This window comes from Aplidium turbinatum, chromosome 1, assembly GCF_918807975.1.
Source record: "Aplidium turbinatum chromosome 1, kaAplTurb1.1, whole genome shotgun sequence".
NCBI classification, from domain to species: Eukaryota; Metazoa; Chordata; class Ascidiacea; order Aplousobranchia; family Polyclinidae; genus Aplidium; species Aplidium turbinatum.
In genome coordinates, this window is record NC_137472.1 from 51,535,123 (window position 1) to 51,601,028 (window position 65,906).

Sequence of the window (65,906 nt, forward strand, 5' to 3'; positions counted from 1 at the left end):
TTCGTGTTTCAGATATGAAACTGGAGCTTTCATAGCAATTTATTTTTTTGTTACAACTGCAGACCGCATTAATCCAACGAAAAGCGCCAACTCCTAATTACAACTAATGGAAAGATATGATTAAAAATGTGCAATTGGTCCATTACACGAATATTGAGTGGCAGGCGACAGATTAAAGCATTTTAGTGTTTTTACTTTCTTCGTTACGTCATTTTATGGGAACAGACCATTACTTTTGAGTTTGTAAGTTGGGCAGAAGGAAGGGCGGATTTTTTAGCTCTTGTACGCCAGTATGCGGAAGTTATTTCAAAACTATTGCTCTATTTTTATTTTGCATGGATAAGAGCAGATAGTAGCAGTGTTGTACGTCATATGAAACAAAAACTATGTGTAACCAATCTAACCATTACATTTAAACATTTCAAATGATAATATATTTTGTAAGCAACAGCTTGTCTCAGTTATCCAACATTTAAACCAAAAGTACTGTATACTCTTGTGACGCAACATTTACGTTATTATTGCATCGATGTATCGTTTTTTACCGATGAATTATATTGGTTAACCTACAAGCATAACACTGTGTTGCTTTTCTGCAGATGGTTCAGATGAAATCAAGGTTGCAAATTTAAAAAAGAAAACAAAGATATATGATACTGTACATAGAACGTGGAAAGCTTTTATTTAATGGCTGCTAGTATGTCAGTAAATGTTGTAGAAAAATTCTTCACTCGAAGCTACGTATTTAAATGCCATATTTGCCCTCAGGCAATTGTTATAAAGTTAGCAAACGAAATTACTTGACTTTACTGAAAGTGATCGCACGTCGTAACTTTAACTGTTTTTCATATCATGTCACAATTAGCTGTGTCAGAAAAAATTACGACTAAGTTTTACGATTACTAAACTTCACGCAGTTACGATTAGCCTACCAAACTTTACGCAGTTTCTCGTTTCTGCTTGTGTGTTGGCAACAAAAACTTAGTTTTTAAAACTGCCTGCTGAAGATATTTTATACCAAATGAATGAAATAGAGATAAACGTATGTAATGAAAAAACTTTAGAAGGACAAGCTTCTGATAGTGAACCACAATTTGCAAGACCGCAAAGTTGCAGTGAGGAAGAAAACAGTGACAGCTCTTGCAGTGATGAATCTTACCAAGAATCCTTTTCAGAAGACGACTTTGACAGTTCAACTGCTGAAAGTGAATCAGATGAAACAGCATCAGACTCCGAAAAGCAGACACTGAACTATGAAAACACAGATGAGTCGCAAATTCAGAAAACTTCCGATTGTACCACTGAAAGCGCCACTTCACGAAACGCAACAATGTCTTGCGAGAATGAACAAACTGAGACCAGTTCCTTAGAATCGTCACAATTGGAACTTGAAGATAGCGATGGTGTTGGTGAGAAAAATTGTAGACATGACTTTAAGCGTATATGTTTTTCAATATAGCTTATTATAACAATTTAGAACAATTTTATTGCATGCAAAAGACCGAGTTATCTATAATAAACACACATCGTGAATCTGGGGTGGTGAAAGGATAGACCCTCGGCCCCAGAGGCTCACACGACGACGACGACACATGAAACGATAAAATTGGCAAACTAGGCAGAGTAAACAAAAATGAAACAATTTCTCCATAACCTCTCAACTTAGCTCGCCTTAACTTGGTTGATTATATGTTACAATTGTTGTTTTCACTTGTCTTGATAACTTTCAATGCGTTATTGCAGATTTGAATGAAAAAAATGAAACTGAATCAACTACCCAAACTTTAACTTTTTTCAGTTCCATTAAAAACTGGTTGAGAGGTAAGCTGAGGACTTCGCACTAACTGCATGAATGATTTTAAATTGTGAAGATCAGGGAGTTTCGATTTTAAAAATGTTCATTTGTAAGCTAATGGATAATAACTTATTGTTTTGAAACAGTAATTTAATTTTAAAGCTATATCATAGCTGAAACAGGAATAAATTTTTTTTGCACAAACTTTTAACAAACTCAAACGAGTCTTGAAAACTTTCAGTAACAGGTTTTTCACTTATAGCATGAGCCAAAATAATAGATATGGTGACACATACGTCTCTACACATACGCTTATTAGAAATTCGGTTAATCTGGCACAAGCGATTAACACAAATGAATGAAATATCAAGAACAAGATCGCACGAACCGGCTGGTTTCCACAACTAAACGTTTAACATTCTTTTAGGAAGCACCCAAAATTTGAGAACTGTTGGATTAAACGAATCTGTGGATACAAAAGCAGCTCAGCAAGAACCTGCCAAGAGTATTTTAAAACAGCGAACTTTTGCAACATCAAAAACTGAGGTAGTCTGACCTATCTTCGGATGGTTGGTTCATTTACTTGACTTTTTTTAAAGTTCAATAATAGGGAAGGCATCTCAACTATTGAAGCTTCAGACTGTAAACCTCGATGACCGAGCCTGCAACAATTATCCAAGCCTCTAATCTAGAGAAGTGGGCAGTGGGCACTCACAAGATCAAGCTTTCTAAGAGACTAAAAAGGCTTTCTCAGTTTGAAAACAAAGATTCCTATGACTTTAATCAAATCTTAATACACTGTTCCTTATATTATAATGTGAGACTATTGTAGTGCAGTAATATCAATAAGTAAGTTTAGACGAGGTATCTACAGTGTTGTACAGTATTATATAGATCATTGTTTTAACCAAGCTATTTGAATATCAGTAATGGTTGCGCCTACCACTGATGCGCTGATGGATAGTATCCTACTTGAACGCAGGTTGGTACAGCTTTTGGTACGATCAAAGCGTCACCACAGAGTACGAAAAAGCTGATAAAGTTTACCAACTCATTTGACACAGACAGTGAAAGGTATGGGCTCTATGTTCATATATAGATTAAAATAAGCTTACAATGAAAAATAAAATGCAATAGATTGAGTTTTGCTTTTTGCAGTATAATTTACTTCACAAATGTAGAGGTAGCGGTTACGGCAACAGTGAACCCGCAGCATCAGGCTAAAACAGGTTGTTTGTATTTACGTTTGTGAAGTATGCTAAAAATAAGTTAAAATTATTCTCAGAATTGTGTAGCATTTTTTATGCCATAGGCCTAACCTAATAAAATTAGTCAATGTTTAGTTTTTGATCGTAGCCTATGTTCCAGACAGACATCTTGTTATAAAGTATATCTCATGAGTAAAGAGGGCTGTAGTCAGTCTAGTAGTCAATCTATTGTATTTTAATCTCTGTTTATTAGCCAAATCAAAAGTGTTTCGGCAATAGTCATTGGTCAGCGCTCTGAATGAATATAAGCTGTGCCTGTAGCTTAATAATAGCATCAATGAGAATTTAATAATTTTGCAGTGACTTCAGCAGCGATACGTCAAGCGATGAATCGCATTCTTTTTCACAGTCATCATCCTCATCTCACTCTTCCGAAATCTTTATTGACGAAAAATCTCATCCTACCAAATCAGGTGTTTAGATGCTACATTTATTTGAACAATTAAATTTCGTTTTTAAACACAAAACACTATTTTTAATTTTGATACTAAGTAGTTTTTGCATTCTATTGGCTAGATTTGATTTGAGTTAGACCCATAGGGTTTAACAGCTAATTGTTTTTTTGATGGGCATCGCAAAAGCTAACAATTAGGCCTGCCTGAAAATTGTTTAGAAGCTTAATATCACTATCAAACTCTATAGCAAACTCAAAACATCTGTCACCTATGCATTCTATGGCTATTTTTAAAGCGAAGGCAAAATGGTGGAAGCTAAGCACAGGATTTACTGAAGTTTTCCTCAACATTTCCATGTATTTGATATAAATCGTTTTTTTAGTATTAATCGATGACCAGACACTGCCGTCCTGTCCTGTCACGTACATTTTGCGAAGTCCTGAACACTTTCAATGCACGAACTGGCAAAAGATGTTCAAGAAATGTCCCGGAGTTAAAATAGAATGCAAAGAAATAGACCAGGATCTTGAAGCAAACGCCATGGCAAGTAAAGTAGTCTATAGCCTGTGGCAATGTTTTCATCCTTTTTATTATTATTTATTTGCGTCAGACAACGTTGTCCATATCCAAAACAAAACAACGAAAAATACACAAACTGCAAATGCACAAAGGTCACAGAGAGCCACTTTGGATGCCGTCGGTTTAAAATCTCACTAAATAGGCTATCTACTGTTATAAATTTACATACAATGAGCGTTGGAAGAATTGAAAGTATTCAGAACGATAAAAACAATCAGGTGACATCAGGTCTGACATAAAGCGATTTGAGGAGTGAATGCAACGGTTGATAAACGAAAACATGTTTTTCCTCAATAAAGCATCAAACTTAGTTATATTATTCATTACTTGATATTCACGGGCACTGACATAACGAGGCAAGTTGTGCAATAATCTAAAAGAATCATTGTAAGCAACACGTAATCGTTTTATACTGGAAGATCTAAACTCGTTCCACAACTGGGATGCGTAAAAGGACATACAATAAGAGCGAAATACAATGTTTTTTACAACGGGTAAGCATTTAGCAAAATGAGATTTACGATGGGATACGGTGCGATACTGATGAGCCCAGCCTCATGGGCGAAACACGTGTCTATCGCTGTCAATTCTTGCTACAAATCGGCTGCCGAGAAACAAAAGGACACGATATCCAAAAAATATGCTGTGGTATTTCAAGTTTCCGGGGCGCATAGTGAGGTTACGGTCTACTGCTAAATTCTTGAACTCTGAGCGTTGCGCGAAAGGAAAAAAAAAAAAAAAAAAAAAAAAAAGAGATTTTGCATTGTTTGCAGCACAGTACTGAGAGCGTAACTGCCTTGAAATATCATTTTCATCTGAAAGAAAACTTTCAATAAATACACCCAGGTATTTTAAAGAGTCTGTGAACACAATTTCAGGTTTACGTAGAGGTGTAGCAGAGGAGCACGTGAAAGATAAAAGTTTTTTGGGAGAAATAACATACCAAATGACTTTTTAGAATTGAAAGTAATTTCATGTTCAACAACATACTTGTGGCAAACATCTAACAAATTTTGTAAGCCACACAAACTAGGCGAGATGCAGCAAATGTCATCAGCAAGCATAATATGATTTAGACAAGAGTTGCCAACATAGCAACCAACTTTTGTTTTATTGAGCTCATAAGAAAGCTGATCAATATATACTGTAAAAAGATAGGGACACATTAAATGCTTGGGACAGGTGACCTCCCCACCTCACTTACATGGTTTGTTTATCTATACCACTATTCCAATAAGCGAACAAAATACATAGGCACGTTGCGTGTGATAAGCGTTTTAAACAATAAATGATGATTGACTTTGTCGAAGGCTTTCGAAGCATCCAAAAAGACAGAATATACAGGAGTGTCATGACTGATATAAGAGGACACTGCTTGTTTTAATAAAAAAACACTCATGTCAGTACTATGACCAGACTTAAACCCAAATTAATTGTCATTGATATTTAGTATAAAGCAATAGATGATTCAAAATAAAACGTTCAAACAGTTTTGAGATTACTGTAGCTACAGCAATAGGTCCATACTTACCTGAATCTTGAATGTCGCCATTTAAATTCTTTACAATTGGGACTAAGACAGTGTCCAAGCAAGAATTTGGTACAGTACCATGACGAAGACACATATTAAAAAGTACACTAACATAAAAACGAATAGAATAATCAGCACAAACAAGATATTCAGCTGAAATTTTATCAGCACCAGCACCGCGATTTAATGGCAGTTTGGCAAGCAAGGGGCCTCAAAAGAGTTTTTTTTTTTGGAAAAACATTGCACAAAATCAAACGAAACTCAGTAAAGCTGATGTTGTGTTGAAGTGAAACAAATAAACTAATCACAGAAGATCTTTTTGTACGTAGATTTATCTTTTTCGTCGTACGTAAGTCAAACGATTGACAATCATATGTATTTAGGTTGTGCCGGGTAATAGTTTTGGTTTTTTGGACGGCGAGCCCGAAATCCGTTACACCAAACTATTTGGCTGGAGTGTGTAAGTAAATTAAAATTTATTTTATAGTCTGTCTTTGGTGATTATATGAACTTTAATTCTGCAGAGAGAAACAAAATTTTGGTTAATGGCCCTTAAAATCATCCCAGGCCAGGTCCAAAAATACCACCTAAACCCCCCCTGTCAACGCTTTTGGACCAGGGTTTACTTTTCAACCACTCCATAGTTTGATGGAATACACCAAAAAGCTACTGAAGAGCAGCCTGCTTTTCGTCTCATCATCCAAGACACGCAGATCATGTCATCAAGTGTCTTGGCTCGAAACAACCGCGTGCTTTTTATGAGTCTCGAACCTACGACCCTTTGATCGTCGTGCAAGTACTCTTATCTCTCTGCCACAGCCGGCATTCTGATTCATAAATCAAGTATGGTAAGATTCGTGATACCCTGTAAGGTCTCCTGTTATTTTTCAGACAAAGCAGATTGCGGAAGATTATTTGCGAAAACTACGATGGAGAATTGCTAGTGGTAGGAATGATTCAATGTAGGCTACGCTACTTTTGCTGCAACGCCATTTTTTAAAAACGTTATTAAAGTTTCGTTTGGGGTTTTCTTATCGGCCTATAGTACCAAAGAACTTAAAAACAGATTATGGCTTTTAGTTATTAGCTAAACTCCAAATTGACCTATTTTGACATGAAAAGACTCCAGGGTGTTGATATGGTCTTATACCCTATGCATGTAGCTGTAGGCTACTTCTAGGTAGTCTAGAAGTACATGCCCTATGCCAAGCTGAAATAGTTTTTTTCAATATCTCGCAAGTTTATTGAATTGTATAACAATAAAGCATATAGCCTACTTTAAAAAATTCTTGCTATGGTATATATGCTAAGCTACACTGCACATGTAATATAATTTATGCGTTTGGTTTCAATTTTTTTCTGTATATTTCTAGGGTCAAGCTGTGATATTAAACTTTTCTACTGGTGAAGATTGTCAACAAAAAATGCCTCAAACAACCTTAAAAAATGGCAAGCTAAGTACGTATATCGACAAATTTGAAGCCAAGAATTAATTGTCAGCTGTTGTTGATATTACATGCTTGACAGCAATTATATTTTCTCTGCTAACTTTATTTCATTTGTCCTGCTGTATGAACGAAATTGGTAGGCTAAGCCATTGTCTATAAAGTTTCAGCGTCCTGATGTGAGGCCCTTTAAACATTAGCTTACGCTGCTACACCATAGCGACCTGGGCTACACCCTCTGTAAAATGGCAAGTTTTGCATTTGTAAGTTATAAGGAGTGAATTGGCATATGATTATGTGCAAGCAAATAAATGACAAAATTAAGCAACTATGGGTTCCCTCTAGTCGTGTGCAGTTGAGCAATGCCATTGGACAGTGCTCCGTTCGGCGATACCCAACGAATGGAGCATGTTACAAAAACAACACTTCAATAACATGAGAAAACTTGATACAGTCAACCTAAGTGACCAAGTCTGTGATAAGGGTTCAAAACCTCAAATCCCACAAATGCTAAGCTGTCGGAATTCGGTTTACAATGAAGCTCTCTCAATCCGATGATAAAAATTCTAACAATCAGTTGATATAACCTACGTCTTGTATCTTAGTGAAAGTAGAATCTTTTATCTGTCATAACTATCATGCACTGTTGACCTACAGGAGAACAATAAAGAATCTATCTTACCAACTGCCTTAGAATTGAAATAAAATTTATTTAAGCTGTCTTGTCAAGAACGAAACTTCATAAATGTTCTCATTCTACTCAACAGCCGATCCGAAGTTCACCAAAGAAGTGGAAGAATGCAAAGAAACAGCGATGCAAGCTGAAGATCAAAGAAATGAGGAAAGAGATTTCAGAGACGCAAAGTCAAAGCATGGTGTACATGAGGGTGAACAAAATTCAAGAAATAACGAAAATGAAAGTAAACGTAGCAACAAAAATGAGAATTATCATAACAAGATCCAAATGAATCAGTTTCAGAATGAAGATTGTTCAACAGATGACAAAGTTGAAAAAGAAGATAACTTAACTAACAACGTCCAAAAAAATTCATCTGATGATAGCAAAGAAAATTCATTATCTGAAATCCAGCACAATTCCTGTGGCGATGATGAGAATAACGATAAGTTAAATGATGGAGTCAAACAAAATGCATCTGATGATGGTGAACAAAATTTAATCTCTGAAATCGAACACAGTTCAACAAATAGTGAAGATTACAATTCCAAAAATGAGATCAAACAGAATTTTGCTGATTGTAGTGAAGTGAATTCAGAATATGAAATCCAAAACAATTTAACTGAAGATGATGATGATAATAAAGCTAAGTTAACAAATGATGTCAAACAAAATTCTTTTAATGATAGTAATGATGCTTCACTATCTGAATTCCAATACAATTCAGCTGATGAAGACGACATTTCAACTGACGAGGTGGTGCAATGTTTAACAGATGATTGTAAATATAATTCAACAAGATGTGACAAACATAATTTTGAAAATGACGCATGTCAAAATGAAAAGAATTTGCTTCATCAAGCACAAAGCTGCATAAAACAGCACTCCAAAAATACTGAAAAAAACTTAAATGATTCTTTACCATTATACCATGAAAAGAACGATGATATCAGTGTGGAAAAAGAAAATGCATTATCATTAAATGCACCATCGCTGTGCTGGAGCAACACAAAAACGAAGAGCCATTGGAAATCCATAAAGTACATTATATATGTCCCTATAATGAGAGTGCCATGTTCGGTGCAGGACACTGTCAATGCTTATCTTGGATTCCGTGCAGTTCTTCGAGCAAGTAAGAAATCAAAGTTGTCAAAGTTTGTTTTAACACCATGCAAACAGCGTTTCTACAAAGAGCTCATATGTCAAAAACATAGCAATAGATAGAAAAAAGGGCTTATTTCTGTTATGTCGACATAAAACAACTTTAGTTTTGCATAGAGTAGCCTATACAAGAGAAAATAAGCATCACATCTGCTTAAAAGTTAAAGTTGAAGTATCTGCTCAAGATTTCAGATAAGCCTAGCCTAGAACTACCCATGCTTTATTCATAAAAAATACACATCATGTCACTTGATTATTGTGGTTTTGAAAGTATCATTATCGAATATTAACTTTATATTGTCTGTATTTGCAGTAAAACAACACAACATCAACTCCACACTTGAAACAAAAATTACTTCAGTAATATGTCCAGCCCTATGCGCTGGTATTGGTGGAATGCCGTCTGGACGAATAGCATTTCAGGTATAGCGTCAGGGGCGCCGGAAGCGGGGGGGGGGGGGGCGGATGCCCTCCTGCCCTCAAATTTTCTGTGGATGGGGGGCAGGGGGGCAATGGTGCCTTTTTAAGGTCATGTAAGCTACTGCACATTTTGCAATACGATATAATAATTTCAGCTATCCGCGTTTAGCCTAATTAAAATCTTTCATTTCTGCCTCAAATTAATATTCACGACACAAAAGTCTGTATCACAGTAGGTTAGCCTACAACATTATAACATAGCATGATGTCCTTCCTTGCTATTGTTCTTTGTATACCAGACAGTTGTATCATTAGGCTACTCGCTGATGAGCTGATGGATGAGCATTATCGCTATAGGCCTATCTTATCTTAAAACTTAAAACAAAATTGGCATTTCAGCAACAAAAGTGCCCTTTTTTCATAATCCTGCCCCCCAGTCAAAAACCGTTCCGGCGCCCCTGTATAGCCTAGGATGGGTCAAAAGTAAGATGGGCTAAGGAAGTGAACAGTGATCTACATCCTACTATCAGTGTGACTAGTATAATTTGAACATAGCATAAGCCATTATAATCAGTTTTGTTAGACTATGTTTCTGTTTTTCAGCATGTTTTTTTAGGTTTGTAAACACGATCTCCAATCTCCATAGGCTAGTAGGCAGGGATGGAGGAACCACGTGGGCCTCGTGGGCCTGGGCCCACCTACTTTATTTTGTGAGTGGGCCTGGCCCACCCACTTTTGAAAACCAATTTTTTTTGAATAGGTAGCGAAAACGACAAATCAGAGAGGGAGTTCCAAAAAAGGTCTTCACTCATTTGATATACACTAGTTTGATTATCTTTGATAGCTCAATGATGAAATCCAATATTTAAACTTTTTTGTTGAGCCCACAAGGCACTATTGATGGGCAGCACGTGTGGGTGTAGTTGCATGTGATTGGTAGAGCAATCTATCAATCAATTCATTATTCTTTATGGTCTCTATGGTTAAAACAATGATATCATTACATATATGCACGTACTGTAGGCCTATAATGCTGCAGATTATTACTCCGATGTGGTATTATAACTGTGTGTATATTGTTACCTTTTATTTGTGTGTAGGCTACATCGCCATATTTTGTACGGCGCCATAGAGCGGTTTTGTAAACTTTTTTGGCAAAATCGGGCCAAAAATGAAAAAATTTTGCTTGCTAGAAAGAAATGTAATCATGAAAACACAATGTATAAACGATTTAAAGTATTAGGAATGCAACAATATTATTGGGGGTGTGGGGGGCAAAGTCCCCCAGAAGTCGAATTGATTTTGACTGCTGCACCTCTGGGCCCACCTACTTTTAAAATGGTTCCTCCATCACTGCTAGTAGGCTATTAACCTACTATTATAAAATGCATCACTTTGAAGGCTTCATATTGTAGTAGCCTAGTAGGCTAATTATGTGGAGAATAAATTCTTGATGCAGGTTTAGATACCGAAATGGAGAACATGAATGCTCCGCTTGTAGGCGTGTGTTGAAAAATTCCATCTAGTGAATGCCTCCAAAATTCTTTAATATATTCTACATAACATTTTCAAACTGTTTTCTGTAGCTGGCTATAGCCTACCAGCTGCACTACAAACCTTTTTACAATTTTAAAAAGAACCGCATGCTTAAAGCTGTCGTGAGAATAAAGCAATTGCTGCGAGATTTCGTATCTCCCTCTTCAGATATTCCTGGCTATAATCTCAACTTTGGAAGGCATTGTTAGGGTATTTACGAAACCCATTTAGAAACCTTGGTCGTCTGCAGGAGTAGCCTAGAGGTTAATATTCATCCTCGTCATTGCTTTATCGTACTGTCTGATTGAAACAAAAAGTGTGAACAAGTGAAACAAAAACTGGTCTTTCTCATTACAGTTTCCGAACTGAGAAAGCGTATTGTAGTTTTATTTATTTTGTTGTAAGAACACAACAGACATAAGTTTGCATTTTTGCTTTTCAGATGAAAACAGCGTATGAAGCGTTTGAGTTAAAGCAAAGACCAGATATTCTTCAACCTGATGACTTGGGAAATCTTGCATTAAATCATGTGGAGATGTCTTCCATCAAACATGGGAGTTGGTGCTGATAATATAGTTTTTATCCGAGCTTTAATGACATCATTCCAATGATACCCTTAGGATGGAGCATAGCCAATGTGATACATTGACGTACCAGTGACAACAAATTTCACTGCTCCACTACCGCACGTCACCTTTAGTCTACCACGTCCTTCAAGCTCAACCAAATGTTAATGGAAGTTGGGTTTTAGGCTACCATGCAAAATGATGACTGGCATTTTGTCTGGAGAGTGTTGTGGAGAATCGAATTAAAAAAACAATGGACATAAGAAATCACCAAGTTTTGTCATGCCACCGTTTCTACCAGGGTTTTTGATTTTGATGCACATTATAGGCTAGCCTATTGCCCATCGCTGGTCTTCAGAACAAAAGCAGTTCTGTTTGGTAAGATATTAGTGAGGAGGCACACAAAACACATGTTTATCAAGAAACTTCTGGAAGAGCTGAAGTCTTGATGCTACACCGCGTCGTAGCTCGTAGGAAGTAGTAAAGATCAAAATCACCGAAACATATTTATAGTCAGAGTGAAAACGTATCTCTCATGAAGGTTTTTATTTCGTTGAGTTTAAAAAAATGTAGGGGAGATGTGCTATCGATAAGACACCATCACCTATGGGACAGCTCATTATTTCTGAATATGTGTGAACATAAGAACTGAGATTTTTGTCATGGAATCGAGATTAACGTTACATCATTACAGCGTGGTTTACTTACTGGTGTAGGCCTACTGTGTAGGCTACTTAAGTGGTGAGATCAGTTAATTGTTTTTTTAGCTGTCAGAGTAAATTTAAATGGTTGACTGTTGTTAGTGGTTTCTATACTAAAGCAGGGTTATAACAACTGGGGCCTGGCAATAAAGTTTGAGTCATATGATGAGTTTTAAAACTATAGCAACAGAAAACTACATACGGTATTCAAATGTGACAGATTTTCAAGCAAGTTGAACACAAAATGGTGGTTGGTTAAGCAATGGGACAATCAGGGGCGCCGGAACGATTTTTGACTGGGGGGGCAAGATTACGAAAAAAGGGCACTTTTGTTTAGTAAAAGGCCAATTTTTTTCAAGTTTTAAGATAAGATATAGCGATAATGCTAATCTATCAGCTCACTATGTATTGAGTAATAATAGCCTACAAGTGTCCGGTATACAAAGAAGGGCATCACGCTATGTTATAATGATGTAACTTACTGCCAAGCCTTAAAGCAGCCGGCGGCCATGGCCGCTAAGTAGTGCTTGAATGACCGCCAGTGCTACCTCCTCAATCGGCCAAGTGTGGCCACCGGTCTCTTCTAGCCAATTATTTAATTTCGCAGTACAATGATCGTGGATTAACTGTCGAAAATATGTAGCATCAAAGAGTGACGCAAAATTAGGTCAGCGCGTCATAATCGCCATTGTTGCATTGTGCGGGAATATTTGTTATTCTTCTCTCGTGTTGTCGCTATATGTCAGGCCTGTCAGGGCATCCGTTGGTTAGCCACTGCCTGGTGTCGTCATCGATGGAAACTAGGCCTTCCATACCATGAGGTGGTCTGTATAGCCGGCAATCCTTGATAATGTGGGCTGCGGTCTGCATTTCACCACACTTATTGATGGAATATATCCATCTGCGATCACCAGCGCTGTAAGTCTTGTTTGTAATTCCTGACGTTTATTTTAACAAAGTCTTAATCCGAAGTGCTAATTTACATCGGCTGGCAATATTGTCGTTTTTATGTCGATTCGATGTTGTCGGACATTGAATCGTTGTTAAAAAGGAGAACTAGGTTAGTTGACATCCGAGGGAAAACATTTTTTGTTCATATTTTGCAAAAATTATGCTTCTTTTAGTACCGGTAATGTTCTTCACATCATTGAAATACTTATTTTATTACTTTGCCGTCATCGTCAACACATGTCGAACGTTGTTTTTTGTTGCTAAAAAGAAGTCTAGGGGAGTGGCCAACTTCTTTAAAATCAGCCACATTGGAGACACTTGTGCGAGTGTCGTTAGATGGTCCCGCAGTACTGGATTACAATCCCCCAATAAAGCAGTTATTGCGTGGTGCAACGATTCTATTGTAAGACGTCGCCCAGGCCCAGACTTCAACAACGCTAAGTGATCATTTTAGCATTGTTGCAAGTTTAATTCTATTTACTTGTGCTATCGTTATTTTGTATTTTGGCCTCCAAGCACGCAGATTTGGCCGCCGAGAAGGAGCTCCCGGTAGGCCACGATGGCTGCCAAAAAAACGAGTTTGAAGGCCTCTTACCTTTGTTGCAAAATTTTGTGCCGTAAATATTATTTTGAGGAAAAAAATGAAAGAATATAATTTAGCTAAAAGCGAATAGCAGAAATTGTTATATTGCAAAATGTGCAGTAACTTACATGACTTTAAAAGGGCACCATTGCCCCCCCTGCCCTTCCATCTGCAGAAAAATTGAGGGCAGGGGGGGCATCCGCCCGCCCGCCCCCGCTTCCGACGCCCCTGGGGACAATACAATCGATTACCTTTGGGACATGTCCCCTCCTATACTCGACGAGTCAGTTTACACCATTTTCCCAAGTTCTCAAGCATCTCCTTCTTTCCACCATACCTTCAATAATCAGTTGTTGTAAGCTAGCCTGGAGGTAAAATTTTCAGAATTTGTCCTGCAAATTTCATCTTTTTTTTTGCTAAACATTTGTGCATTTCAATGTTTAATAAACATGTGATGTGACTTCCTTTATGTAGTGCTGTGAAGTAATGTTCCGTAAGCACTAAGGTTAACAACATTGTTTCTCATTGGGATACGTCAGACACCGCGTTGCTATATCTAACTAAGTGTCCCAAAAGACGTACCCTCTTGTCCCATTGGTCAGCTATGCAATCAACCTATGGTAGCCTACACTTGAGTGACATTTTTAAATGAGATAAAAAGCAATAAACTAACAATAAATTTGTTACTGTTTTGACTTCATGTTATGAAACAATGACTAAACTTCACGACACAATTCCTTTATTTCATAATTTGAATTAAAAAAGCATTTTATTAGTAATTGTTATGTATTTTAGTTTATTTGCATTGAAACGATGTACTTTGTTTTCGTTTCCCTCAGGTCTTCTCTTTTGCTTAGTATTCATCCGCCTGCTTTTGTTAATTGGCACTTCTCGTTTTGGGCTTACTTTGTAGGTTTCACACTATATCTTGGTTGTGCAATTTTATAATAAAACAGAATTCCAGTATGACTCTGATTGAATGAGCTAAAAACACAACAGAGTTATTTGGCGACGAGGATGGGATGCTGAACGTCTGAACGAGAAACTTACAGTGATACGCAGAAGTGTTCAGTCTTAGTCCGTACGAGTTTTACTTTCTACAAGTTCTAGTTTTTTTTAAATTATTTACAAGGTGGTGGAATTAATGCAGTCGCAGCTAGAACATATGCGACAACAAATGCAGCAACAAGAAGAGAAGAACAGGCACGACAACAAATGCAACAGCAAGAACGTCATCATGAAGAACAACTGAAGGAGTTAATTTCAGCCCTCAAAATTCCATGCGAATCAGAAAACCAAAATCGATTATCTCAAGCCATTCCTAAATTTTGTGAGTTTGATTCAGCTTTAGAACTTTGGACTGATTATTGGTCACGTTTTTGCACATTTGTAAAAGCACAGTCCGTTCCTGATGATAAGAAGGCTCAAGTTTTCCTCACTAACCAGTCAGCCAGCATCTACAAGATGATCCTCAATCTGGCCGCACAAGAGTCTACAGCAAAGCCAATCAATGAACTTACAATGGAGGAAATTTCGAATTACATGAAGGCACAGTTCGACCCTAAGCGCTTCGTTATTCGTGAACGATTTCGCTTCTGGAGCAACTTGAAGCGGAAACCAGGTGAGACTGTTCCAGAATTGGGTGCACGAATAAGGCAAGCCGCTGCCACGTGCGAGTTTTCTTCTATTACTAATCCTTTAAGGTGCGTCTACACGAGAAAGTGTTCTTGCTTAGAAATTCTTGCTTAAGCTAGTGATTAAGCTCGTTTCGTCTACACTGGCAACCTCGACGAAGATTTTGCTCGCTTGAATCGCGGTCACGTGAGTATCTAATCCCCAATGACGTCACGTTTTAAAAATTTCGCGCCAAAGCATAGCAGTTTGCGCTAAAGTACAGCAGAGTAGACCAAGCAACTGACTGTTCTTTAACCATTTGAAGTTGTTGCAGTCTTTCAGTCATGGCTTCCCAGAAGTTGTGTAAAAAATGCTGCAAAAAGCGAAGGATGCAAACCCGCAATTTACTGCTTATTGAAGCATTCAGACACCTCAGTGAGGTTGAAATGTTGGAAACAGAATTTCGTGTCAGCGTGGGTGACTGGTAACAACCAGCAAGATCATTCCTCCGCTATTTTTATTACCCAGTGTACAATGGCAATAGTTTTCTGCTGAGATCCTGTTTTGGATTTGAAATTGGAAAATATTGTGCTTTCTATGGGCTATTTCGAGTAGGCCTACGGTCACCGCCAGTTCAGCCCGCAACATTAATAAGAACGGGTTGGGATCAAAACTTAACGAAATCCTTTAACGATACCGCCCTGCCCTGTCTGGATACTGAGCTGAGAGGAGACCTGAGATTTTGGCGGGAAAAACATTTCTAAGCAAGAGAACTCACTTAAGCGCCCAGTTTTTCGCTCTGGAGCGTATTTTTTCTCGACGGCTCGCTTACTCGCCCATTTTCTTAAAAGTAAGCGGCACAAACTGCGATTAACTTAAAGAAACAAGAAGTTTGGCTAGCTTAAGCAAGAAAACAGTCGTCGTGTAGACGCACCTTTAGATGAAGCTTTGCGTACCTGTTTTATGTGCTCGGTAGGAAACGAAGCAGTTCTTAAAGCTCTCTTTAAAATTAAGCCTGATGATCTTACTTTTTCACGTGCTCTTGAAATAGCCATAGAAACTGAAGACGCTGCCAAAGTGGCTAAGGAGACGGTGTTTGGCGCTGAACCGTCGGTGGTACATAAAGTTAAAGGCACCGATAGACGATATTCTTTCAAGAAAGCTACAGTGGTCAGTGCTAATGCGAACAAGCAAAGTGGTAATTTTAATCACCTTGCTAACAACTGCAGATTTAAAAATGCGATCTGTCATTTCTGTAAACTTACAGGGCATGTACAATCCGCATGTCGTAAAAAAGCCGCTCAAGTTCATTCTTCTAAGGTCAACTGCATACAGGAGGTAAATACTGTTCATAATTCGTCGAGTAAAGTTCCTAAACTCGAGGTTCGAATTTTTATTAAGTCTTTTCCCGTCTTAATGGAACTTGATACAGCTACAGGGGGAAACTTCATCTCTTCTGAAGTTTGGTCGCAGCTAGGCAAACCTATCCTGCAGACTCCGCAGCTACATTTTCAGTCGGCAAGTAAGCACTCGATGCCTATTATTGGATCTTTCACTGCCGAAGTGAGCTGCAACAAATCGGGAAAGACGACCACAGTTCAATTTATGGTATGTGAAATCCCTAATCTTAACTTATTAGGGCGTGATGCTATTCAAGCACTAGATATTTCGGTAGATAAGTTCTTTTCTTCATCTTTACATGCTATTCATCGTCACAACGACATAGATTTTAACTTGCAAAAATCATGTTCCGAGTTATGTGACCAATACGAAGACTTATTTAAACCTGAGTTAGGTTGTCTTCAGGATTACGAATTAGAGATTGAGTTTAACTCTGATTGTAAACCAGTGTTTTCAAAGCCCAGACCAGTGCCTTTCGCCATTCAAGAAGACTTAGCTCTTGCCTATGACGCCGGCATAGAAAAAGGTATCTGGACACCTGTACAATTTTGCGACTGGGGAACTCCTGTAGTACCAGTTCGCAAGGCTTCTACCGAAGGTAAGAAATCCAAATTAAGAGTTTGTGGTGACTATTCCTCGACGGTTAATCCACAACTTAAAACTCATAGGCACCCTTTGCCTCTTCCAGAGGATTTAATGCGTAAACTAGGGGGTGGCCACGGATTCACTAAGATTGACCTGGCAGATGCTTATAACCAGATTAGGTTAGGTCCAAAGAGTCGAAAAATATTGGCATTAAGTACCCATAGAGGGGTTTTATTGCAAAATGTTATGCCGTTTGGCATCTCTTCTGCCCCAGGCCATTTCCAAAAGATAATGGATGATTTAACTAGTGACCTTCCAGGTGTAGCAGTGTACCTGGATGACATTTTGATAAGTGGAGCTACAGCGGAAGAGCATTTCCAGAACCTTAAACGACTACTCGATCGTTTATCTTCGAAAGGTCTTAGATGTAGGAAGGAAAAATGTAGATTTGCCCAGGCAAATGTCGAGTACTTAGGTCATGTTCTTTCTAAACAGGGGATTTCAAAAGGTCCTAAAGTCGATGCAGTACTGAACATGCCTGCTCCTTCCAATGCTGGTACCTTACGTTCCTTTCTGGGGTCGGTTCAATTTTATTCTAAGTTTATGCCCCCAGAATTTTCTACGGTAGCGCAACCGTTATATCATTTAACCAAGAGTGGTGTTCCTTGGAGTTGGGAACACAAAGAAAAATGCGCTTTTGCAAAATTAAAAACGTTTCTTTCCGCAGACGATGTTCTCGTACACTTTAGCCTGTTGCTTCCTTTAGGAATTGCATGCGACGCTTCAAGCGTGGGCATTGGCGCCACACTGTTTCACCGCTCCCCGGACGGAAGCGAGAGGCCAATAGCCAATGTGTCAAAAATCTTGACGAAGGCCCAAAGAAACTACAGCCAAATCCAAAAGGAGGCTTTGTCTATCATCTTCGCTTTGAAGAAATTTTATCAGTACCTGTACGGTAGGAATTTTATTTTGGTAACGGACCATAAGCCTTTACTTTCACTTTTTGGTCCAGATAAACCTACCCCTTCGCTGGCGGCTAACCGGTTAGCACGCTGGGCGTTGTTTTTGAGTCAATTTAGTTATACTATAGAGTATCGCAAAACAACGCATCACCAAAATGCTGACGCCTTGAGCCGTCTTCCGTCCAACGATGACACAATTTTTGATGGGGAGGAAAGTGCAGATGATGTTGATATTGTCTGCGCAATTGATACGTTGGATTCGCAGGTTAGTCATTCCGATTCTTCTACTTTGCGCAAGGAAACTTCCAAGGATCCAGTCTTGTCTAAAATCATTCGCTTTACACAAGAAGGATGGCCTGCGAAATCAAACTCTAACGATCCAGTCGAACAGTTTAGAAGAGTTGCTGATTCTCTAACAACATGTTATGGTTGTTTATTATATGGTTCTAGAGTAGTTATTCCTTTTAAACTTCGCAATGACATTCTTTCTCTTTTACACGAAGGTCATTTCGGCATGCAGCGAATGAAACAGCTGGCCAGGACAGAAGTCTACTGGCCCAATATCGATGCGGACATTGTCGACCTCTGCCGAACATGTACTACATGTGGTGAGCATCAAGCTGCACCAAGCAAGGCTCCTATCCACCCATGGATAGCTCCAGAGAAGCCTTGAAGTCGAATTCATGTCGATCACGCTATTAATTTTTTAGGTTCTAATTGGCTTATTGTTACCGATGCTTATAGTAAGTATCCTTCTATTCACCCAACTTCTTCCGTATCGACGTCTGCTACTATTGATCTTTTAGAGCAGGATTTTGCCCATTTTGGATACCCCCACTCCATTGTCTCAGACAATGCGACTACGTTTTCTTCAGAAGACTTCAAGAATTATTGTAAAGCTAGGGGTATAGTCCACATCACTGGAGCACCATACCATCCAGCTACGAATGGTGCTGCCGAGCGTTTGGTGCGCACTTTCAAACAGGCGTTGAGAAAATCGTCGTTACCGCCTAAAAGTGCCACCACTCAATTCTTGATGCAGTTTCGGCGTACACCTAATGCCAGTGGTTACTCTCCCAGTGAGTTATTAAACCACCGACAACTACGTACTAAATTAGATATTTTACTTCCTTCCTCAGCTCAGATCACGAAACCATCGACGAGTCCTTCGCCTCGGAAACAAAACCGGAAAACAATTAACTTCGATGTTGGTGATCCTTGTTATGCTTTATACTTTGGTTCCAGGCAAAGCCGAAGCCCTCGGTGGGTTCCTGCCGTCGTGGTGAAGCGACACGGGAGTCGTAGTTTGCAGGTTCGAGTGGACCCTCGAGGTCCAATATGGAGACGCCATATCAACCAGCTACGTCCGCGTTACATCTCGCCGGAAGACGGGGACCCAGGGGAGACTACTTTCACGTCGTCATCGACAGCTGACGAGTTTCCGGTTCCATCGACGCCGATTGCGACCGAGGATTCATCGACGCCAAATGCGACCGAGGATTCATCGACGCCGATAGCGACCGAGGACTCATCGACGCCGATAGCGACCGACGATCCATCATCGTCATCGCATCAAGAACAAACATTAAGGCGATCAAAGAGAAGACGCCAACCACCCCTTCGTTATGGGTGGTCATAAATTTTATTGGGGAGGTGTTATGTATTTTAGTTTATTTGCATTGAAACGATGTACTTTGTTTTCGTTTCCCTCAGGTCTTCTTTTTTGCTTAGTATTCATCCGCCTGCTTTTGTTAATTGGCACTTCTCGTTTTGGGCTTACTTTGTAGGTTTCACACTATATCTTGGTTGTGCAATTTTATAATAAAACAGAATTCCAGTATGACTCTGATTGAATGAGCTAAAAACACAACAGTAATAATGTCATTTTTGTCCCATAGGTGGCACATCTCCCCTATATCTAAACAGTCCAACTGGCGCAAAGTGTAAGAACAATTTTTAGGCTATGGTAGCCTACTGTCGTTTGGGCTGTTCTGTTAGTGTTACGCAACCACAACCCTTGCCAGCAAGAAATGTTTCGAAGTTGGCGTTTCTTTTCATTGTGATAGGCTACTTATAGAACTTTAGTGCAAATCCTACTTTAGAGAACCGACTGTCTTTCTCACTGGCACCAAACAGTAGCCTACAGTAGATGGGATTGAAATAAGCCTACTGCGTCCTCAGGAAACGGTTTTGAGATCTCCAAAAACACAGAAAAACAAACCAAGTTGATTAAACACGGCCTTGAGTTTTATTAGTTTTTTGTGGCACAAAAATTGCAAGGGTAGGCCATAGGCGTAGCCAGGGGGTGGGGCGAAAGGGGCCATGGCCCCGCCCAAATTTTCAAAGTTTGGATTCCGAAGTTGAGCCCTTTGTTGAAAATATAATAAAATTTGTAGAAATTTATATCGTTTTCCAAGACATCTGGCTATTAACACATCCTAGGACTTGTTTTAGACACACAGAAAGACACCAATAACTTTTGCAAATCGTAAATCGCGCAAAGTTTACGCGATTTACGCTTCTTTTAACTAATCTGTGGAAGCAATTTCAGAATCGCTTACTCTGTTGGGTTTTTGTGTAATTTTTAAGTAGGCTAGCTGAGTTTTTAGTGTTCTCTAATTTTCGCCGCAGTTTTTGCTTGTTCGTGCGTAATACCTACCTTTAATAAGTTAATAGCTGTTTATCTGCTAATAAATTTCATACAAATATTACCCTAAAAGGGTTTCTAGAAAGCGCTATAATCCAATATTTGAGTGTAATTTTGCAAAAAATTTTCCGGGGGAGCTTGCCCCCGGACCCCCCTACAATACGCGTGCCTTCGGCACGCTCTAACCTCCCACCAGCTTTATTGCTTCCCTTGCTCAACCCACCATAGGATACGCCACTTCATATCAGCAAGCCCTATGAGAGGGGGGTACGGAGAGTACGGCGTACCATTGAGGGTCCAGGCCTGTGTTTGTTGGGGGGCCCGAAATTGTGGTTTTATAGTTTAAGCGCAAAAATGTTTGGTTAAAACCATCCTAAACGACTGATTTCAAGCATAAAAGTTGTTAATCTTTAGTCTTGGGAGCCCGTAATTTAGAAAAAGGGCCCAGAAAGGTAATCAAGTGCTTTGCGGGCAAATTAGGAGCCCAAAGTGATAATTTAATGCTTTACGTGCAAAAATGTTCTGTTAAAAGCACCCTAAATTAAATCATAAAAGTTAGTTATTCTCCTGTTCGGGGGAGGGAGGGGCATAGTGTAGCAAAAGCAAGTTTAAGAAAAATCCGGGCAAAAAACCTGGGTGTTTTTTTGTGTTTTTTTTAAAAACTATTTGACAAAGGTAGTTTCACGCTTATTTCACTTCAAAATGAATTTCGGAGTTAGAGCAGGAGCCGGAGAATACTTTAGGAACAAGACCGGAGCCGGAGTCAAAAAAGTGACTTCTCTCGTTCACCTCTGCTTGTGCTGGACGGAAGCCACTTTAACAAGTCGAAATTCTGCCACTGCGAATGACTACAATGCAACCGCCAACCAATCAGAACATTTTATAAGAGGCTACCGTCCAATTGTGACCCTTCTAGCACTCATCCAGAGAGTTAATGCTTGTTTTGGACTTTATTTGGTAATTACAGAAGAAAAAGAGCAATAGCAGTGGTGAGAATCGAACCCGCGTCAATGAAATGACTACTTTCTAGCCCTAACCCCTAAGCCAACCGGCTGACAAAAAATCCATCACTTAATTTGCTTTCTTTCATCTTCTTTTTGCCATTTTTTACGTCACTTAACCGTAGCTTATGATTGGTTGGCGGTTTCATTCTAGTCAAGTTTAGTGGCAGAATTTCGACTTGTTAAAGTGGCTACCGTGCTGGACATGTGGTGAATGCAAATGTTAATGAAGAAAGGTTAGGATTGGTCAGATGATTAACTTGATTATGTTTTAACAAGATGTTATGATTGAGCTTTGGTAGAGAGCTTGGCTTGTACCAGATAGATACATATAACACTCAGTAACGTTAACGGATTTAACATCAAACACACAAAAAAACATAAAAAAAACTACTAAATCCAACGTTTTCAACATCATACTTTTTGCCCAAGACAAAGGGGGCCCGGAGTGAGAGGGGGGCCCGGAATAACTCTTCGTACCCCTAGTAAAAATTTCTCTCAGAGGCCCTGCATATCAGGTGACGATGTCAAACACTTTGTCGTTCTCTTCAATTCATCAAATCCGCATCAAATATTTGGCCCCCCCCCAAAAAAAAAAATTTCTGGCTACACCACTGGGGTAGGCTACAAGGCCGTTTACCGAATTTAGTGTGCAGATCAAATAAGTTACTTCAATCCTAAGTCCAGCGGGAGTAGAAGACAGTTCAGTCGACTCACCGAAGTCAGCAGGGTGTGAAGTGATAAATCCGTAGGCTATAGGCAAAGCAATAACCCGGATGACCAAAGTTGTGACATTCATAGCAACAACTCAATTGCTGTCGGCTACTGCGCATCTTATTCAAATAGAATCAAAATTTGCAAGTAGTAGCCTAAGTGATCAAGAAATACCGAAAACGTGATCTAACACAATCTTTTTCAATTTATGGTTACAGATTAACATCAAACAGCTCACATTGCTCACGCAGTTAGTTCCATGATGCGGTTAATTATATGGCCTAATATGAACTCAACAAAATCTTGTCTATGATACAGACACTTTGATGATGAGCAATGATCAAATGAATGTTTAAGCCTACTTTTGATGAACTATTATGCTGATGTAACAAACACAAAAACATTGTGTTATTTAAAGATCATAGTAAGAAAAGAATTATGCTACCGTACAAACAGTAGCTTGTGTTTAAGTTGAAACAAGCAAGCAGATAACAATCGTTTGCTAACGTTGACATTGAATCTTTTAAGATGCTGCAAAAGCGTGGACAAATCAATACACTACACACGTAGTCTATAGGCGAAGGCGATCACAGTCATACAAAAGCCAATTAGGATATAATAGGCTAAGCATTGAATCAACATTTACCGCTACCCACATAACCACTTTGTCTGGTCCAGATTTTTATCAAATCGAGTAAGAATCTAATCACACCTGGACCAGATAAAATGACTGTGTGGATGTGTAAAGTCTAAATGGAAAATGACAGGCATCAATTAAGTCTTAGTGTTACGGGCAATTTTCAAATCAAACGTCATATAAAACCGTTCAGGTCTACTGAATCTTAGCGTATTACGTCATGGAAATTTCTAAGAAATGAGCAGATTGCAAGACCTGTAAAACATTGCAGCTGCAGCAAAACATTACATCATCGTTAAATCTTTAATTACTTGAACAGGTGTTGGCCGGGCTTGAACAGCTGCTTGAATATCTTATCATTGCTTATGGATTATTACGTCACAGTAACTGCCTACGTGCGTTTGAGATATTGCAATGTATTCTCGTCATTCGTAAAATTGTTGCTTGGAAGTTGGTCGCATATTAACTGTTTGCTTTGTGCTTGCCAGCTGGACGAAAGTTCCGTCTTTTATCTAAGTAATTTGTATTGTAGTGACAAGTTCAGTGGTGTATCGTGTTGCACCCCAATTTCGACAGCCGTAGGCTATTTTTAACAGAAATACAATTCTCGAATAGACGTTTCCAGAAGAGTGTTTCTTTCGGTCATTGCATACAGACGAACGGATCCGAGAATCTTATGTTACAATTTTCCCACGAAGAGATTATGGTTTACCGTTGTGACCACTTAGCCTGCATGATACAAGTTGTTTTTAAGGGGGTTGGGTTTAAACATAAAATTTCTGAAACAAGGAAAACATAATCCTGGTGCCCTTTCATGATTCAATCCTTTGTAGGCCCGATTTAGAGTCTGAAAACTGTCAAAAATCCATTTATTAAATTTTTTTCGAGCCTGCGTCAGTGATTCAAAGCCTTTACAAGTAGCCTAGGCTATGCAAAACTACCAGGATTAAGCTCTAAAAGAAGCTTTCCCAGTCCGTGGATAAAGATTCGATCAATCAATCAATCAATTTAGTTACACGCAAGCTTTATGTCAGTAAAAGCAACGCAGTAATATGTTAACACAAAGACACATTTTCAGGATTTTCTAGAAACAGCAAATACCCCTCAGGTTATTTGTCACTCGACACGGCATACAATACGATTATAAAATTAACAATAGGCTACCGTACTGTAAATTAACAATAAGCTTCCAAAAAACTAGCTCAATTCTACATATTTTTTCAGAAGTGTAGGCCTAGACTACAAAGTCAGGTTTTCTAGACGCCTGTTCGCTGTTCCACGTCTGTGACTCCCAACTTCACTCTTGTCCCCAATATTTTGGGGATATTGACTCCAAACTCCATTTCGACTTCAAACGCAAACCATAGCCTATAGCTTACCACAATCCAAGCATCGCTTGCGATTGAAAAGCATATATTTTCAAATGAAAAAAATTATTACTTGAAAAAAAATCATGAAAGTTCACAAAAATAACAATTGCACGAAGTGCAGCGTAAATATTTGTTTGGTAGCCTACATAATTATACTAAAAGTATTAACTGGCAAAAGATAAGATTTTAGCTCCAATCCGACTCCTATTTTTACTAAGAATTTCAAAATCCAGCCAAAACTACGGTTCCTAAATACTCCAATACTCCGGCTCCTGTTCACTTCAGATTTGATCATTGCTTGGGGTTTTTTGTGTGTGGGTTTAAGGAGGTACAGGTACCATAACTTTTTTGCCCCTTTTCAGCTATTTTATTGCCATGGCTGACATTTAGTAAGCTAAATATAAGGATATGCTGTGTGTGCTATTATACAAAGTAAATGAAAATTTATAGCGTTTTAATTTATTAATTTTATAAATATAAACATCACTGCATGTGATATGACAAAGTTTGACAAAGTTTGTCATATCAAGCAACAAATACGTATCGTAAATCACACTGAAATGTAGTGTGATATAAAACACATTAATTCAAGTATTGCTTGGTTAGATATCGATTTTGATGCGAAACAGTTTTTGCTAAGTTTATTCCAACACAACAAAATAGTTGATAAATCTTCATACGTCTTCATACCACAGCATGAATTGAAGTGTGAATTGTGGGTTGCCACTTGCCATTTTGAAGTGTTGTGCCAAATGCCACACCACACTTTGATCTAAACGTCATAATTTAGTGACAACTATCGTTTTGAAACATGTTTGCCTGACGTTTGCTTTTTTTGTGTGAGTAAAATTAGGAATTGTCAGTTGGAAGGTTTGGTTGCTGTTTGTCAGATTTAGACGATTTTGCGGTAAAAAAAAGTAATCGACACGATCACATAGATTAAATATATTCATATTTTATTATAATTAGTGCTTTTTGTTTGCATAATACACACAATCCAGATACAGTCAAAAACAGTAGGCCTACTGTATACCTTACCGTAGCACTGTACTAATGCACAATATCTAGGCACATGAGTGTCAATTATGTGGGGTAGTGATCCTTGGGTGTAAGACAGAAGGGAGCAAGTTATGTCTTGCTCCTTGTTTTTTTTTTGTGCGAGACAGGATTGTTCAGATTTCAAAGCAGGTGATGGAAAGCCAGGTGAGTGTAGCTTCGTCCAGTGCTGCTATGTTGCAAATATCACTGTCATTCTGGCAAAATAAAGTTTGCAATACTTTGCATAATCCATCTAATAAAACAATTCGTAAAAAAACGCACCATAAATAATGGGCAATGGCTATCTCACCAGCTCCGTTTTTTTTTTTATCTGAAACACTATTTGACCGGTCATGACATCACTATATAATAGGGGATGCACCTAAATTCGTATCCTGAACAATTCGTACCCTGAAAAGATTGAGAGAAAAAATTAAAAGAGCCAAAGTCGCTGAATGGAGTTTCCGCAAACAAACAAAAACTCTTAGGATCATTATTGGATATTTTAAAATGTTTGCAGAAACTCCGATCAACCCTAACCCTTTCAAAATATTTGCGGAAACTGCAATCAGCGACTTCGGCAACCTCTTAAGATCATTGCCGGAAATTTTAAAAGGTTTGCGGAAAAACGGAAACTGCAATCAACCCTAACCCTTTTAAAATGTTTGTGGAAACTGCGATCAGCGACTTCGGCAAACTTTTAGGATCATTACCGAAAATTTTAAAATGTTTGCGAAAACTGCTGAAAAACGGAAACTGCAATCAGCAAATTCGGCTTTTTTTAATTTTTTCTCTCGATCTTTTCAGGGTACTAATTGTTCAGGGTATGAATTGGGTTGCACCCCTATATAGGCACTTTTTTATTTTCTCTTTCAAAGCAAAAAACAAGAAGAGAAGAAAAAAGTGCCTATATAAGTTCTAAATTCAACAATTTTATTAAACTGGATCAGTGGCGCGTACCGGTACGATATTTCTCGGGCTGGTGTTCCAGAGTGAAGGAGTTCGATACTACCCGAAAGCGTTCTTTTTTAACTAAATTTTGACCCGAAGTGACTCAATCGTTAGGCTGCTGCATTTTTGTGGTCAATTTTTAATTTGAGTAGCTTACAGCCCAATTTTTATGTCTTTTCAAATATGAGTAGGCTAATAAACTGAGAGTTTTTTTTAATTTGTTGGAATTTGAGAATTTCTCAGAGTAATTTTCTGTTTGTCATAAGAGGATGTGACCGTGTTTGCCAAATGACGCATTACATTTTTGCTCTGAACAAGTTAGAAATTTAATAGTTTTATTCAACTGAATCAGCCGTGCGTACGATGTTTCTCAGGCTGGTATCCCCAAGGGTATGAGTTAGATACGGGTGCAACCTAGTTCGTACCCTGAACAGTTCGTACCCCATCAAGAGACAAAATTAAAAATAGCCGAAGTCGCTGATTGCAATTTCAGCAAACATTTTAAAATTTCCCCCCTGAAAAGATCGAAAGAAAAACGCAGTTTCCGCAAACAAACAAACTAAAAAGATCGAGAGAAAAAAATAGAACAAAGCCGAAGTCGCTGATCGTAGTTTCCGTTTTTCCCCAGTTTCTGCAAACATTTAAAAATTTCTGGGAATGATCCTAAGAGTTTGCCGAAGTCGCCGATTGCAGTTCCCGCAAACACTTTAAAAGGAGTTGGGGTTAGGAAACGATTGAGAGAAAAAAATTAAAAAAGTTGAAGTCGCTGACCGGAGTTTCTACAAATTAACAAACTGAAAAGATCAAGAGGAAAAAATAGAACCGTTTTTCCGCAGTTTCAAAATTTCCAGTAATGATCCTAACAGTTTGCCGAAGTCGCTGATCTCGCAGTTTCCGCAAAGATTTTAAAAGGGTTAGGGTTGATCGGAGTTTCCGCAAACATTTTAAAATTTCCGGTAATAATCCTAAGAGTTTTTGTTTGTTTGCGAAAACTGCGATCAGCGACTTCGGCTTTTTTAATTTTTTCTTTTGATCTTTTCAGGGTACGAACTGTTCAGGGTACGAACTAGGTTGCATCTGTTAGATACCGGTACTACCCAGAAACATTTTACTTTAACAAACTAAATTGCCTGCTGAAAACACTGCCTAAAAGTAAACTTGACATTGATGAAACCATTTTTTTTAAAGAAATATTGTATATATCATAACTTTTTTCAGCCACCAAACTAATTTGTTGAGAGCAAAAATGTAATGCGTTATTAGGCAAACATGGTCACATCACATCCTCTTATGACAAACGAAAAATTACCCAGAGAAATTCTCAAATTACATTTGTTATTGACGCAAATGGTGGACACATTGAGTAAAACTTGTTTTTCCTAAATATTTACTTACTGACAATAATATTATATGTTTATTACTTAAAAATTGTCTACCATTTGTTAAATACAGTTGTTTGAAGTTAACGTTATTTATTGATGACCTTGTTTACTTAGTCGATTAGTAATAGAAATTTAACAGTCAACATCAATAAGTGAAACTATTTGCACAAGGCAAGATGTGTTCACTGGAACTCATGCTACTTTAGCCTTACTAAAGTGTCATGTATCGTAGAGTTTTCCAGCAGAAAACATTTATGTATTGAATTTATTTAGCAGTTAAAAGAACACTTGTCTCCATTTTCACTGGTGTTGCTTTACCAAACTTTCAACACCAGTATTAATTTGCATTTCCCTAGTGCAAGACTTTCTGAGCTTATCTTGATTTCATTCTATTCTTTTGCTTTATTTCAAGTTTATTCACTTTGTTTAAAACTGTTCAAAAAACTGCCGAGGACTTCGTTCTGCACTGTCGACCCCACTTGAAGTGAAAATAAACCCAGAAGAAGATTGACTAAAATTATTGAGTAGACTCTTATTTAATTTTAAGCACTCAAAATTGCACTTTTTGTAAAAAATTTTACATTTTGCTTCTAACCTTCATTTGGTGATCTGATTTTTTTTGCATAAACGCTGCTTGGGGTCAGATTTGACCCCACTGTGTTTTTCACTCTGAAAATGACAATGTTATGCAGTGTATATATGTATTATGAAGTATTTGTCGGCAAAGAGATGGTGGTTCATTACAGAAGCAGCTTTGAGCAATGAACCACCTTTTTCTCGCCGACAAGTAAACCATAAAATAGTGCAAATCCTTGTCATTAGTGTAAAGAATACAGTGGGGTTAAATTTAACCCCGAACAAAGTTAAAGAAACAAATAATCCATGGTGACGTTTGACTCAATTAGTCGTGCAGTCAAGGCAGTAGGCTATGTAGAAATCTAAATGGACAAAGTTGAACCCCCTCTGCGGCCCCTCACCAACAAAATGTAATGGATTAAAAACTTTTTAGCAAGCATTTTGCGAATTCTCACTGTGGGGTCAAATTTGACCCAAATTGCAGTTTATGATATATTTTTTAAACTTGTGAAAACTCACCCAAAAACGTTAGATCAAAAAATATTCATTCTTATTTTATTTAAACTCTAATAATAATAACCGCAATTGAAGAATTTCTAAAGTTGTAAGTCAAAATTTAAAAAATATCATACACAAAGTTATTATTGATATTCTTCTCTTGAGGCCAGATTTGACCCCAATAATCGTTACTGGAGTAGTCGAATAAAATCTCACGGGTGGTTTTTGTACTCTCATGCTAATGAGAATTGTGTCGTTGACTATAACAGCTCTTTATAAAATACTTTGTGTAGAAAATAAGCTGTGTTGATATCATTTCAGGTAACTTGTTGAATAAGGTATTACAAAATTGGTTTCAACTTGATACATGTGGAATGGCGGATGCATCAGCTCGTTCGCTGCAATATGAATACAAAGCTAATTCAAACCTTGTTCTGCAAGCAGATCGATCTTTGATTGACAGAAGACCTCGGGATGAACCAACTGGTGAGGTTCTCACCTTACAAGGGAAGATTAGCGAAGTGCGAATGGGCGACAAATTCCAACGCACTGTTCCACCTCAAATGGAGGAACGCAAGGCTAAAAGAAGGAAGCGTGATGAAGATGAAAAAGGCCAAGCTAACTTGAAAGGAAGAACTCTGTTATCCGATGGTGTAGATGAAATGGTTGGAATCATTTACAAGCCTAGGACAAAAGAAACCCGTGAAACTTATGAGGTTTTATTAAGTTTCATACAAGCTGCTTTAGGTGATCAGCCAAGGGATATTTTGTGTGGAGCAGCAGATGAAGTTATTGCAGTGTTGAAGAATGAGAAATATCGTGACAAAGAGAGAAGAAAAGAAATTCAATCACTTCTGGGTGCATTAGAAGACACCAGATATCATGTGTTGGTGAATTTGGGAAGAAAGATATCAGATTTTGGAATGGCTAAAGATGCAGATACAGCTGATGATAACATTGATGAAACGTATGGTGTTAATGTTCAATTTGAATCTGATGATGAGGGAGGTGAAGAAGACACATTTGGTGAAGTTAGAGATGGATCTGATCCAGATGATGATGATGAAGGTGGAGATGAGGCTGATGTAGGCACAGTTGTATCAGCCAAGCTTACCAATGAAGCAGGAGACGTTAATATAACTAAGGAAAAGGACCTTCATCCACGTGATATTGATGCATACTGGCTCCAGCGTGAATTGAGTAAACATTATGAAGATGCAATGGAATCTCAGAAGAAAGCAGAGGTTGTTTTAGACATTCTCAAAACTGCCCCTGATGACTATCAATGCGAAAATCGATTAGTCAATTTACTTGGATTTGAACAATTTGATTTTATTAAAGATGTGAGGCAACACCGTCAAATGATTTTGTATTGTACTCTCCTTGCCAGTGCTCAAAGTGACGCCGCCAAGGAGCAAATCGAAAGTAAAATGAAAGAAGACCCAGAGCTTTATTTGATTCTGAAACAGCTTCATGACACAGAAAAGGAAGATATCATAAAAGAAGAACAGGAGAGGAGAGAGCGATTGAGAAAAAGCAAAGTTGAAGCTGACCTTGAAGCTACTGATGCTGACACTGCCAAACCTGAAGACAGCTATCAGCCAAGTAGCACAGGTATTGATTTAGAAGATCTTGAGTTTGCTCAAGGTTCTCATTACATGTCAAACAAAAAGTGCCAACTTCCTGATGGGTCCTATCGCAAACAAAGAAAAGGCTATGAAGAAGTACATGTCCCTGCTCTAAAACCAAAGCCTTTCGAGGAACAAGAAAAACTTGTGGCTATAGATACGTTGCCCAAGTATGCACAAGCAGCTTTTGATGGATATAAATCATTGAATAGAGTTCAAAGCAAGCTATCAAAGACCTGTTTAGAAAGTGATGAAAACATTTTACTTTGCGCTCCTACTGGCGCTGGTAAAACTAATGTTGCATTGCTATGCATGTTAAAAGAAATTGGTAAACACATTGCTCCAGATGGGTCTATCAAACTGGACAATTTTAAAATCATCTATATTGCTCCAATGAAATCTCTTGTGCAAGAAATGGTTGGAAGTTTTGGAAAGCGCCTGGCAAATTATGGCATCAAGGTTTCTGAATTGACTGGTGACCATCAGTTATGCAAAGAAGAAATCACAGCGACTCAAGTAATTGTTTGCACTCCTGAAAAATGGGATATTATCACACGAAAGAGTGGAGAAAGAACTTACACTCAACTGGTTCGGCTGATTATTATGGATGAAATTCACATGCTGCATGACAGCCGAGGCCCAGTTTTGGAAGCAATTGTGGCAAGGACAATAAGGTCCATTGAAACAACCCAAGAAGATGTGAGGTTAGTTGGTCTATCTGCTACACTACCAAACTATGAAGATGTTGCTACCTTTTTGCGAGTAGATCCGGCTAAAGGTCTGTTTTATTTTGACCATAGTTTTCGTCCAGTGCCATTGGAACAACAATACATTGGAATTACAGAAAAAAAGCCAATGAAAAGGTTCCAGGTAATGAATGAGATTGTATATGAAAAGGTTGTTGAAAATGCGGGGAAAAATCAGGTTCTAGTTTTTGTGCACTCCCGTAAAGAAACTGGCAAAACTGCTAGAGCAATTCGTGACATGTGTCTTGAAAATGACACACTTGGTCATTTTCTGCGTGAAGGATCTGCATCCACAGAAGTTTTGAGAACAGAAGCTGAACAAGTGAAAAATTTGGAGCTGAAAGATTTACTTCCTTATGGGTTTGCAATTCATCATGCTGGAATGAGTAGAGTTGATCGTACACTGGTTGAAGATTTGTTTGCTGATCGACACATCCAAGTGCTGGTATCCACTTCTACATTGGCATGGGGTGTGAATTTACCTGCTCACACAGTCATTATCAAAGGCACTCAAGTGTACAGCCCAGAAAAGGGTCGATGGGTGGAGTTGGGTGCTCTCGATGTTTTGCAAATGATGGGACGAGCCGGAAGACCGCAGTATGACACAAAAGGTGAAGGTGTCTTGATCACTGCTCACAGTGAGTTGCAGTATTATCTTTCTCTGCTTAATCAACAGCTGCCAGTGGAAAGTCAAATGATCTCTAAACTACCAGACGCACTAAATGCAGAAGTTGTTCTTGGCAATGTGCAAAATATTAGAGATGCTGTAAACTGGCTTGGGTACACTTACCTATACATTCGCGCTTTGAGACAACCAGCACTTTATGGAGTTGACTCATTGGAAGATGATGCTCTTCTTCAGCAAAAAAGAGTCGATTTGGCACATGCTGCTGCTGGTGTTTTGGCCAAAAATAACTTGATCAAGTATGACCGAAAGACTGGACAAATTCAAGTTACTGATCTTGGTAGAATTGCTAGTCATTATTATTGCACCCACGAAAGTATGGCAACATACAACCAGCTGCTCAAATCAACACTCAGTGAAATTGAACTATTTCGGGTGTTTTCACTTTCTTCAGAATTTAAATATCTGACTGTTCGAGAAGAAGAAAAACTGGAACTCAACAAATTATTAGAAAGAGTTCCCATTCCAGTCAAAGAAAGCATTGAAGAGTCTTCTGCAAAAGTGAATGTATTGTTGCAGGCTTATATTTCTCAGTTAAAACTGGAAGGATTTGCCCTTATGGCTGATATGGTTTACGTCACTCAAAGTGCAGGAAGGTTAATGAGAGCGATCTTTGAGATTGTTCTGTACAAAGGCTGGGCTCAACTTGCCGACAAATGCCTATCTTTGTGTAAAATGATCAATCGGAGGATGTGGCAATCCATGTCTCCTCTCCGACAATTCAAGAAGGTTCCAGAAGAGGTAATCAAGAAAATTGAAAAGAAAAACTTTCCTTGGGAAAGGTTTTATGATCTTGGCCACAATGAAATCGGAGAGCTCATCAGGATGCCCAAAATGGGAAAGGGTCTTCATAAACTGATTCACCAGTTCCCGAAAATGGAACTGTCAGTTCATGTTCAACCAATTACTAGATCCACGTTGCGTGTTGAGCTTACCATAACACCAGACTTTCAATGGGACGAGAAAGTGCATGGAAATTCTCAAGCATTTTACATCTTCGTGGAGGATGTAGACAGTGAATTCATTCTCCATCATGAGTACTTTCTTTTGAAGAGCAAATATGCAAGTGATGAACATATTGTGAACTTTTTTGTTCCCGTTTTTGAACCTCTTCCACCTCAATATTTCATCAGAATTGTTTCTGACCATTGGATTGCATCGGAAACTCAACTTCCAGTTTCCTTTCGCCATCTTATTCTTCCAGAAAAGTATCCTCCTCCAACTGAGTTGCTGGATTTGCAACCATTGCCAGTTTCCGCTTTGCGAAATGCAGAGTTTGAAGCATTGTATGAAAACAATTTTCCTTGCTTCAATCCTATTCAGACTCAGGTGTTTAATTCAATCTACAACAGCAATGAAAATGTGTTTGTTGGAGCACCTACTGGGAGCGGAAAAACAGTTTGTGCTGAGTTTGCTCTGCTTCGTGCCTTCACTCAGGACTTGGATGCCAGATGTGTTTATGTCACGCCAGTTGAGGCCGTTGCCGATCTAATCTACAAAGATTGGAGGGAAAAATTTGAAGTGCATTTAGGAAAGAAAGTAGCTCTTTTGACAGGTGAAACCAGCACTGATTTGCGTCTGATTTCTCGAGCATCAATCATCATCGCCACATCGGAAAGGTGGGATGTGATATCACGTCGGTGGAAGCAACGCCGAAATGTTCACAGTATTTCTCTGTTTATTGTTGATGAAATTCACTTGATTGGAGGTGAGACTGGACCAGAAGTTGAGGTGGTTTGTTCTCGAATGCGTTACATTGCTTCGCAGCTAGAAAAGCAAATTCGTATCATTGCTCTCGGCTCCTCGTTGGCAAATGCTAGAGACGTGGCACAGTGGTTGGGTTGTTCTGCAATGCACACCTTCAACTTCCATCCTAATGTTCGACCGGTTCCTCTTGAGCTACACATCCAAGGATTTAATATCACACACACGCAATCTCGTCTTCTTAGCATGGCTAAGCCTGTTTACAATTCCATTACTAAGCATTCCCCAAAACGTGCATGCATCATCATTGTCCCGTCGAGAAAGCAGAGTAAGTTGACTGCAGTTGACATCCTGACATATGCAGCTGCAGATGGAACTCCACAGCGCTTTTTGCATTGCAATGAAACAGAATTGGGAGCTTATCTCGAACATGTTAAAGATGCTACATTGAAAGAAACTTTGTGCAACGGTGTGGCTTATTTGCATGATGGAACAACGCAGCTTGAACGAACAGTGGTTGAGCAACTGTTTTCTTCTGGAGCTGTGCAGGTATTGGTTGCTTCAAGAAGTTTGTGTTGGGGATTGAACATGGCAGCCCATTTGGTTGTGGTTATGGACACGCAGTACTACAATGGAAAGATCCATGCTTACGTTGATTATCCAGTCACTGATGTTTTACAGATGATTGGCAGAGCAAACAGGCCTCTAAAAGACGAAGAAGGAAAGTGTGTAATTATGTGCCAAAGCTCAAAGAAAGATTTCTTCAAGAAATTTGTTTATGAGCCTCTCCCAGTGGAATCACATCTGGACCATTGCCTTCATGACCATTTTAATGCAGAAATCGTGACAAAAATCATTGAGAACAAGCAAGATGCTGTCGATTACTTGACCTGGACCTTTCTTTACAGAAGAATGAGCCAAAACCCGAACTACTACAACTTGCAAGGCGTATCACATCGCCACTTGTCCGATAATCTCTCAGAACTGGTTGAAAACACCCTTGCCGATCTTGAGCAGTCCAAGTGCATATCGATTGAAGACGAAATGGACATCACTCCTCTCAATCTTGCCATGATTGCGGCTTATTACTACATCAACTACACCACCATAGAATTGTTCAGCATGTCATTGAACGCGAAAACAAAAATCCGTGGGCTCATTGAAATTGTCAGCAATGCTGCCGAGTACGAAAGCATTGCCATCCGCCGCCATGAAGACAACACTTTGAAGCAACTTTTACCTAAGGTTCAGTACAAACCCCAAAATATCCGCTATACTGATCCACACATTAAGACCAATCTTTTGCTTCAAGCTCATCTTTCCAGACTGCAGTTGCCAGCTGAGCTTCAGTCTGATACTGAGCAGATTCTCGGTAAAGCTGTTCGTCTCATCCAGGCATGTGTTGATGTTCTGTCATCCAACGGCTGGCTTTCTCCAGCGTTGGCCGCTATGGAACTTGCGCAGATGGTTACGCAAGCTATGTGGAGCAGAGATTCGTATTTGAAGCAACTTCCCCATTTTGGATCAGATCTCATCAAGAAATGTACAGACAAGGTAAATATAATAGCTTCAATTTTTGCTTATTTTATTACGAAATAAAGTTTTATGAAGGTGGCATGACTGTGTATTTTCTTAGAACGTAACATGCAAAATTGTTTAATTAGGCCTACTAATTTACTTGTATCTTACTTCACTGAATGTAGTTTTGCTTTATTGTGTGGAATTATTATGCTAAGATTCTGCTCTCAGCATATCCTATGTCCTATCACACTAATTTTACAAAAAAACTAAACAGACCTTATGCTCACTTTTTCTTTGAAGATAGTGCTAATTTTTAAAAGTTTTATTTCAGTCTGCAACATTTGTTCTTTGTTGGTCATAGCCAAACAGAGTGATTGAAGTGCTTTATTCTTATGCAAAACTTTTTCATTTTAGGAAATTGAAAGTGTTTTTGACATTCTCGAGATGGAAGATGCGGACAGAGACTCGCTCTTGCAAATGAATGAAGCTCAGATGGCAGATGTTGCCAGGTTTTGCAACCGCTACCCTAATATCGAGCTAAATCATGACGTGCAAGATCCAGACAATTTGCATGCTGGCAGCCCTGTTGTTGTTTTGGTGACACTAGAGCGTGAAGATGAAGTTGCTGGACCGGTGATCGCTCCTTTCTTTCCCCAAAAGCGAGAGGAAGGTTGGTGGGTCGTAGTTGGTGACCCGAAGACAAACAGCTTGATCTCTATCAAGCGACTCACTCTGCAACAGAAAGCGAAGGTTAAGCTGGATTTCATCCCACCGTCTGCTGGCTCTCACCAGTACACACTTTACTTCATGAGTGACGCATATATGGGTTGCGACCAAGAGTACAAGCTCTTGATAAACGTTCGTGAGTCAGAAGGTGAAAGCAGTGCAAGCGACTCTGATTAATGCTGAAACTCGCAAACTTTTATTTCAGAATGTTGAAACGCTGCCAGTGGCGTTCTAGCTGTGTGGAGCGTTTTGCGATCTGAAGTGACTTAGTCTTCTGTTGCTAATTTTTGTCGAAAAAAAAAACTTCAAATGGGCGGTTTCACAACAATCTTTTTTGAAGTTGATTTCTTCTGTTCAGGGGATCATATGTTTATGGCTCATGTATTTTGTGTATATGTAGACAACCGTTGGTCGCGAACGCTGACAAACAGTCCGATTTTTTGCACGGTATCTCCAGTTTAGCAACAATATGATTTCAAAAGTTGTAAATTCTCTGTTATTTCTACTGAAAAGTTTAATTTGTTGTATTTAATTTCACAAAAGTGTGGCATTTGAAAATATTGACAAGTTTTTCTTAAAAACAAAAAACTCTTTGGTGTGTCGTGATTTCTAGGTTGTCGACGTCAATTCGGTTTGGGGCAGCTTGAAACCACGTTTCTATCCTGATTCGTAGCTCATCTCAATTATCGTACCATGCAGGTGATTAGAACAAGCATTTCTTACTGAAAGAAGAATCGAGTAGATCAGATTGATGACAATTGTTTTAATATACAAAACCATTAAATACATTTAACCTTTGCTTTTATGTTTGAAGTTGTGTTACAGCTTATCTAAAAATCGATGTTGGCATTTGTATGTCGCTGCTGAAAACAACAAAACAGTACTCACAGGATGGTAGTTGCATAAATCGATGCTTTTTATCTTAAGACTCGTGCTGGTCTTCATATGATTGATTCTATTTGTAGTAGTGTCATGTTTACATGTGATGTCATGTTTATGAACAACAGTTGATAAATCGTTTTTCGGCTTTTTTGTTTCCTTTGAATCACTTGAATTGAAAGTAATTTTGATCTTACAATAACGTAACATTTTGGCACAATGCTTCCGACTGTGTTTTTCACTGCCGCGTTCAATCATTGACCGTACAAAACAAAAGTATGGCGATTGAAAATTAAGACTACCACACCAAAAGAAACCTTAAACATCTTAATTACATGCTCTGCTGTTATATTTTAATTATGGTATGCTAATGTAGCTTTATGAGAGCAGTTCTTTCTGTTTTGAGCACATGTATATCGGTGCGGTAAAGATTTAGTTGCTGGAACGTTCTTCCCAGGCATTTTTTTGAAACTTCACATACCGGTAATCAAAATGTATCATTTTTGAAAATGTTTTGCCCTTGCTTATTACAAACTATTCCTGCTATGCGGTAAATTACATTGTGTTTTTGATGACTGGTCCATGTAGCCTACATTGTACAGTAGTGTATCACACGCAAGTAAACTGGTTATTTGCAGTGCACATTTTCCTTTGTCTCCAAAGCTAAGAACTTACTTTGCCACATGTACGGAAGCATCAATAACCTTATGCTTGGTCAATAAATCCCTTTTTTCTTAGGTAGTGTTGAATGTAAGTAGACTTGTGCAGCAGCCTATTTCTGGAGGGATGCGACGTATGGAATGAGAAATGACGACACAAACTTACACGTTATAAACTTAGAATTGTATTTGATAATTTTGCTTTAGACTGATTGCATGTCAATATGTTTCCCGTCTTTAGTAGCACTGAGCCCTGCGAGATGCTTTACAGTGAAATACAGCAGTACAGTATTGACTTCATTAGGCTACTACGGCATGGTTTGGTTTTGAATCTTTATCCTCGGTCTGATAAAGTCTTATTAGGTTATAGTTCCTGATAGTTTCGCATACTTGTTAGAGGCCTTTGACGCAGGGCCGGTAACCGAAGTTGACTGAGTGAAGTTTCCGTTTGTTGAAGTGTTGTTGCCTGGATAAGATCTAGCCTACGAGTTGAGGATTTTATGCTTGAGTCAGGAAACAGTTAAGTTCTGCACGTTTCCACCCTTTAGGTGATTTTGTAAAATGACGATTGTAGACAGACCTGCAAATGGACAGTTGCATTACATTTTCTACTAATTTCAATTACACGTGTTAAACTAAAGCTGGTGTAATTGCGGGAGTAGTAATTTTGCTGCAGATGGCAGCACTGTGCGTGACAGGAGAAATAACCAATTACATTTGAATAAAAACATTACGGTAGTCTATAGGCCTACATAATCAGAAGTTTATGATAGCTCTTCAGATAAACCTAACAGCTTTCGACGTGTGTTCATGTCCATGTTGGCTGGAATACAACGTCTTGTTTGTAATTGTAGCGCGCGAAAACACGATAGCGTAGGCTACGGGCAGTGTCCTGTTACTATAAAGACTACTAAAGCTGGAATCAGGCAACAGAATATAGCCTACTGTAGTTTAGTAATCTCTTTTTTTCAGCTTCTCAAAGTGTTGATTTGAACCTGGGCAGTTCCAGGGGGGTCTAGGTGGTACTTTTGAACCCGGGCCCGGATTTACAAGATTTCCCGCGACTTCAAACATTATCAAGATCTTAATATAATCAGACCTCATAGAATTGCCATCAGAGGTTAAAACAGCCGCTTCAGCCGTCAGATGGTAAAGTACCGGGCCCATTTCAGCTCTCTGGTGGTAAAATATAGCCACTTCAGCCACCAAACAGTAAAATAAAAATTTAGTTTAGCACAGTATAGTGATTTCCTTAACCACAAATATTTAGTAAAATATAACCCGAAACACGAATTTCAAAATAAACAAGCTAATGTTTGTTAGAACTCAAAAACTGAAATGACTCAGGTAAGAAGATTGCTATTCCTGGACTAAAAATTAGACCAAAACTGCTTTTCAGATTGCGGCAAGCATCAAATGTTTGACCTAGGCCCAAAAACCTTTCCCAAATCAAATTGAAAACTTTCTGACCGTCTGCACTAACTTTGCTGTAAATTTTCTTCTGGTGAGCCTAGAATGACCAGTGAAACATCAATGGAATCGAGAAGTAATACTCTAGCCGTCTAGCGCCTTGTGATAAATAAAAGTTCAAAAAAGCATCCGCTAGACAGATATAGTAAGTTTCGCGGTTCGGGAAATTTTAAGATTGCGCGAGATTTGTTAAACAACCATGCTTTTGGCATATAGGGTTTGATCTATTCCTCTTAATTTTCTACTTTGAACGGCATGTGTCATCCTCATTTTAACAGCAACCTTTATATTCATAACATTGTCAATGAAAGGGGCCCGAAAATAAATTGGTACCGGGCCCGAGAAATCCTGTCAACGGCCCTGGGCAGTTCTGTTGCATTTTAAGCTGCAAAAGTGTTAAATGACGCACGGAATCCACGGATGAAAGTTTTTTGCCTGCTGTTCAGTTTAATTTTCCACTGCTCGCTTTTACCAGTTGTTCCAGACAATTGTTCACCTAATCAAACGTCATATAAAAACCGTTCAAGTCTACTGAATATTACGTCATGGAAATTCCTAAAACATGAGCCAAAATTGCACCATCGTTCGTAAGACTTGTGTCAAACCGGTTTAAACCTGTTTCAGTTTGAAACCTGTTTAAACATGAAAAATTGCGTCACACTACTGCTGACGTGCCTTTGAGTTATCACAAATTTTTCTGATTCATTCTCGAAGTTGTTTGTTGGAAGTCGGTCACACATTTAACTGGTTTATTTGGTGCTTGCTAGCTGGACAAATTCTCCGTCTTTTATCCAAGTAATCTGTATCGTAGTGACAGTTTCTTTAGAGGTGTACGGCGTTGCATCTCGATTTCGATAGCCGCGGGCTAATTTTACAGGAATACACTTATTGAATAGACGTTTCAAGGAGTGTTTCTTTTTCGGTCACTACATGCAGACAAACGGATCCGGGAACTTTATGTTACAATTTTCCCACGAAGAGATTATGGTTTACCGCTGTGACCACCAGTTCATAACCAACCAAGACGGACACAAAGATGTAGCCTACGGTGATTGGTGTTACGGCACCCAGCCAGTAAATCAGTCGCTTTTCATACCGACTCACCATCTGCAGACATAGACCTTTCAATGGGCTCGAAAAAACTGACGGTTTGCTGACTGGGATGTGCAGGTAAGGCCAGCCTTATGGGCGTAACACGTGTCTATCGCTGTCAATTCTTGCTACACTCGACTGAGGAGAAACACATAATTGCTGAAATAGTTTTTTTAATTTTTTTGTAAAAGAGGGTGGGAATGCTCCACCTGTGAAGTGCGAACGCCATTGCATGTACGACCTTTCGTATATAACTTTTCTCAAAACGAAGCCTTCCATGCTAGGCAATCTTTTGTAGCAGTGAAAAAATGAAGCTTAATATAATTTGTACACGAGGATATCAAGTCGCCGCACCTTAGTCATTACGTTCAATATCAAATATTCTCAGTGGGTTTCTTTACTCTCGATCCAAGAAAGCTAGTTTGAAACTTAACTTTGCATTCTAGTAGATGCTGTTTTCAGCCACTGACGCTAGTCTGGTCAGGGATGTTGACAAGAGTGAAATTGCTTCTCTTGTCTTTCGATTATTATATCATAGAAGACACTGCATGAAAAGCTTTCTTTGATCCGAATCAGCAAACCAGTAGTTTTGAGAGAGCTGATTAGCCTACTGCCCCGATAGCTTAGTTCAGTGGTTTCCAACCGGGAGAGAATTCCCCACTAGGAGGGAATTTGGATTTAGGACTGTAGCCTACACCTTTTTAAGCCTGGTAAGTTGGCCTACACTAGAGCGTTAAAGAGGAAATTATTATTAGATTAACTCCCGATTATTTAAGGGAACGTTCAAATATTACGTAACGCCTTCGAGGGGGAGGGGGGGGGTTATGCAAAGCGTTACGTTAGCGTCACATCGGGGGGAGGGGGTTCAAGCAAAACGTTATGTAACGCTTTCGAGTACGGAATGGTAGTTTTTTGTGCTGAATTCGTAGTGAAAAAGCGTTACATGGGGGAGGGGGGGATTGAAAAAAGCGTTACGTACTATTTGAACGTTCCCTAAGCAACTGTACGCTGACATGGATGCAGGCCATCACGTAGGTCTAGGGGAGAGTGGGGTTAGTTGGAAGGCGGGGTTAGTTGAAAAATGATCATTTTTTTAACTCTCGATAACTTTTTTAAATATTTACTGCCAACATGTGAAGTAGTTTATAAAAACACATAATCTATGTTAGTTTCGATTTGTTGAGTCAAGGTATACCTGTTTGGCTGACAATTTTCTATTTTCTTACTTTCGAAGTAAAATTTTTGGCGTATTAAAAAACATCTTATGCGTCGATATCGTTAAAGATAGGCAGAAGTTTTTTGATGTGTGTCATCTGTAGGTGTTCAGCAACACTAAGACATAAACAAATTTTAGTCCAATGCACCATGCTTGAATATTTTAGGAAAATAGTTTGTCATATGCTAATGGGGCTAGTTGGAAAATATTGGGTGGGGTTAGTTGGAAAGTGGTTTGATAACGGTATGACTATGTAGTACGATACGAGTATATAGTCATGGTATGATAATAAGTAGTATAAGCTCCAATGTATTTGTTTTAAGCAGACATACATTGTAAAATTTTAATTTGAATAACTTGGAAAGTGTTATATATACGGCATCACAAGTTTTAACAATGCGTTTATTAAAAAATGGTTTTACGATGATTAGGTGTAGAAGCAAGGTAGAAGTCATTGCATTTTGATTTTAAAGCAGGTAAACATACTTGCTTACAACCCCATGTAAATGTTTGTTGGTTGAAAAAAGAGTATCCATTCATTAGTAGGCATTAAACTGACGTTTTTCAACTAACCCCAGGCATGGGGTTAGTTGAAAAATCAATTGTATGTTTGTTTATTTTAAATTTTCATTAAAAGCTGAATTGACTCAATACTTATTTTTGGTTGTATGATAGAGGACACGATAGGTGATAATTTAAGCCACTTCACGTTGTCAGGTTATGCACCAATTGTCTTAAATTTCAATTTAAAAAAAAATCTTTCCGACTAGCCCCACTCTCCCCTACTTCTTTTTCATTCAAATACTCGATGGCTTTTAAGAGGAAACGTAACCAAGCAAGTGCTTGAGCTTAAAGACGAGCTTAAATATTATTTTTTGACCTTTAAATAAGATTGGAATTTGTTGCATTGTTGAATGATGACAGATGGATTAGATTCCTAGCTTATTTGTTTGATTTGCTTGGTCCATTGAATAAACTAAACCTGAAAATGCAAGGGTAAAACACCAATATACGGAATAACTTATATCCAATCGCCATCTCCGTTCAAAGCAGATTGCGCATTAACATGGGTTATCTGTATCTATGAGCCATTGACATGTTGATACCATGCGAATTTACAGGCTGTAGCCTACTGCTTCCATGCTGGCTCAAGGTAGGTTGGAAGAGAGTGATTGATTAATGTCACTGTTATTAGGAGATTGTCTTAAAGTACTAGAAGGCTCTGCTGTCCTGGTCGAGGGGGACTACGTTTTGTCTGGCCTCTACCTTTCGACCAGCCTGGCTTGGGTGGCCCTTCAAGAAGCAGATGCCAGTAGCCTACTGCTCAGCATTTAAAGATGATTTGGAAGCTTTCACCAGCAAGCTTGATAAGAGAAAAGTTAGAGTGGACAATTGAACATGTTTAAAGAATTATCATCGGTGCTGGTTGTTGACGGCAAAGAACAAGTTCTTCCAGAGTTGAAAGGAGAATTAATTTTGCAACATATCACTGCATTAGAACTAGAATTCATTCGATATTTTTCTGAAGTTTATGACGATGAGCTTGATTACGAAATTCATTCACATTGTTGAAAGAAAATCTTCATGATAAATTGCAGGATGAATTTTTAGAACTCAAAACGGATTCTTGCGCAAGAGACATATTCAGAGAAAAATCAATCACTGAATTTCGGCCATTAATGTGTAACTCCTATGCCAAAGAAAGCTATCCTATTTTCCCGTTTGCTTTCACTTATCTATGCGAATCAGATTTTTCAACTCTTGGAAATGAAAACAAACCAGAGAAACAGATTAGACTTGGAGAATGATATTCGTTGTGCTCTTTCCAATACTCTTCCACCACATTCATGAGTTGTCGAAACAAAAATCACAAGATTCACACAGACTGTTAAAGGCCTTGACTCTTATAAGCTTATTTTGAATGTATTCTTTGAATAAAATACTTTTCAGCAACGTTCTTCATTAATTAAATTAGGCTACAGTATTTCAGTATGAAAAAGAATATTAGGCGTACAGGCTAAATAGGTTATTAGCCTACTAGCGAAAGTTTAGTTTATTTTCCAAGACTTAGATTAAAATAGCCTATTAATGTACCTAAACGAGTTTTTAACAAACTAAATTTATAGGGGGGGTGGGATATAGATTTGAATATCGACTAAAAGGGCCCATCGGATAAAAAAGGTTGGGAACCACTGGCTTAGTTGGTTAAGAGCCAGACTTTGTGCACGAAAAAGCCACAAGATCAAGAAGCGCGTGTTTTGAGGATTGATTGAATCTTTATCCTCGGACTGGGAAAGCTTCTTGCAGAGCTTAATCCTGGCAGTTTCGCATACTTGTAGAGGCTTTGAATCACTGACGCAGGCCCGGTCACCGAGATTGACAGAGTGAAGTTTCCGATTGTTGAAGTCTTGTTGCCAGGGAACTATTCCATCCATTAGATGCCGCTGAATGGAGAGCAGTCCTTAACGTGCGTTGCCCAAGCGCACACCCCGAGAGTCGAACCAGCGCCGCTTGATCTTGAAGCTTCTTCGTTCCAGAAGTGACGCGCTAACCAATTGAGCTATCGGGGCGGTAGGCTAAGCTTCCGGCGGCCATGACCGCCGAATCCACCACGCCGGTAGGCCATGTTTGGTTGCCGGCTTCCGAAAGCCAACATTTCTTAGCTTTATTGGTAGGCTACTTGAAACTTTTTTCTCCACCTGCGTTCGTACGTGAAACGTTTCTCTCTTAACTCGCAACCTTTTTTCACAAACAAGGCTAAGTGTCTCACAAGCCGACGAGAAATATTGCTGATGAAAGTTTCGCAAAAGTCTGAGCGTCGACCTCTATAAAAGCTCGCTCTATACTACTTGGGAAGCAGTGCATTTAAATCCAACTGCAAATACGTTTCAGGGCCTTATTCTTGCCTGAGTGAAAGCAAAACCATCAAATTTTTGACAGACTTTTATTTTAGCTGCCGGGAAGAAGCTCTGGAGGCCATGCTTGGTCCCCGGAAAAATGAAGGAGCTTAGAGGCCTGGGGCAGCTCTGCATTCAGCAACACCCAGTGGATGGAATAATTCAAACAATTCAACAAGCGGAAATTTCACTCTAGCAATCTCGGTGACCGGCCTGCATCAGTGGTTCAAAGCCTCTGCATAAGAAACTGCCAAGAATAACCTCTCAGAGGACTTTTTAGCCCCAGTATAAAGATTTAAAATAAAACCAATTGAGAGCTATGCTGGTAGTATGTTGCCCCAGCGCACACTCCAAGAGCTGCACCGCGTTGCTTGATATGTTGTTTTACATTGGTAAAGTTGGGTCCTTTATGCAATCGCATCTGACCGAATGCACATTGTACAGTGTTTACTGTACAGTGTGTACACCGTCGGTCACTAGGCTATATCGCGTAATTTACCGTAGCGTCAGGAGCCTGGACATGATGAATTTTTTCTTAGCCACGAAGTCAGAAGAACTAATTGAACATACGTCAGTCACTGCTAACATATACAATACATTAGCATTGAGCATTTGAGCAAGCAAAAACAATATTGGCAACTTTTAGTAAAGGGAGTTCCATACTTGATTCCAAGCACAGGGGGATAAGATAAGGTTCTGATTATATCCACCTCAGGGATACCAGAATGAATATTAAACGTTAGACTGTCCTTGTTTAGATATCCCTGACCCTACTAGGCCTTCGGCACTAACGAGTAGGATGGTCAGTTACTTATGATTTACGACCGTGACGCATGCTTAAAACGAGAAAATTTGGCACCGGAATGAGTAAAACCAATAAATACATTACATTCATGATAGAAAGTTAGCACTTGGTATTACACGTAATAGTAAAAGAATGCAGATATGGCAGCAGTACATTAGTGGTGCAAACCAACGCCTAAAACCATGGCAGCAGCAATTTAATTCGATAAATCAGATGAAGCAGTTGAGTAAATACTTTTTGCTGTATAATTTTGCTTCCACGCAAATTCTCTAACATAAGCTGATGTGCTTGAGTCTTCTGCAGCACAATCAGCAGAACAAGTGTATACTGCGACCGTTCCCCAATCAATGGTCGGACCTTCGATTGCCGAATCGACGTCTAGGTAACTCAACAAATGAGGCATCACCTTCACAAAAAAAATAGGTGAAATTACTGTAAGTGTTTTGATCAACAACAAAAGCAATTAGTGAAAGTTTAAATGTCAACTTGTTTTAATTGCTCCTTTTCACACAATAAACGAAAGCGTCTGATATTTCATCCAAGGAGTCCAACTGCATCAATGTTGAATTGTTTGATTCAAATTTTGTTCAATAAACTTGAGGAGTTGTTTAAATATCAGAGGACATCATTTGTTTGCATTCTTTACTACATGACGCCAGCCATGATGATTTTCGCCAATGTGTGTAAAATGGCACTAATAGGGCGACATAAGTAGAACATCTCATGGTGCGTTGGAGAATTGAAAGCACAATCGTTGAGGTGTCCAAACATCTCTATACCGTAAACTGTGAGCAAGAGAATTGACAACTTAAATCAAATTTAAAAGCACTTTTTACCTTACAGTTAGTTACTTCTTAAAATAAATAGACTCCAGTTGTTCTGACGCGATTTAAAAATGTGAAGTTATGACAAAATACAACATTGAACATTTACTTGAAATTCAAAGATTCGCGAGGCTCCACAATCGCATGGAGGGATGTCGTCAGGTTTGGGAACAAATTGATCTGAGCACCAAAGAGGTTTCCCATCTTTTTCATAACGTACAATCTGCAAATGTACAGTACACGGACATGTTGAAGACGGATACAATTAATTTGTTGATTTTTAGTCAAGGTCATGAATTCTACCATTGTGAGTTGAATTACTTGAGCCTGCAATGCAAATTGTCCACCAGCTGCAAAGTTTTCGCTCTTAAAGATTAAATTTCTGTGCTTCAAACACAGCTTCCGTGCTGGTTCATAATTTTATTTGTGCTATGTAGCTGTGCAAGTGTGCATTGCAATGTTTTTCCAGGTTTTCTTGGGTGTTGGTTAAAGTTAATACAGCAATCTTGACATTGTGAAAATTTACGCAAATAGTATGGACAATGAAAACTAATATTGATATTAATTATTATGAAATAAGGACTCAATTTTCACTGTGATGGTGAAAATATGTAAATAAAGACGAAAATCCGTTGAAAAAAGTCATCGGGATGCAATGAACGAAGGGTGAAAAACATAGAAAACATAGACTGTATTAACACAATCCAAGATTATAGATATGCATGATATTAAAATACAATAAGTCCCGGCTTATCAAGCCCAACTTGGTCCGGTCCGGAATTACTGTATAGGAGTGGCAGAAAACAGTCCCTCGCTTTCCAAGTCCAAAATCAAACGGTCCCGAGGTGGACTGAATACCAGCGGGGACTACTGTAGAAGGTTTCAAAGAAAAAATATGTGAACACAACAGAACCATTTTGTAAAAAAAATACCAACTTGTTCTTGGTTGTATGATAGTCTTTTTTGAAATTTCATGAAAACAGCATCTTCTTTTTGCAACTCGGCAGCGTCATTTAGATCTTTCTCATTGAATTCCACAGTAGTTGACTCAAGTTTGGAAAGTTCTTCAGCATCGTTGCTTTTCAAATTTGATGATTTCACAATGTCTTCAGGTTCTATTACGATTTCATTTTCTGCCGATGAAAAGAGTCTGTGATATTTGACAAAGAAGATGTAAAGCAATATATTTAAATAAAATGGACCTCGGGATGAAAATATACCAATCTTTCAGAGCTTGATAGCAACAGTCCAACGGCTGCAACGCCTGGATGGGATAGCTTGACGGCATGACTGCTACCAGTGTACAGAGGTGGGCACCCGCTACTTTTAAAGTAGCGCGCTACCCGCTACCGCTAATTGGGCCAAAGTAGCGCGCGCTACCGCTACACGCTACCAATTTACAAAAGTAGCGCGCTACCCGCTACCGCTACTCGGGCCAAAGTAGCGCGCGCTACCGCTACTTCTTCCGCTACTTTTGTCTAAAATGACACTAGGAAACACTCAAGTCCCTAGTGACGCAAAAATGACCTTGAAAACGAATGTTTTCATTTGTTTACGCTGTCATTTTAACGTCGTTATAGAAAACACATTCTAAGGGAAATTTATTGCTACGCATCTTTCAAAAACACGAGCATTTCAAAATGAGAGTCACTATAGCCCAAGTCCTGCCCGCTTTCGCATAAGCACATCTTTTCCAACAGAGAAAAGTCTCTCCACCGCAGCACTGGAAGGAATAGGGTTGTTGTATTTAATGAACAGATGTTTTAACTCGATATTCGAAAAGCTCAAGGACTTGCTCTTGTCCGAAAAAAGGCATCCACAATATTGTTGCTTCCTTCTGCACCGACGTTTCACGGGGTGGCGCAAATACTCCAAAAAATACATCCTCGGAGTCATGACTGGTGTTGGTGTCACTCTTCTCGGTAGCAACCTAGCTTTATGTCTCCCGCAACAGTCGAATTACATCTGTCTTGACTTTTTCTCGCAGTGCGTCAGCATCACCCGTGGAAACGTAGTGCAGAAATTGTAGCCACGACGTCTTGAAGGAGGGATGAAGACATGATGCCATAACGCATTTCATGTTGTTGAAGCACTTGTTGAATCGTTTCTTCACCCCTTCAAGGACTTTCACTTTCAACTCCTCACAGGTCACAAGATCACTGATCTCGGTCAACTTCTTCCCGCTAATTGTGATGGTTGGAAGCAAGACTCCGTAATATGCCTTGGACTCGCCCTGGAGAATGTCTAAAATAGGCTTCATCACACGGAGATATTCGCCGAAGAAGTTGACGTCAGCTAGAAAAGACCGAAACTTTGCAACCAAGACGATTATATAGCTGCTTGACCACGCCAGTATTGCAAAAAAAACAAGCATTTTTTTTCAATTTAAATTAAAAAGTAGCGGGTAGCGGGAGTGCGACTGAAAAAAAGTAGCGCCTCTCCCGCTACCGCTACTTTGGAATAAAAATAGCGCCGCTACTCCAACTAAAAAGTAGCGCCGCTACCGCTACTTTTACCAAAAAAGTAGCGCGCTACTGCCCACCTCTGCCAGTGTACTGCATAGCCGAGTGGTTAGAGCCCTAGTTTGACGTTTAATTACCAGTCCGACACCGCTCAAGAGCATGTGGGCTTTGGCAAGACACTTAAAGCATGCCGTCGATTGCGAAGGGGCTCCACTTCGACAATATAGCCCTTGATTTCTCTCATGAGTATGATCAGTACACTGCTCTAAAGAGAAATGCCTATGTACCTTGTTAGGGCTGTAGCCTACTGAACTACCTCATAGGCAAGAAAAAGATTTAAGTGAAAACGCACACAGTTTTAAAAAGTCAACTAAACTATTGTAACAAGCAATTGCAATCAAAAGTGTACGTGTTACTGTGCAATACCTGGAAATAAAAAAGAAGTAGAAGAACTGTCTGGCGATTCTTTTTTCAGTTGGTCACTGTTGTTGCATGTACGCTTATGCATTTTCCAATCATGAACTTGATGATCTCTTCCACAGTATTTCGTGGTTTTACAACGAGAGCAAGTCTTTTTCCCTTGACAGCCACACACTTGACAAAGGTTAGAATCCACCACATCTGGTCTATCACCAATAAGTAATTACAGTAAATACATTAGTTTCATCCTTTAAACTTTGTTGCAATAATACAGCTATAACATCACCTGTCGGCTGCATTGCCGAGTGGTGAGAGCGAGGCGAGAGCCTCTAAAACGACGCTAGAAAGGGCACCGGTTCGACACCGGTCAAGAGCATGTGGCTGTGTCTTTGGCAAGACATTAAAGGCATGCCTGAAGGTGGTCACGAAGATTGGCTTCCTTGCCTTCCCGCCAACTTAATCTAAATCTTCAATCACTGGGCCGACAAGCTATAACATTGATGTAGAAAAAGGATACATTTGAATGAGAATTATTTGCAGAAAAGTAAATTACTTACTTTACATTACATGTTACTCATAAACCATACATACTTGTATTCTGTTGAATCATCATAATTCGGAGGTTCAAAATCATAAAACAGATTCTTTCTCGGTAAAGTGCATCTGAAGACTCGAATCGGACTATTGTCTTCTTGTTGGTAACATGTATTGTTCTTGCAACAAAAGACATAAATAATTCTGAAAACGATATTGGCATCATTAAGCATAAGCGAGTTATCTAGAGATCAATGCAAAGTATATTGTGTATGTGCAGAGATGGGCAAGATCAAGATCACCAAACTATGTGATCTTGAAGATCAAGATCACTTTCAAGATCACTTTTTGTGTACTTGAAAAAAAAATGAAGGTTTCGATCAATGATGTTGCAAAGAATAATTACTATAAGCAAACTGGGTAAAGGTATATAGTTGGTATTGCTAACTTTTAACTACTCAATTGCTGGCCTAAGAATTGTAATAAGTTAGTGACTGTTGCTATTAGGCCTATCAGTTGTTGACGTAGTTTGCGTAGAATCGCAACATCACACCCAAGGCCGAGGTTAATTACAGTAGTTCTGAAAAAGTCGCAAAATTTGCAATTAGTTTTATACTTTTTGTTTATAATAAGTAAATAAAAATAAACTTTGAACTGCATCATTTTTTACCAAATTTTTGTCTGGTTCATGTAGGAGTTTTTATTCGTATTACTAAGTAGTTTTAACTTTCACTGTATTATGCCAATGTTTATTGCACCATTTACCCATCTGGCAACCTTGATGCTGTTGTCTGCTGTCAAAAAAGTTCAGAGGTTTGCGGTCAGACAAACCTCTCCATACTCAAACTTTTAACAAGTCTTTGTCTGGTTGATTTGCTGCAATAAACCACTTTACATGAACAAAGTCGGCTAGAGTCCAGATATTTTAACACCGCCATTCTAGACTTTTGAAACCTCTAAAATTGGGTCAAAAAAAGCAAACATTTCTTTAAAATTCACACATGGAATGGAAATTGTGAACAAAGTTAAATCATTTTTTATTATACGTCAACATAAAGTACACGGAAGTTGGCTTCTTTATTATGACCAACACAGAAAACTTTTTCAATTTTGAAATGGCAACACTGACCAGATTAAATGGAGACTTTAAATCGTCTTTTGTTGGACACATATCATATTAACAGTGGCTTAATGTTAGTAGTTGCCACAAACTACTTTGTACAGTAAGAGTTCTAAAAAAATGCCTCTAGATAGATATCTAGGAAGTAAAATTCAATTTTGAAGTGATCTTGATCTTTATTGTTCTTTAAGATCAAGATCACACAAAAAAAGTGATCTTAGATCAAGATCACCTAAAAAAAAGTGATCTTCAAGATCACGCCCATCTCTGTGTATGTGTATTGTGTAACATGCATAATGCCTCTGCGTTTATAGCATGTTTGACAACTCCTGGTATTTTCTGAACTGCAGTAACTCCCAATCAATTTGAATGTAGTAGGACCTATTTCAGCAAATTTTGGGCTTTTACCAAAACTAGATACAGTAGGCTAAGTAGCAATGACTTATATTAGGGTGGTTTGAAAATTTTTTTTTTTGCAATTTCAATGTGGGGGGTTTCTGAAAACCTGGCAAACCTTTAAAAAATAACATTTCCACAATTTTTTTTGGTAGGCCCCAAAACCCAGCCACCTACCCCCCAACAAAGGTCACAAAAGGTCAAATTTAGTAAAAAATCTTCTAACTTTCTCACCACTGATAGTAGAAAGTCAGTTTTGCTGTCGAAAGATACAGAATACTTATATTTCTATGTGTCATACAAGGAACTTTTTCTCTAAATACATTAGTTTTTGAGATAATTCAAAAACCTGCATTTTTTAGGATATATGAGTCATTCCATGCCAAACATCCTGAAAATCATAAAGGTCCCAGATTGACCCACTTTGATTTTGCTCAAACTAGGTCAATATGTTATTTGGCATGATATAGCCATGTATTACAAATTTTAGTTCAAGATCTATTATAGTTTTGGAAACATGATGCTTTAAAGTTTTAGGTACCCCCCTAAACTTTTCCGCATTTGTTTTTTTGGACCATTTTCAATTAACCATATCTTTTGTTCCAAAGGTTATATAAAGTTTATGTTTGGTAAAATGGTTCACTTTTAACTATATTACATGATTGCATTGTCAAAATGCAATTACTTTGCAGCATAGTGGAGTAATCAAGCCTCACAGTAGCTTTTTCTTCACCAAAAACAAACTTTGTGCAATATTTGGAAGTCTGTAACTTTTTTATGAAAAGTAGGATGGTTATTATATTTATCATGAATGTTCTTTCCCTACCAGATAACAACTTCACCAAGTTTGATAAGTAACACTGCATTTATTGGAAAGTTACAATGTATCAAGTATGCAATATGCACCCAAAGCAAAAAAGCCAAAATAACACCATCTTGTGGTGTAAAAACACCCCCGTAAAAAAGTGTTGACAAAGCAATCTTTTTTACCTGTTGAAGAACATTACCTAAGGAAGAAGAATCAAGGAATATGAGTACACTGCAAGGATGTGTCAAATATTATTCAGTTCTTCATCACGAATATGTTTAATTGCAGGGGGTTCTTCCATTTTAGCCAAGTTCATGTTTACCATTTTATAGAAAACTTTTGCCTTGTGGTTGAGTTTTGGTCTGTGAAAATGGCGTATATTGATGCATCCTTGCACTTATACTCATATTCCTTGATTCTTCATCCTTAGGTAATTTTCTTCAACAGGTAAAAAAGATTGTTTTGTCAACACTTTTTTACAGGAGTGTTTTTATACCACAAGATAGCGTTATTTTGACTTTTTTGCTTTGGGTGCATATATTATTTTGATGCATTGTAACTTTCTAATAAATGTAGTGTTACCGGTACTTATCAAACTTGGTGAAGTGGTTATCTGGTAGGGAAAGAACATTCATGATAATATATTAACCATCCTACTTTTCATAAAAAAGTTACAGTTTTCCAAATATGGCACAAAGTTTGTTTTTGGTGAAGAAAAAAGCTACTGTGAGGCTTGATTACTCCACTATGCTGCAAATTAATTGCATTTTGACAATGCAATCATGTAATATAGTTAAAAGTGAACCATTTTACCAAACATAAACTTTATATTATATAACCTTTGGAGCAAAAGACATGGTTAATTGAAAATGGTCTAAAAAAACGAATGCGGAAAAGTTTAGGGGGTACCTAAAAACTTTAAAGCATCATATTTCCAAAACTATAATAGATATTATAGCTTTGGTAGAGAGGTACTTTTTAAAAACCATAGACAGACAATTGATAACAACTTGTGGGTCAAACTGGGATCTTTATTATTTTCAGGACGTTTGGCATGGAATGACCCAAATACACTAAAAATGCATTGTTTTAATTATATATCTCAAAAACTAATGCATTTAGTCTAGAGAAAAAGTTCCATTTATGACACATAGAATCATAGATATTCTGCATCTTTTCACACTAAAACTGACTTTCTACTATGAGTAGTTAGCAAGTTAAGGGATTTTTCTTACTAAATTTGACCTTTCGTGACCTTTGTTGGGGGGTAGGTGGCTAGGTTTTAACGCCTACCAAAAAAATTGTGTAAAATCATTTTTTAAAGGTTTGCCAGGTTTTCAGAAAACCCCACGTTGAAATTGCAAAAACAAAAATTTTTCAAACACCCTAACTTATATGATGAAACTTGCCTGTGAAAACCATTCACACTAACTTCATTTGGCGCATACAGCTGTATTAGAAACACCATTGGTTTGGAACAAGTCCCACACAGCATAGCTTCAGAATCTGGCAATTTTTTAGGATCTAGCCAAGCTGGTTTTCCCCCAACTTTGCTTGGGAAATATTGCCTATGAAGATGCCATGGGTGATCTGGTACCTCAACAAAGCCAATATCAACAATACTTTGCATTGCTTAATTTGTTGCTAAAGTTATCCACCTAAACACATCAACAATAAAAACTGCAATATTAAATGTAGAACATCGGATATATTAACACTAGAACGGCCGAAAAAAAGGTATACCTCCAACGGCCACTGGTGTCGAAATCGACACTTATCACAAAACTTTATTTTTCCACAAAATTAACAGTAAGATTTCGTTTTATTTTACAGTGATAGAATTATCTGAAGCACTTATTACTTTTGTCATCTATTTGCGCTGTTCATATCTTGGTCTTAGACGAAAATTATGACGTAGGCTACCAGGTTTTGATCAGTTTGAAGTTTGACTTTATCTGTATCTTGACTCTGTAGTCTGTACGATGATCTAAAAATTCAACAGAGCGAAGACATAATTATCATAAAAATAGCACAAAGTTTTCTTATTCAGGAGAAAAAAAATCAAACAAACCAACAAACACTTTACGCAGTGTAGCCTTTGCACTCTGTGACTTTTCAGTCACGATTATCACACTTTCCACAATGGTAACTGTATTGTTTTTGCAATAATGTCCAGCACACTTTCTGCGTTTTCTAGATGGTCGTCCCTGCTTTCTGCAGTGTCGGCTTTCGTTTCAGCACATGAGCAGTTCTCAAGCTCTCAATGATCTTGAGGGTAAAATCACGTCGGTTGATGTTGCTCCCGGAACGTTTTCTAAAAATAATCCAAGAATTCAAAACTGCAACAACTAGCATATTTGTCAAAACTGCTAGAGGCCATCTTTTACTTGCTGCATGTGTGGTGTATTTTCTTGCCATTTGGTCAAACACATCAACTGCTACTTTGTTCTCGTTATAAAAATGGATCACAGAGGGTTTCTTTTTCTCTGTTGCATCGATACTAGGGCTGTCATGCATAGTGTAAAGGACATTTGCATTTTTCTTTTGTTTGCACTGATAGTTTACAAGCATGCAGCTGTTCGTTGAATCGTAGAAGAATTTACTGGAAAATATTTTTCCTCCACCCTTGGTTATCTCCTTTGTCAGTCCTTTACTGTTAGCTTGAACAGTTCCAACAATGGTTATATTTCTTTCCTGTAGCAAACCAGCAAGACTCACCCCAGTAAAGAAGTTAACTGTTGTGACGTTGTATCCGCCTTGTCTGTGTAAATTGGTGGTGATCCTCATCACTACATCCTCGTGGAGAAGCCTTCCATTTTGTTGCTCTCTTTCAATAGCTCCTAGCTCCGAGGTACGATAAGTACGGTACGGTATTGAATACGTATTTGGAATGAACCTCGGCTAACACCTAGAATTTCATGCCAAACTTGTCTGGTTTGTTTGGCATGAACATGATAAAAGGACATCTGTTTTTCATTGGAAATAGCTGTTCATCGATTGGAAGGCTCCAATCCGGAGTGTAATTGTTGATGCAATTAGCAACAAGTCCTTCCACTGGCTCTCAAATATGAATATTATCTGTTACAAATCGCTGATAGATTTGTGAAAGGTATTTGTAAACTCAATACCATGACCTAAAGTCAAGCCGAGCGATGACACACATTAAGCTGAGCGTTGGACAATTACCATGAGAAACGCTATAAGTCAGTGTGAAAACTATTGAATTAGTTTTTTTCACACAGGAAATCTTTTATACTTTACAAATCTTTCTATAATATTCTTTTGTTTCTATACTATATACAATTAAACTTGTATGAGGTGTCGATTTTGACACCTCGGCCGTTGGAGGTATATCCGCACATTGTAGATACCGGTAGGGTAACATAAAAAGATTTTTTAGAAAACTAATACTGAATTATGAAGTGTAAGCATAATTGGGAAGCTACTGAAAGTTTGAAAGCGTTGCGATAACAATTAAGGCCTAAAATAGTGCACTAAATTTTTAAAAGTGTCGATTTCGACACCTCGGCCGTTCTAGTGTTGAGCAGGCGTAGGTAGAAATTAGGATGGCTCTGTCCTCAACAAGACTCACAGAACACTCGAAAATGTTACCATTAGCAAACCATCTGAGCTTGAATTTGTTGTGATGACAACACTTATTACCCAAAAAGCCAGCAATATTGCAGGCTAATTACGACCACCTACCGTATTAAATAAGTGCTCCGAGTTTTTGTCTCAGGGTACGATGTCTAGTCTCAGATGTATTGTCTTAGGGTACGATGTCTAGCCAGCCAGTGTGTATTTCGCCATGAGCCAATTAACAATATTGCTCTGTAAAAATGACTCTGTTGGATAGCCTACTTGTAAGTTTTTCACAACTAGAAAACAGCCTAATTTCAGACCAGATGTTAAAAAAATACAGATGAAAAAGCCGTTATTATTATGGAAAGGAGTTCTCTCCCAGAAGAACATTGCGAGAAAATGCTTTGATCGAAGTTCTAACGCCTGTTATCAAACATTTCGCCATACACGTTTCGTGGTATTCGACACAACAGGTTTTTTTTTATAAATAAAATAACCGAAGTAGACTACTTTTAGTTGTCAACGTCTGTGCCAGTTGTTGAGATCAATGTATTGTCTCAGGGTACGATGTTTAACCAGCCAGTGTGCATTTCGCTGTATGAGCCAATTAACAAAATTGACTCTGTGAGATACTTATTGCCACGGTAGCATGTCAGTACGCTCTTCAACACCTACAAATGATGAGCTCTCTGGTTTTCGCCATCTTCTACAGCAGAGTCTGCGGGTGCGGTAGTTAACCGCAGGAACGCCTCATTTCGCTGTATCACACGCTTCATCAGCGCCTAGCATCTGAAGAGCCGTTTCCTTCGATTGAAAGTTGTGGTAGGCCTACAACGTCCTCACAAAGGAAAAATTTTACCAGGATTTAAGTGAGCTCATGCGCTGTACCAAACGCCATTGTTTCGTACTATTGTTCCGTTTTCTTTTATCTGCAGTTCATTTTTTGCTTTTATCTTCATTGTATTTCTTGGTAACTTGCATATTTCGCTCCTAACTGTGTTAGCATGCGGGTACATGCATAACTATATTTACGTACTAAGCGAGACTAAAGAGATGTAAAAGGAAAAAATCTCATCACGCAGTAGGGTACGGTACGCTAACTATATAGCCTAAGAGCTTTTTTCTTTTGCGATCCCCAGTTTCGCGTTTACAACATTTCCCTTCTTGGAGCAAAACAAATATATTGTTGATGACGTCATATCATTACGCAACACAATACCTGTCCAGAGATCAGTCCCTTCGCCTTTTTCTATTCTATGACCACGTGAGTTAATCCGTTACCGCCATGATTGTGACACGCATTTCATTCTGTTAATGAAGTGCTTTGTATCAACAACGTTCGCAATAAAGCTAGAGACAAAATAAACATGGTGGCAGCGTAAGATTCTTGAACTCAGCCGTAGCGTCAGCAAATCGAAGACATACAGATAGAAGTGGCACTAAGGTTAAATTGAACCAGCGTCATAGACAGACAAGATGTCAGATCGCCAACATAGACTGCCCCCACCACTTGATCCACTGGACAGCAACCTTGCCGAGTCCTATCACCAATGGCGTGAAATGGTGGATATCTATTTGCTGACGACCAAAGCATATAACGATGACAACAAGGTGCAGACAGCAATCGTTAAAGAATGCGCAGGCTGGAGCATGATCCAGGAAATGAGACATTTTGAATATACCGCAGAAGAGAGCAAAGACGATCCGAAAATATTGCTGGAAAAACTTGAAAAATATTGCAGCCCAAAACAGAACGATGTTATCTCCACATTGAGGTTTTACAAAGTAGAATATAAAGAACCCTTCGACGCATTCTTGACGGAATTGAAAGCAAAAGCCGAACACTGCAAGTTTCCAGACAGAAACAGGGCTTTGCGAGACAAAATCATACTGTCTGTCCCGACGGCGCTGCAAGAGAAGCTTTCAAGCGAAGCGACACTCACGCTTGACAAAACAATACAAATCTGCCGAGCCGGTGAAGCATCGCACAAACAATTGCAAGAATTGCAAACAAAGCCTGCTGAGTCCATACACAAAGTTGTACAACACCATTCCAACAAGGCAACACCGAGACGCTTTTCACGCTATGAGAAAAGCGCTGAATGTGAGTTTTGTGGCCAAAGCCATCCCCGCAACAGAAGCATGTGCCCAGCGTATGGAAAAACGTGTTCCACTTGCGGGAAAAGAAATCATTTTTCAGCAAAATGCCGAAGCCGCCTACACCAGGTCCACAACATGGAACCAAGCGTGCACTCTGAAGAAGAAGACGCATATTTGTGTGCTATACAAGGAAGTGAGAAACGAGGACTAACCGCACTACTCAATATAAATGAACAGGAAGTCCGTTTCCAACTAGACACCGGAGCTGACGTCAACACCATATGCAAGCGCTTTGTAAAAAGAAGTCAGATAACTCCGACTACACAAACATTGACGATGTGGAATAGAACGACAGTCAAACCAGCAGGTACGGCCCTACTCGATGTTATCAATCCGAGAACTAAGGAAACCTACTGTGTTAAATTCACTGTTGTAGATAATAACTTGAACTGTCTTCTAGGATTATCCACAGTTAAAAACTTGAATTTGATTTCGATTAATGATGATGCTTTTATCGCCAATGTAAGTAACACAAAACTGGGTTACATCGGTTGTGCGTCTTTAACAGTAGACCCAAGGGTAAAACCTAGAACCCTACCCTGTCGCAATGTGCCAGTCGCGCTCAAAGAGAAAGTCAAACTCGAACTCGAATCGCTGGTAGAGCAAGGCGTGCTATCCCCCGTTGATGAACCAACAGACTGGGTTAGTCAAATGGCAATAGTAAAAAAACCGAATGGAGATTTACGTATTTGCATCGATCCCCAGCCACTAAACACAGCATTAAAAAGAGAACACTACAAATTGCCAACGCTTGACGACATCTTACCTTCCTTAACAAATGCCAAAATATTCTCAAAGGTCGATGTAAAACACGCCTATTGGCATATCGAACTAGATGAAGAAGCGAGCAAACTAACAACAATGATCACGCCGCATGGTCGCTATCGGTGGAATAGACTTCCATTCGGTCTCAAAGTAAGCAGCGAAATTTTTCAAAAAAGACTAATAGAGGCGTTGCAAAACCTAAACATTGTCTTCGCTGTCGCAGATGACATCATTGTTGTTGGTTGTGGGTCAAATGAAAACCAGGCCATCAATAACCATGACGATAACCTGAGAGCTTTGCGACAGCGCTGCAAAAATATACCAATTTTGCTCAATGATCAAAAGGCGATCATTAAGAAAACGGAAATCACGTTTATGGGCCACAAGGTAACGAAAAACGGGATCCAAGCCGATCCATCAAAGATAGAAGCAATAAGAAACATGCCCTCACCCACAGATATATCTGGCGTAAAACGATTCTGCGGCATGATTCAGTATCTATCGAGGTTCATGCCAAATCTGGCAAACGACCTCGAGCCCGTACGAAGACTGACCCGAAAAAACGTAGAGTGGGAATGGAGTGAGGAGTGTGAGCAGGCAATACAAAAGGTTAAAAAGAAAATCGAGCAACCCCCAATACTGGCCTATTTTGACGCGCAAAAGCCAGTGATTCTACAGGTGGACAGCAGCAAGGATGGACTTGGCGCTGTTCTCTTGCAGGACGATCAACCTGTCGAATATGCATCTCGCGCCCTCACAAAATCTGAGCGAAATTGGGCACAAATAGAGAAAGAGACATTAGCAGTCGTATTTGGTCTGGAGCGATTTGACCAATACACCTATGGCCGACAAATCACAATACACAACGACCATAAACCTATCGAAACCATACTTAAAAAACCACTAAGCCAGGCCCCCAAACGGATACAGAGCCTGCTGATGCGCATGAATAGATACGATGTTGATTTCAAATACATGCCTGGAGCCAGCCTTGTCATTGCCGACACTCTAAGTAGAGCCTTCCCTGAACTTAACGACTCAGAGAATCAACCGAATCACATAATGAACCTAAACGTCTTAGAGGACATACCAGACGAACGTCTAATTGCAGTAAAACAGGCCATGCAAAGCGATGACGAAGCAAAAACACTGTTGAGGATCATAACAGAAGGTTGGCCAGCTACCAAAAATGATCTTCCTGAAAACATCAAACCTTATTTTTCGCTTCGAGAATGCCTGACGCAAGAAAAGAATTTAATACTAAAGGGAGAGCGCATATTTATCCCAAAAAATTTGCGCCGCGAGATCAAAGACAATTTACACCTTGCGCATTTAGGTTATGACAGCATGATGCGGCGAGCACGCGAGACCGTGTTTTGGATAGGATTACCAAAAGAACTAAAACAAATGACAGAAAATTGTATAATCTGTCAACAAACAAAACCAAGCAACCAGAAAGAGACACTCAAACAACACAACGAAGGAACGGCGCCATGGGAGAAAATTGGTATTGATCTGTGTGAGTTTCAAGGAAAGAGTTATTTAATAACGGTCGACTACTACTCTAATTTCATTGAAATCGACGTGATGACGTCAACCACCACCAGACAAGTTATAAGCTGCTTAAAAAAGCATTTTGCACGATACGGCATTCCCAAATGTGTGGTATCAGACTGCGGTCCACAGTTTATGTCTGATGGCTTTAACGCATTTTGCAAAAATGGCAGGTCATCCATATAACTTCCAGCCCAGGCCATCAACGAGAAAACGGGAAAGCAGAGTCAGCGGTTAAATGTGTAAAAACCATGCTTAAGCGTACATTTCTCAACCAAACCGACCAATACCAAGCCCTGCTTGAAATCAGGAACACGCCGCGCCAAGACGTAAACATCAGCCCGGCAGAGATCCTCTTTGGCAGAAAACTTAGATCAGTGATACCTATAATCACCAAACCTAGCAACACCATGCACACCGAAAAAAGGCTTAATCGCAGAAATGCCACAAAAAGGAATTATGATAAAAACGCTCGTGATATGAGTCCATTTCCAATTGGACAACGAATTTATTTTCAAAGCCCACCCAGTACAAGCTGGGAACGAGGGAGAGTGACCGCAATACCTTCTTCGCGCACCTACATAATCGAGTCCGCTTCTGGCACAAGGTATAAAAGGAACAGGGTCCACCTTCGTATCGACAAAAGCGACCTGCTCTTAGATATACCAAACAGTATAACCCCACTTGACAACCATGACGCACCCTCTGAAAGCTACCCCAGAAGTAGCTCTTCAGAACGACCAAGACGGATGCGTAGAGCCCCTGTGTGGTTGAGTGATTACCATACTACGTAATTTCCTTAACAACCTACAGCCTGATGACATTCTGCATGTGTGTATGGAGTTATATGTGATATATTTTAACTGCATTAGCCCAGATATCACTGAAAACTTCTAGCATTATGTTTGCATCTTCACCTCTTGAGCATTTACCCTTTCGCTGTAAATATAATTACCATATCGTATTCACATGTGTTACCATACGTTTTGCATTGTGTAACCATATCGTAATCATATGTGTTGCCATACGGTTTGCATTGTGTAGCCATATCGTAATCATATGTGTTGCCATACGTTTTGCATTGTGTAGCCATATCGTAATCATATGTGTTGCCATACGTTTTACATTATGTAACCTAACCCCCAAATGATCTCTCCTTCATACTATAGTAAACCTGCGATCCTATGCATAACGCCTTTCATTGAAAGGGGGATGTTGATGACGTCATATCATTACGCAACACAATACCTGTCCAGAGATCAGTCCCTTCGCCTTTTTCTATTCTATGACCACGTGAGTTAATCCGTTACCGCCATGATTGTGACACGCATTTCATTCTGTTAATGAAGTGCTTTGTATCAACAACGTTCGCAATAAAGCTAGAGACAAAATAAACATATATAATATGCATGTCCATGTCCAATAGGTAGCCTACACAACTTAGCGTTTGATACTCTTTTGCAATCACTCAACCAGCATGCGATTAAAAACTTGTGACTCTGATGTACCTACGGTACTACGTACATCTACACAACTTGTTCGGAAATTCGCAGCCAAACGCTTATCTGACTCTTGTATCGTCATATTATTATTATTCGACCAGACCCACTGGCGATTCGACAAACAAACGTAGAATTTTGGTCGTTCGACAAGATTCTTGTCTTGTCACAAGAATAAATCGCAGCCCTGGCTATACCGTATGTAATGCAATTATTGTGAAAGGGCGACCAAGCAGCAAGCACAAACCAATAATGAGTGACGTCAGAAAACGTAGACGCGACGATGCAAAGCCCGCGAGAGCTACAGGTTATTTAAACAGATAAATTAGTTTTATTTAGAATTTGTCAGTTCTCTCCTTCCCATGTTGTCCATTTCGGCAGCCGTGGCCGAGTGGTTAGCGCGTTGGGCTCGCAGTCGAGAGCCTGCATGTTCGACTCTAGCCACCAGCACTTGCTGTTGTTTCTCTGGGCAAGAAACTTTACGATAATTGCCTCTACCCAGTGATCGATTTCGAGTAATGGGTAGTACCAAATTTAAGTCATAAGTAGAGTAGACAACCGGAATCAGACATTGCAGTCGGCTGCAGCGTGGGTCAGGTGTATGTCGGAAGGCGTACACCGATGCATAGCGCTCAAGTCCACTTTCCCGCAATGCAGGATAAAGATAAACAAAACAAACAAACAAACATTTCTCGGGTGGCATTGCGAACGCATGGTTTCAGAAAATGGAGCTAAGGAATACGGTACAGTAGTAAGATGTTCCGCCAACGGACCACCCTTCTATTTCTAAAAATAAAAGTTGGAAGCACGAAAAATGTTGTTGTGGAGTAGTGATGCAAGCCGCGCCGCGTACGCGGCCGCCTTTACTTTTTCGCCGCCTGCTGCGCCGCGTAAACTTTCAAGTAATACTGGTATCAGTTATGAAACTTCAAATTTAAATAGGAAACACGGATCAGTTTTTTTTCCTTTAACGGAAACCCTAAGCTGGAAAGCTATGCAAATGGCTTGCAAGTTGCAGCTGTTGACAGGGTTGTTGGGGGCTGGCTTGTGAGGGAAGCTGTACGAGTGTTTTTGTTTAATAGCCTAGCTGATAAGCTCAGTTACCAGGCTATAGGCCTAGCGCAACTACATTAGTTATTATAATAGTTAGCCCAGTGAGTTCAGGCTATAAGTTTTTCTCTTGATGTCTTGTCTGCCTGTGTAGTGCGTACGGTACCTACCGTAGTTAATACAACCACTGACATAAAAATTGCATTATTGCTTTCAAAAGTCCTGATACTGGATCCAGGAACATTCTATTTGAAAAAGCATGATGTCTTAGAACTTAGATGCATTGCTGATAAGACAATGTGATCTGGTTAGCCTAGTCAATTAGTGCACAACTGTACCGGTAGGTTATCAGTTATATGCCATGGGTGTTATTTGCCACAATTGACTTTCTAAAAAATAACGCGTTAAAATATTTTTTGAAAATTTTGTAATTTGCGGTGTGTGGTGCATTGTCAAAGTTCCAGATAAATTGTGGTGTGCGGTATGCGGTCTGTTGCGCCAAAAAAGGAGGATGCATAAGCTTTGAGAAAACAAAAAAATATCTGAAAAATGGCCCGTTGGTGAAATATTTCCCTTACTGGTAAAGTTTTGAGGGGTGCGACCTATTTCGTGCCCTGAACACTTCGTACTCTCATTTCGTACCCTGAAAAGATTGAGAGAAAAAAATAAAAAAAAGCAGAAGTTGCTGATCGCAGTTTCCACAAACATTTTAAAATTTTTCCCCTGAAAAGATCGAGGGAAAAAATAAAACAAAGCCGAAGTCGCTGATCACAGTTTTCGCAAACATTTTAAAATTTTCCCCCTGAAAAGATCAACAGAAAAAATAGAACAAAGCCGAAGTCGCTGATCGCAGTTTCCACAAACAAACAAACTGAAAAGATTGAGAGAAAAAAAATAGAACAAAGTCGAAGTCGCTGATCAGAGTTGCCGTCAACATTTCACCTCTCAATGCTACACCGCAGTTTTATTAATACCACTAAATTAATTCTATCGTTAACTATCAGCACCTAGCATTAAAACTTTGTAATTTCATTTTTCTTATTGCCGGCCCGCCAGGCTATTTTCATTTTAAAGCCGGTCCTTGATAGAAAAAAGGTTGAGAACTGCTGTGTTACCGGTAGTTGATTGCTTGCTACCTACAGATTGGGGTAAAAACGAAGCTTCCAAGGAGGCCTTTTAGTAGGCTGCTAGGATAGACATTCAATCCATCAATCAACAAACAAAATTGCCTTCAGAAAAGTTTGGAATTTCAAGTAAATAATAGCTAGAGAGTTTTCCAAAATACACTGCAAACAAAGCACTGAAATGTGGTAATTTTGGAGGAATATGGAGGAAATTTAAACATAGCCGTAGATGTCTGGCACAACACCATCAGGAAATTCATGCTCCAGTGGTCATAAGACGCAAAAATAGCAAAAAAGTTTTACCCCATCATACTTGATTCAAGTGTTGGGTTAGGACAGAGGTGTGCAACATACGGCCCGCGGGCCAAAGAACGGCCCGCGGTACCCATTTACGTGGCCCGCACATTCTTCATCAAGTAGCCCATTATTTTTAAATGCTTTTCACTGTTAGATCGGAAGATGTTGTTATTTGTAACATCATCATTAGCGTGAAGAAAGGCGTTCTTCCCGGCTATCAGCACAAGGCTGATTACTCACTAGCACAGCGAGCTGCAGTGACGCTTCGCTAACCAGAACGGTGTAGCTTCCACGCCAGCCATTGAGACCTCCAATTAAACGTTTAAGTTATTTTGGCAGCCGATTGTAGCATCGAATAGACAGCGATAGACACGTGTTTCGCCCATGAGGCTGGGCTCATCAGTATCGCACCGTATTCTTGCCACTTGAGTAATCGACCGCCGCTTTACCAGTCAGTTTAACTCTTATCTTTGTGGAAAGAAAGAGCCAACAAAACCAGCAGGTGCCAGGGGTAGGTCAATGTGAAGAAAGGCGTTCTTCCCGGCTATCAGCACAAGGCTGATTACTCACTAGCACAGCGAGCTGCAGTGACGCTTCGCTAACCAGAACGGTGTAGCTTCCACGCCAGCCATTGAGACCTCCAATTAAACGTTTAAGTTATTTTGGCAGCCGATTGTAGCATCGAATAGACAGCGATAGACACGTGTTTCGCCCATGAGGCTGGGCTCATCAGTATCGCACCGTATTCTTGCCACTTGAGTAATCGACCGCCGCTTTACCAGTCAGTTTAACTCTTATCTTTGTGGAAAGAAAGAGCCAACAAAACCAGCAGGTGCCAGGGGTAGGTCAATGTGAAGAAAGGCGTTCTTCGATTACTCAAGTGGCAAGAATACGGTGCGATACTGATGAGCCCAGCCTCATGGGCGAAACACGTGTCTATCGCTGTCTATTCGATGCTACAATCGGCTGCCAAAATAACTTAAACGTTTAATTGGAGGTCTCAATGGCTGGCGTGGAAGCTACACCGTTCTGGTTAGCGAAGCGTCACTGCAGCTCGCTGTGCTAGTGAGTAATCAGCCTTGTGCTGATAGCCGGGAAGAACGCCTTTCTTCACATTGACCTACCCCTGGCACCTGCTGGTTTTGTTGGCTCTTTCTTTCCACAAAGATAAGAGTTAAACTGACTGGTAAAGCGGCGGTCGATTACTCAAGTGGCAAGAATACGGTGCGATACTGATGAGCCCAGCCTCATGGGCGAAACACGTGTCTATCGCTGTCTATTCGATGCTACAATCGGCTGCCAAAATAACTTAAATCATCATTAGCGTTATTGACTTTTAGCATTATTACATCATTAGCATTATTGTTGCGTCATTAGCAAGCGTTGTAGAAAACCGCCTTGTTCTTCTGGCAATGATTCAGCAAGGGAACGTTCAAATATTACGTAACGCCTTCGAGGGGGAGGGGGGGGGGTTTATGCAAAGCGTTACGTTAGCGTCACATCGGGGGGGAGGGGGTTCAAGCAAAACGTTACGTAACGCTTTCGAGTACGGAATGGTAGTTTTTTGTGCTGAATTCGTAGTGAAAAAGCGTTACATGGGGGAGGGGGATTGAAAAAAGCGTTACGTTGGCGTTACATGGGGGAGGGGGGGTCAAAAATTCGGAAAAAAAAGCGTTACGTAATATTTGAACGTTCCCTAACATAAATCTTACTTTATGGGTGCAGTGTGGTGAATATATTAATATTTATTCTACAAAAAGCTTAGCATAGTAAAAATGTCTACAAGTAAGAAAAGGAAGGTTGATTATGAAAGGCGGAAGTTCAACAATGAGTGGTGTATAAATTAATTCGTTGTTCAACGCAATCAAGATGTTGCTTGCCTGATTTGTCAAAACACTATAGCAGTAGCCTAATGAAAGAGTACAATATCAAGCGACACTACTGTGCAAAACACTCTGCTAATTATTATAGCATGATGGCATTGCATTATGAGAGCAGTTCTTTTCAAAAATGAAGCTGTTCAAGACAAAATGCAGGAATCAGCTTACAGATGAGCACTTGTCAAGTCAACTTCGAGTTGCCACTTCCTCCGTCAAAGCTGACATTGGCAAGATCTCTGGACAGAGAAGATATCAGACATCTCATTAATCACTCACTCAATGTGTAACGATTGTGTGTACGTTTCCATTAAATAAATTTTTCATATAAATTCATGTGTTATTCGATAGACGGGCCCTCAGCTTCATTATAATTGTACGTTGTGGCCCATTGAGATAAACAGTTGCACGCCCCTGGGTTAG

The 65,906-nt window shown here is 39.2% G+C and overlaps 4 protein-coding genes across 4 annotated transcripts; 3 read left to right on the top strand and 1 right to left on the bottom strand.

Moving 5' to 3' along the window:
• The first annotated feature begins 8,704 nt into the window (after positions 1–8,704).
• LOC145769427 (uncharacterized) lies at positions 8,705–11,492 on the top strand. The gene is made up of 3 exons (XM_082581073.1): positions 8,705–8,821; positions 9,164–9,273; positions 11,249–11,492. The coding sequence occupies exons 1-3, from the start codon at positions 8,752–8,754 to the stop codon at positions 11,372–11,374; spliced, it is 306 nt and encodes a 101-aa protein (XP_082437199.1). The 5' UTR covers positions 8,705–8,751; the 3' UTR covers positions 11,375–11,492.
• A 3,330-nt stretch (positions 11,493–14,822) lies between these two features.
• LOC145766914 (uncharacterized) lies at positions 14,823–20,091 on the top strand. The gene is made up of 5 exons (XM_082578625.1): positions 14,823–15,228; positions 16,198–17,220; positions 17,935–18,597; positions 18,976–19,613; positions 20,068–20,091. The coding sequence occupies exons 1-5, from the start codon at positions 14,823–14,825 to the stop codon at positions 20,089–20,091; spliced, it is 2,754 nt and encodes a 917-aa protein (XP_082434751.1).
• Positions 20,092–29,335: 9,244 nt separating this feature from the next.
• Positions 29,336–37,514, top strand: LOC145782569 (U5 small nuclear ribonucleoprotein 200 kDa helicase-like). The gene is made up of 2 exons (XM_082594383.1): positions 29,336–35,300; positions 35,682–37,514. Exons 1-2 carry the CDS (start codon positions 29,358–29,360, stop codon positions 36,168–36,170), a joined length of 6,432 nt encoding a protein of 2,143 aa, XP_082450509.1. The 5' UTR covers positions 29,336–29,357; the 3' UTR covers positions 36,171–37,514.
• A 7,589-nt stretch (positions 37,515–45,103) lies between these two features.
• LOC145772821 (uS5 assembly chaperone PDCD2-like) lies at positions 45,104–53,229 on the bottom strand. The gene is made up of 6 exons (XM_082584706.1): positions 52,985–53,229; positions 49,309–49,455; positions 48,724–48,923; positions 46,772–46,968; positions 45,945–46,058; positions 45,104–45,417 (listed from the first exon to the last, which is right to left on the bottom strand). Exons 1-6 carry the CDS (start codon positions 53,203–53,205, stop codon positions 45,208–45,210), a joined length of 1,089 nt encoding a protein of 362 aa, XP_082440832.1. The 5' UTR covers positions 53,206–53,229; the 3' UTR covers positions 45,104–45,207.
• Between the last annotated feature and the right edge of the window lie 12,677 nt (positions 53,230–65,906).

Bases quoted from the DNA above. Each gene is read 5' to 3' on its own strand.
- LOC145766914 (XM_082578625.1), top strand. From the start codon at position 14,823: ATGCAACAGCAAGAACGTCATCATGAAGAACAACTGAAGGAGTTAATT. The intron at 15,229-16,197 runs GTGAGACTGTTC...TGTGCTCGGTAG, and splicing joins CAACTTGAAGCGGAAACCAG to GAAACGAAGCAGTTCTTAAA. The intron at 18,598-18,975 runs GTTGTTTATTAT...TTGATCTTTTAG, and splicing joins TTCTCTAACAACATGTTATG to AGCAGGATTTTGCCCATTTT.
- LOC145772821 (XM_082584706.1), bottom strand. From the start codon at position 53,205: ATGCAAAGTATTGTTGATATTGGCTTTGTTGAGGTACCAGATCACCCA. The intron at 49,456-52,984 runs GCAAGTTTCATC...TATCGTTTTCAG, and splicing joins AGTGTGAATGGTTTTCACAG to AATTATTTATGTCTTTTGTT. The intron at 46,059-46,771 runs GTTGGTATTTTT...GTACATTTGCAG, and splicing joins TATCATACAACCAAGAACAA to ATTGTACGTTATGAAAAAGA.
- LOC145769427 (XM_082581073.1), top strand. From the start codon at position 8,752: ATGAGAGTGCCATGTTCGGTGCAGGACACTGTCAATGCTTATCTTGGA. The intron at 8,822-9,163 runs GTAAGAAATCAA...CTGTATTTGCAG, and splicing joins CCGTGCAGTTCTTCGAGCAA to TAAAACAACACAACATCAAC. The intron at 9,274-11,248 runs GTATAGCGTCAG...TTTGCTTTTCAG, and splicing joins CTGGACGAATAGCATTTCAG to ATGAAAACAGCGTATGAAGC.
- LOC145782569 (XM_082594383.1), top strand. From the start codon at position 29,358: ATGGCGGATGCATCAGCTCGTTCGCTGCAATATGAATACAAAGCTAAT. The intron at 35,301-35,681 runs GTAAATATAATA...TTTTCATTTTAG, and splicing joins TCAAGAAATGTACAGACAAG to GAAATTGAAAGTGTTTTTGA.